Source organism: Passer domesticus, chromosome 5, assembly GCF_036417665.1.
Source record: "Passer domesticus isolate bPasDom1 chromosome 5, bPasDom1.hap1, whole genome shotgun sequence".
Classification (NCBI taxonomy): Eukaryota; Metazoa; Chordata; class Aves; order Passeriformes; family Passeridae; genus Passer; species Passer domesticus.
This window is the reverse complement of record NC_087478.1, coordinates 19,629,323-19,701,411: the sequence shown is the minus strand read 5'-3', so window position 1 is coordinate 19,701,411 and position 72,089 is coordinate 19,629,323. Positions and strand designations below refer to the sequence as shown.

The 72,089-nt window shown below is 34.2% G+C and overlaps 1 long non-coding RNA gene across 1 annotated transcript; it reads left to right on the top strand.

The window, feature by feature from the left end:
• Positions 1-53,805: 53,805 nt before the first annotated feature.
• Positions 53,806-55,180, top strand: LOC135301275 (uncharacterized). Its single transcript, XR_010363014.1, has 3 exons — positions 53,806-53,976; positions 54,661-54,718; positions 55,077-55,180. It is a non-coding gene; the product is annotated as an uncharacterized LOC135301275 (long non-coding RNA).
• Positions 55,181-72,089: the final 16,909 nt, after the last annotated feature.

Sequence of the window (72,089 nt, the reverse complement as noted above, 5' to 3'; positions counted from 1 at the left end):
GATCCTGAGATTCTTCTACATCCATTGACTCTCCTAATTCCAATGTGGATTTTATTGTATATGTTATCCCCCAGTGACTTCTCTTGGAGCTATGTTACTTTGTATAAGCAATCCACAAAAGAAGGATTTAAATATTCTAGGCAAGTCCTCTGTGTTGCCTTGGGAATAGCTAATTATTTGTACAAAAGGAAATAGTCCCAAAGAAAACAAGACAGACTGAAAGGATGCTAAATTTCATAAAATTTGTCTATATTCAGGAGAAAGATATTTGTGGAAAAGTCCCCCAAAGATTTCCCCACTGACTATTAAGGGCACTTTTATGCGTTCTTGTTCACCCACTCGACTCAGCTCAGTGAATAGAGCATTCAACCAAGCATTTATGGAGGTAACACAAGGATTCCAACAAGAGCATCCATCATTTGAGGTAAATTCCCTAGTTAATAGGAACTAGTAGTTCCAGAATTTTAAGGAAAGTATACTTTTTTTTTTGACTTGGACAATACACTCTTTACTGAATCCAAGAAACTTCTGGAAAGAGTTATGGGATAATAAGTTAAGAAGATATATTCACAAAAATATGAGTATAGAATAGCAAGGAAGTAAATGAGCATATTTAAAAAAAAACTTCTCTGGAATTAAAAGGGAAATAAATAAGATATAACTACGAAAAATAAAAGGATTAAAAAAAAGAAGGTTTAAATTCTGTTTGAAATTTTAAGATTACTTGCAGCCACCAATAAGGCAAAATCTGGATTTTGTGTTTTCATTTCTGTATTTTATATTGCAGTCACAAGGAAATCTTTGTAGTTACTGCAATCTTGTTCCAGGACATTGGGCACCTCAATGGGCCCAAGATGTTGTCCTCCAGGTGGTTGTGGCTTAGCAGGAGCAGGAGGAATTTGGGTGCACCACAGCAGGAGATGGATGTGGACCTTTGACAGGACACTCAATAGGAGACACCTTCCCAGCCAGCGTCCACCCCATGGCCCTGGGAGCTTCTCCTGGGTGACCACTGGGAAGAAGTAACCCTCAATTGCACTGGCTCTTAACTGACAGAGACCCTATCAGCTGAATCTCTAGAAGCCCCTGGGGATGCTCTCATGGCCCTTTCAATATCTTCTACTCCAAAACTTCCTAAATAGATACCAGACATCACTGTCATTGCATTTGATATGAACTGTAATGTATTCAAAATACTCTGAGATTATCCACAATGTGAAGCTCATTAAACATCATGGACAAGGACCAACTAATTTCTAAATAGCCATTGGTCATTGACAGGGTCTAGGACCTGTTTAAAACTGTGCAAACTGAAGCATATCTTGACAGCTTTATAAACAGGACTTCAGGTGTGAATGAAATGCTAATGTTAAAAGTGAAAAGGATGAAAGATTTTAGCTGGTTTGGAATGAAGCAGTAGTTTAGAGAGAAAAGAAATAATGCCACAACTGAGAAATTAAATACTTGAATTCTATTTCAGTCATTTGAGGTGTGTTGTTTATCTGCCAGACCACATTTCTTTGGAAACTGATGAAAAAGATGAACTACAGTTAACTTTCTAGGTAATGTCTTACCTGTGAGATCTGTCTCTTCCCACAATGCTATTTACACATTTTCTGTAGTTTTTGAATAAACCCTTGGATCAACGCTGGGAATAGGGGTCTTTAATCTGAAAACCTACACATGAAGTTCTGCTTCTTTGATAGTTGTGTTTCACCAGCAAAATTGTGTTCTTTGTTATGTGATGACAGCTTTCATGGGCTTGAGAAAAAATTCTAAGTGTCCCCCACTCAATTGCACAGTGGCTGGTATTTGCTGACAAGAAGGAATGCTGTCAGACTGGAAAGAGTGTTGAGCTGTGGTTGTTCAGCATCCTTGAGAGGTTCATACCCCTTTTATTATAGGCAATATCTTCCCTTAACTTCAATTTAGGTGGAATTTACCTTCGGCAGATTCAGACACGTAAGGGTTTATTATGGCTGGGCCAGAAGAATCAACAACCTGCAGTGGTTCTGGATTCTGAGATTTATTAAAGGACCTTCAGGCTTTTACCCTGTTTGATTGTCTCACACACTTGCTCTGAAAAGTGCTGTGTTCACTAGCTGCCAGTTTCCCTTCCCCACAGAGAGATCCCTGCTGCCCAGGGAGGGCAGGCAAACAGTCAGGTCTGGACAGTGGCTTGCAGTTTCAGCCCAAGTCCCTGGGCATCCCCCAACTTTTAGCTCCACTCATGTCTGACCTCCAGGATCATACTCCAGTTCCAGTATCTTTGCTCCAATCACAGAGAATCATCAAATCCAACCTTTGACTGGTCACCACCACATCAAATAGAGCATAGCACTAAGTGCCATGTCCAGTCATTTCTTGAATACCTCCAGGGATGGTGACCTCCTTTGAAGACTATTCCAGTGCTTAACAATCCTACCCAGAAAGAAATTCTTTCTTATGTGCCACCTGAACCTTCCCTGGTGCAGCCTGAGATCATTTCCACTTGTCCTGTCACTGCTGCCTGGGATAAAAAGCAATAAGACTTTTGTGTGATTCTGTGTGATTGTCAATGTGCTCAGATACTTTGAAAAGAAATGTGACTGTATTTATGTAACAGCAGCATGCCTCTGTATCTCTGTATTGGACCACTCACCACTTTTTCAGACCCTCTTTTTCTTTTTGAGGACCATTTCTCAAGAGGTCTTATTTTTTATACTGTCTTTCTTTCCAGAAGCCCAAACCCTGAAATTTCCAACTTAATTAGTGTATGTGCACACACATAGCTTCCTAATTTGTGTTTGTCTGTCATGTCTCTATTGCAGGATTTGGGATGTGTCACTTTTCCTCAGTTCAAGTGTTATCAGAATTTATGACCAGTCCACACTGGTTTCAGCTAGCAAGTTTCTGCTTGAAAATGCAAAAGCTCAATTCCAGACATTCATCTGTACACACACACACAGAGTAAATTATCTGCTGCCTGTTAGCATTTACAGTTTAAGCTGTTTTTAATCACCTGCAACAGATTTAGACAGCTGCTTCTATACTAATCATGCCAGAGTGCCTTTGACGGCAATAGAGAGGAAAAGACCTTTTTGGGGTATCTTATCTAATTTAAAAGTGCCATTTGAAGATGTCATAGACTGAGTGATGGAAATACCAGTTGTCTTCACCTGTAAAGTAAAGGAAACACTGGGGGCTGACCTACAGCAATCTTGATCAGGTGGCTTCTACTTTGCACAGCTGATTACAATGTAAAGATGCAAATATTTTTCTGCCTAGTTTGGAAAACAACAAGGTTGGGGTTTAAGCAAATCTGATCAGGTGTGAGCATCGAGCAGCACTGCATGTGCAGAGAGAATGCTGAGGTAAAAAAGGGAGTTCATGGGTGCCTCAGGCTTCTTTACAGACAGCAGGGACTAAGAGAGATTTTTCTGGATCTCAGTTTTACTTCTAAACATATAAGAGCGTTACTTAATCATTGGTCCTTAAACTGATTTTTTGAACAGGTTTGCCTGTTGGCTTTGTTTTTTTTTTTCCTGGATGTTATTATTTCTAGTTCAATGCTAGAAAAAAAGTGACAACAAAATTGAACCAAGACAATCCTCACCTATTCTATTCTCTTTCAATATGTCCTGGACTCATGATATTGTATTCATGCATAATGATTAAGTTTGAGATTTTTTTTGTTCTAAACTTTCAAACTGCTACAGAGAGCAAATAATTTGTATTATATTTTAAGTACACAATGGAACGTAGTGAACTGCAGAGTTAAAAAAATCCTTTTAGAACAATAGATTTGTTCAAATTATTATGTGCATGTCTTGGTATATGTATATATAAAGAGGTAAGAAAACCTACACTCCAGTACAGGTATTTTGTTATTCCTTTTGACATTCATGTCTATTAAAGCAGCTTTAAATTAGACTGAACTTTTCTTTTGGCTTTAGGGAATGGCATATGCACATTTTATTTTCCTGTTCTTCTTTGGCAACTACTCCAAATGTCTATTTATTTAAAATTCAAGGTGCACTTACTATTTAGTGCCAGAGGAACTGTAATCTTAATAGGTCATAATAGGTCATATATGTCATACTGTTTTATACACACCGAGGAATACATAAAAATGAGATTATTGGGGAGGGATTATATGTCACATTTGATAACAGGCAAAGTTGCTTAAACTTGTGGCTTAAAAATTAGAATATGTGACATGAAAGCCCTGTGTACATTCAGAAGTCTAAGGGATTGAGGTGTCAAAGGGCAGGGACAAGGGGATATTTTACTACTCTATTTTCTTTGGCAAATGTAGTAAATAGACTTGATTATATTTAAACAGGTATTTTGTATCTGATATTTTATTTGAATGTATTTTGGATGGCATAACTTTTGAATATGGTAAACTAGAAGAAACGGACTCAAAATTATATACTGCTCTTTGTTCTAATTGCTGTAAATTTATCATTTAGGAAGGAGGTATGAGAAAACATAGTGTTGTGCAATTTTTGTACTGTAGAAATATATTAATCTGCATATGTCACAGTCATAAGATGTCTTCTCTCTGTCTTTGCAAATATTTGAGTTCATTCACGGGAAGCAGTGGGAGAGTCTAGCTTTTACTTTAGCACTCACTCATGGGGCAAAATATGTACTCCAAGTCAGCTGAAGGTGGTCATGGGGAATGACAGCATTATCTCCCCAAAGACTCTATTCCACATGCTTAATGCGTTTGCAAGTCCAGGAGATGGGAAATTTGTGAATTTGAGAACAGATGCGCCTGAGGCAGAGTGACACATGCTGAAGCTATGGCTTCAGCTTTTTTCTTCCCTGCTCTTTTTTTTAGGTGAATGGCTCTCATTCCAAGGAAGGGAAGTTACAGCATTTTCTGTGGGCTGCAGCGAGTTCCTGGGAAATGAGCATACCAGAACTGTAGTTTTTCAAAACTTTACAATCTAAAGACAGATTTTATGTGCCTTCACTTTGTGAAGGTGACCTGTCTCTCAAGTTGTCCTGGCACCACCTCAAAGATATGGCTGTTCAAAGACCTCTGCATGTGTTTTTACATGGGTAACTCTAGATTCCCCCAGGGTTTATTGTTAAAGTACTTATCATGGTGGCTGAAATGTTTCAGAATTGTACTCTGACTCTAGATCTGTGGACCATCAGCGTGAGCATTAAAAAACTCTACACGCCAGAGACAACTTTATGTTGCCATTTTGTAGAACCTTAGAACGGATGAGTCATGTTAGGTCATCCAAAAAATATTTCTTCCAAAGCAGGAATTCATTTCCCACTAAACTTTCCAACCCTAACTGTACTCCACATCCTCTCCTGTTTTAAATGTTTTAAGAGAGAGTTTTTACTTATATTCTGATCTATATCACATTCTTACCTTGGTGCAATATGGCAGTCTGCAATGAAGAGATATCCCATAGATGGTTAAAATATAGTGTTTTTTTCATGGGAGACAATAAATAATTTTTTTCTAATTCACTATTGGGTATATTGGGTCTGTGTAATCTTTTCAAAATTTCAAATGTAGTTGTTAAAGAAAAAAATGTAAAAGCAGATTTTTTTTTGTTTAAGTATATTATATATTTAAATATATTTAATAAAAATATTCCATGAATCTGGAACTAAGGGGGTTTTTTCTTTTTATACTATTAATTTTTTTACAGAAAGTACCTAAACCCCCCATAATTACTTTTTGTACTGTATAAGTAATGACATTCTCAAAGATGAAATATCTAGATAATCTATAATACAGTGGAAAAGACATCAAAGGAAAATTAAGATATATAGACAGAAAAAGGCAAAAAATTTAGAAATTAAAAGATGGAAATGTATCTAGGAAAGCCTTTGGTACTTTTTGGCTTGTTTCAAAAAATGAAAACACTTTGGAAACATGTTACTGAGACCTATTTCACTACTCCATACATCAGCACAGAAATAAGTGCAGAGTCTGTTTATTACAGTAAAGTAGAATACTGCTGCCTGAGATATTCATCATGCTTGAATTAAAAATCTGCAGATTTTTTTTCTTGTCACTTTAACTCTGTAATGTAGACTTGTTGAGTAGGTGATTACACTCACCATGTATATACATAAGAAATAAATTAGTTTAAAAATCCAAACACTCTTATTATCATTTAGGAAATATTAAACTAAATTTTGTCCCCAGCTATGTCAGTGTAACTGGCTTTTCCTCAGCACAAATGGTCTAAATTATGCCTGTGCAAATAAAAGAGCTTTTGGCTCAATCACATCAAAGAAATAGGACAGATAAAATTAGCAGTGTCTTAAAAATTAAATAAAATTGTTTTTGCATACTTCTAATGTACTTTATCTACCACAATAGCTGCAGTCTACCAGTGCTTCAACGGCTGTCTTCCTATTTTTGAATTTACAACATTGATCTGAATCTATTCTTCCAGTCCTTCCTGAAAACTAGGTGTTACAAACCTATAACAACAATTTCACTCATTTTCAGATCGATTCCTAGAAATGAATAGCTTAAATAGTTGTAGTCTTTATATTAAGGTTAAGTATTTGAAATCAGTTCCAATGAAGCCATTGAATACTTTGCCCTGATTTAACTTTATGCTGTGTCACCACAGCTATTTTTTCCCTACTAAGCTTCAGTTTGAATTACAGTTCCTATACCAATACTGTATTCATTAAGCTTTGTTCCTTTTACCAGGACAAGAAAATATTTTGCAGTTATTGGCCAAAATTTTGTTAAGAACATGTAACTATTCTATGGACAAATATGCTGACAGACTACACTAAACTGTCAAGAATGTACTATCAGATATTCTCTGAAATGCTGGGCTGGTAATTTGGCTTAATAAAATTGCTGTTGGCTCAATAAGACAGCTGTAAATCTGGAATTTTCTTCATTTCCTCTATGATTTCAAAGTTAGTTATTGACAGCATTCTTATTTCATCTATTATCTCACAAGTGAATATTTGATATAAGGATAACAAATTTTTTTTTAGTTATTTCCAGATGGTCCTTTTTGCCCGTAAACTTTAAAGACATTACTCTTGATCATATGCATGATTTCCTGATATGTTTATGATATAGATTGGCTGAATATTGATTTGGAAATACTTTAAAAATGTTAGTCTTTAGCTGCATAATTCTATATGCTTTGGGATCTAGTTGGATTAAGTGTCTTATGTTTATGAAATATATCGAAGAAATAAACAGTAAATAATAGTAAAATACTTCCATTTTCCCCACTTTTCTATTATATTAGAGATGGTAAAACCTCCTACAAGAATCATTAATCTACTTTCAGTTTATATGTCATGCAGAATACAGTGGCAAGTGTGATTATATTGTTTATAAGTCTGCTGCTATGGACTGCTTGCTAAACAGAGCATAAAATTAAAACTCATATTTCTTGCTTTTAAATTGCTTTATAGAAAGATTTTTATTAGTATTTATTGCACTGAGATAACTATTTTTGAAGATAAAAATCATCATGGTCTTTATCGAATGTATTACATTCAGCCAGTTCCTTCCAGAAGGCCTATGAGGAGAGCTTGGACCCCTTTGACCTCTGTCAGACTACATTTCCTACAGACAATAACCAGGTAGTTAAAATTATTTTAGCATGGCATTGTCTTTCATTCTGAGATAAAATATTACTAAATGCCTAATTCGAGTGGTTTTGATTTGCTCATAGTAAAAAGAGCCACACTGCTCCTCTGACCAACACTTTGAACAGATCACTAAGACACCTGCCAGAAATACTTGACCTTGTGAATTGTGTGTGGGCAACTAACTTACTCAACTTATTCACATCAGGTGAACTAGTAAAGACCATTATTGTCACGTGTGCTTTAGAATTATATGTGTATGGTCTTTACCTGCATGTGATATTTCCATCTACAAAGACACAATCCTTAGATCTCCCTTCCCCCATTTCCTGTCTGTCTCCCCCAGGCAATTTCATGAAGCTTTGATTAGTCCCTCATTCTCTGGAAATCTTCCTTTTCTCCATAAGGAAATGAATTTTAGTAAAAGAGAGTAAGAAGACATAAACACAAGGATAATGACTAAAACTTATATTACATATTCACAGAACCTCATATGTTGAATAATCAGTTTCCCTAAAGAGGACAGTCTAATTGACTGTCCTTTACATTAAAATGAAAAAATATTTGACCTCCTTACAAAATTAAAGTTATCTTTCATTAGTAAAAATATTAATATTTTATTATAATAATTATATTTTATTGCTTTATTTAGCTTTCAAAAATAATTTTATTCTATGGCAGTGAGTGACACAGATTCCGCTTTACTGTGATGAAATGCATTACTTAAGTCATTACATATATTTTCCTTTCTCTTTATTCTCCCTATTTTGCTTAAGTGGGTTTAAAAAAAATAGTCCTGTGTGTGATCATCTCTTCATTAATTTTATTTTTTAGTCATGCCCAGAATGTTTTTTTAAAAAATAAATTTAAAAATCATGGTTTCATAATGCCCTTTCAATAAGGTCTGATCTGTAGACACTGTACTGACATAGTGTCCTTGTTAGGGCCAGGACAGGGAAGACAGGTTAATTTTTGTAGTTGCCAGGAGGGAAAAATGGCTAGGACCCTGACGTTGCTCTGTATCACCCCATATCATCACTGGGGCTGGAGAAAGGGACTCTCTTCCACAGAGAATGGTTCCTTTTTGTCTTGAAAACATGGTGGGGTGAGCCATCTGGTATTTGTTTATTGTCATGGGCTCTGGGCTGAGCACTTTTGCGTGTGAAGGACTTCCTTTTTGTATACTTCTCTTATTTATATTGTTGCTGATACTGTTCCTTTTCTTATCTCACTGCTCTTTCCAGTACGATTTTCTTATCTCAGCCCATAGTATTCATCTTCTGTGCTTCCACTTCTCAGGTCCATCCTGCCAGTGGGAAAGGGGAGGGTAAGGGAAGAAAGCCAGAGCTGTGTGTGTTTTGGGAGAGTCTTGGTGGGGACATTAAGTTGGAGAATACCATTCCTGAACCATGACACTTAGCTATACTGGTTTAGAAGTGGCTACTGAAAATTGTGTGTACCCATATTACAGATTACATGTAATCTTTTTTCTCACAAACTCCATTTAATGGAGGTCTCATGAAATATAGTGCAAGCCCTCAATAAGGCAATTACAGAGGTAAATTCACCCAACAATTTAGCTGTACCTATTTTGTGTCACAATGTTTTCTCCCTTTCTTCTTTCCTCCATCCATGTTTTCCTCAAAATGGTCCAAAATAAGAATGTTTTCTTACAGCTTGAAAAGAGACAAAAATTATGTTATATTCTTAATAGTTCAGATCTCCAACATAAATATGTGTATGCTGACTCTTTTGGTTGTGCCAAAGTGTTTTGAACTGATTTAAACCTTGAGATCATAGGGTTTCTTGACATGGATAATTCTGATGGAAAAAAAATATTTTAATTTTGGCATACCTACAAGAATAATAACCTCTGTAAGCAAGGCATGGTTGAACAGCTGTCAGTGTGTTGAGGAGAGTAATCTTTTCTTTCAACTCAACAGCAGCCAAGACAGCTTGTCAGAGTGTAATTCAAAACAATAGACAATTTCTGAATATAGAAACTCCAGACAACTGAAAGTAGAAGTAATTAACTTCATTCGGGAAGAATCATCCTTTGTTAGCACTAAAGCTTCTTTAAATTCAGATAATGGAATATTGCCTTAAGATTTTCAAAACATGGTGATTTAATAGAGCGCTACTAAGATTACCATGCTCTTTCAAGTAATGGATAAAGAAATAAGAAGCATGGCAAAGGTAGATTCACTCAGTCAAATACTCTGGCCCTGATAGTGACCAGTATTGAATATTTGGCAAGAGAGCTTAACAGATAAGCTTGCACTAACAACTTCTGAGCTTCCAGCCAACCATGATTCAGAGACAAAATGTTACATTTATCTTTGTGTTTAACCTTCAGTGGAATTCTGTTCTGCTATTATGAATAATTCCCTTCCGAGTCCATTTCTGCTTTTAGCATTTGTCAACATCCCAAGGCAAAGAGTTCCATACATAACTACTTTTATATTAGTCTGCACCAAATAGTTTCCTTTGATGAATTCTTAATCACTGTAAGAAATTGTGAATAATCACTGTATATTCACTTCTTATTAACTGTGATTTTTGTGCCATTACCATTTGATTCTATGATTCATCCTTTTTTCAAAGTAAAGAATGTTAATTAATTTCTCTAATACATAAATTAATCCACATCAGTGATAAGGTTTTTATCACTCTTCCCGTGCTTTTTTCTATTTCTGACAAACATTTCAGTGGGAAACATCAGAACTATACAAAGCATTTAAGATGCAGATAGTCTAGAGATTTATACAGTGTCATGTTTTCTGCTTTATAGCCTATTTTATTATTAACAATTCCTGATCTTATCTCCAGGTTTTCCACAAAACACTGTTCAATCTTTCATTAAAAAACCAAAAATTAGCCAGAGAAAACCCTTCTTAACTGTAGTAGTTCTATTTAGATTATATCACAAAATGTCATATTTAGGATTGCTTTGTGTCTTACTTGATTTTTCACCCCCATGTGCCCTACTCACATTTCAACTATGACTTTATTTCTCACTCTTACAATATTGTGAGCTCAGTTACAATTAAATCTTTGTACCAACTCTTTATGGTCAGCCTTTATCTTTAGACATCTGGATGTTTTTGTGCCGTTGTTATTAACAGCTTCACTAATGATACACTACCCACATTATTTATAAATCTATTGAACACTAAAAATATTATAGAAGAGTGGGGTGGGATTTATTCCCTGTAATTGTACAATGGCAAATATTGTCCTAGATTTATGTTCTCTTTTTAAATCTACTCACAACAATTATCCAAGAAGTTTTACTTACCAGTTTATGGTATGAATAACATTAAATTAAATTTGAAGGTTATAATTAATAGATTAAGAAAAGGAAATTCACAAAAAAATATGAGAGAAGTGTGACATTAACCACTATAGTCAATGAAGACGAAATACTACAGTCTGAAAATACTTTTCATTTTGTCCTAAACTAGGCATTTATACATGGTTCCACAATACTCAGATCATTTATGTTTGCAATATCATCGTGTCCTTCAAAAAAATTTGGGACATGTGAGGCAAAATAAAAATTCTTTTTAAATTACCCATCTTGAATCTTCATTATTGTAAAGTATTTTTTATCAGACTTATTAATCTTTCAGCTTCTTTTATTCTTTATTAGGCTTTGTACTAATTTCCCTGATATAGAAGACTGGTCTATATTTTTCCAGTACTGAAAAAAAGAAATATTATATTTAACACATTTTGTTCTACTGAAAATAATTTGATTAAGTGATAAGTTATGACATAAGTAATTTGAATTCCTTTTTAGTCTGCTGGGCAGTGGATGAATACTTGACAATTTCTGATGGTTCATCATACAAATTTAATCAAAAATATATTCTAATGATATGTTAGTCTGCAACAATTTCTTTACTTTTCTTCATTAAAAATTTTCCAGGACAAACCTCCCTTACCTCCTATGCAGTGGACACCAATGCAAATAATATTTTTATTTTTCCTATTATATTTCTCATCTCTTTTGAACATTCCTCTTCCAACTTTCTGATCTGTTGACCTTACAGAATTTTTGGCAGTCTTCCTGTTTAATTAATAACTTTAATGTATTTAGCAATCTGTTTTTCAAAGTGTTCCTTGGTCTGCTTTTTAATAATTTTATATTAACATCTATATGAGCCAGCAGAGAGTCCAGGAGCAAAATTGCATCCTTCCTTGTATCAGAACTAGTGTGGCCAGCAGAACCAGAGCAGCAATTGTCCCCCCTGCACTCAGCACTGGTGAGGTCACGCTCCCTGTGTGACCTGTGTCCAGCTCTGGCCTTTCACTGGAAGGACATGGAGGTGCTGGAATGAGTCCTGAGAAAGGCAACAGAAAAACCAAGTATAAAAGGAGGCTTCCCTCGAAGACCAGAGGGAGACACAGGACTGCATTTTCAGATCCACAAGTCATCCTATATTAAAGGAATCCTCATGATTGGTCCACATGAGGACTAAGAACTGGCTCAGGGTACAGTGAAGGACAAACAGATAAGGAATGTCACACATCATTAAGGAGTGTTGGTTAAGTTAATGGCAGCCCTTGCAGAGGAAAAAGTAAATTGAAGACACACCATGCCAGCATAGCCTGACAGAAGGAATCAGGCAGTAAAAAAGAATGACTACAACAATGAGGAGAAAACACTTCAGCAAATGTAACTGTTTATTATCATGATTCACAACTGTTTATTATCATGATTCACTGTCAGATGAACTCTTAGTGAGTTTCAGACCAGGACCTAAACAATTTTAAAAATATACACAGTACTTCAGAAATCCAGGAATCTTGCTAACATCCATCATAACAATCATGTGAACATTTTCAAAGCAAATAGGTTTAGGTATACCAAGGTTCTAATAGTCATAAAATAATTTTAAGTTCTTTATATTCAAGCACAATCAGTAAGTCCAATTTGTCTGGGTTTTTTCTTTAAAAAGGAAAATTCACCTGCTGGTATATATGAACATGCTTCTGGAAAGGAGGCAAAGGCCCAAAGCTCAGTGAATGAATGCTGTTATTGCAGTTATTCTGTACTTCTGTGTGTTGTATATTACAAGCGTCACGTGTACTTGCTTGTAAGGAAAAAAGGTGAATATTTTCTTCTCTTTTCCATGATAAACACTGGTTTAGAAGTGTCATTTGTGCTGTTCAAAATGGCAACAGGCAGGAATTCAACATGCTTTTTACAAACCAGGATGTAATTTTTGCATAAGTGGAAGATACTTCTTAAATAACCTTTTGGCTAATTATAAATTTACACTATAAGAAAAAACATAAACAAAAAATTGTGTAACACATCTATGTCCTGAAAAAGCAGAAAAATGAAAACTGGAGCTTTGTTCTTTAATTCAATGTATCTTCCCACTTAAATCTTTCCTTCAGCAATGTCGTATATGCAGTGCTCCTTGCAATATCAATTCTGAATGCTATGCTAGAAAGAAAAGAGGTAAAATAATGCAGCTTACTGGTAATGAACCAGCCCTACTAAGAATTTAATTTTTTTTTTTAAATAAATAACTGTTCAAAACAAAATACAGTCCATTTCTGGTCTTTTTATTAGCATTTTAATACTTCTCCTCTTCCCCTAAGAAACAGTGATCACACCCATGGAATCCAGTTTGATGTATAAAACAGTACATTAAGTGTAGGGTCCCATATTTTCTTGGCCAGCTGTAGTGAGACATCAATCCTGCCTCTGTTGTTGCTGTAATATCTATTCTCAAAACAATCATAACTTTCCCACAGAAACTCAGTTTTAGCAAGGCAAGAGGTGTCTCCAATCTGTGAAATGGAGGCAAAATTAAACTCATTGCAATTAACAAATACTACATGAAACTTCTACATGTTCTTCTGTCTGAATAGGCCAAATAAATGTTAGGAATAAATTAAAATATACCTACAGAATCATGAATTTCTCATACCATGTTACTGCCATATGAAAGTGAATGCAGCTCTAACAGTTTATATATGGTTGTTTCCTAGATTTCTCCAGAATGTCTTAAACATTTCTTTGGAAAAAACCCAAGGTTGAATTCTGGGTTGTTTTATTTGTGTACTTCGTAATAGCAAACTAGTAAATCAAACAAGATAGCAATCAGGTAATAATTATAGATAGGCAATAGGTAATAGATATCAGATAATAAAAGAAAGCAGGAATATTTAGTCTGAAACAGGTGTCAGTCAAGATCAGGCCACTACTCTGCTGATATAGGTCCTTCATCCTACATATCCGAAACCATCTAGTACAAAAAACAATGGAGTTGATTTTTGCAAACTCTCTCAGAAAAGCAGAATATTTACCTAAAAATCATTCTGGCAGTCCCTACAGAGAATACACTGTAAAGACAGGAGTCAAAAATTCTTTGGTTGTCCAGAACACATTTAATATCTTTTGTTATTATGTATTCTGGAAATTATTCAGACATCATGACTCCTTTCACCTATTTTACTCACATGGAAATGGTTTCCTTTTTTTTTTTAATGTTTTATTCCCGTTTTCTATTACCTTTTGTGTCTTTCATTTGAAGAGCATTTTACATAGCATATTTTTGTCAGTTCTGATAGCTGAACTGATAAGAACAAATCTTATGCTTGGTGTTTTGTGTCCAGTACCTCAGTGAATTTTTTCTATTGGGTGGTAGATTCTGCTCCTGTGTGACAAAAAGCCTTACATTACTTCTCCTTTGTTATTACGCTGCATACTAATTCACTCTTGTGTTCATTCCTAGTAGCTTTTTGGCAAGATCTCTCATCATAAATTTATTGTCAGAAACAACACACTGACCTATGGCTTTTGGTAAATGACAGCAAATTGCACTCTGTATCACAATGGCTTGAAAATGTATTTGTAAACAATTGGATTTTCTTGTGTGGCATGTTACTGGATACAACAACACCATTTTTCTATCTGAAACACAATGCTGGATCAATCTTTCACAAGAGCAAAGAATCAACACTAGACAAGAGCAAATGCAAAAGCATATTTAGTGGAACTTTCATCTTATCTTAAAGAATCATATTTCCATGACTTTATAAACCCAGCTTTAAATCAAGTTTATTTAACAGTAATGGTACTGTAAAAATAGTACACTACAGTCAGAAATTTTCAGCTAGTTTATTTGTTTTGAATACAAATTAAATGTACTGAAAGTGTTTGCAAGTATAAATAGGTGACTACTATCTATGAATACAGTTTTATTTTATTATTTTTTTTATATTTTAGTAATTGTTTCTGTCTATGTAATCCAGCCAAAATATTATTTTGGAGTAATTCAAACCATTATTTATCTGCTACACAGATAATTTACAACCATATTTAATCTGTAAATCAATAAACCCAGCTTTTTCTAGACACTGTTCTGGTAGTCCATTTATTCCAGAACCTTGATACTCAGATTAAGAGAACCCTGGTCTGTAATTTCTTTTATTAACCTCCCTTTCACTTTTTCCTTCTCTCCACACTCTCTGTAGTTTTATACATTGTGCCATCTTGAGCAATGGATAACACAAAGCTTTTGCAATTTCCAAAACTGCTGTCAAAAGAGGCAATTATTAATGATTCTTTTTCCAAAGTCCTAGAAGTTGCAGGTAATTGTACACTTGCATGTAGAAGATTATGTTCATCTGTGATTGAAGTCTTAGGAGAACTAAGGAGCAAATTTCAAATCACACATTAACTGCTTGAGTCAGTACCATGCAAAGGAAGAAATCTTTGCTGAGGATGGGTAGCAAACTATTTGATTTGCCATGTTGCGATTGGTTTTGATTTGAGGGGGGGAAAGAGGGGGTGAGATTCTCACCTTTTCATTCAATTACCATTCTATAACCTGATTTGATTATGAAAGGTTTTTCCACATTCTTATCAAAGATGTAGCACTTCAACCATGCAATGAAGGTGTGAACATGTGAATTTCAATAATATAAGACTGCAAAACGCTAATAGTAAACTGTTTGCATGATTTCAGGCATATCAAGTTTAATAAAAGTTTCATTAGCGTTAAACAAAGTGATCACATCTAGGGAAATGGTCATGCAACAAAACTAATTACGTGCACTCAAAACTCCAAGGCAGGATCTGAATTATATTTGAAAGGAATTAAATCATGTAAATAGTTTAACAAAGACAAAACAAAAGTACTAGCAGAATACCTTTCCCTTCCTTGAATTTATAAAAGGCTTTGACTTCATTGGTGTTATCAGCCTTCAAACCTGGACTCTCACAATAGATTTTTATTTAAGGAGTATTTGGTGTGTTGGATAAATTTCAGGTGGATTTTTTTTTATTTGTTTTAATTGGTTGGTTGATTTGGTTTTTTCTCCACGACATCTTTTTTTGCAGATTTTGAAGGAGCTGGAGAGAAGAACAGAACATATACAAATAAGGCTCAGTATCTGCCTGAAAATGGTATTTTACTTTGTGGATGTCAGCGAACTCTCCAGGACATAAATTCGATTATGCTATCTATTCTATATTTTGTGTCAGTTAGTGTATTGTCTACCTTCGTAACAGGCACGAGTTCCTCAGTACTACTCATTGAGAGGTATGCTTTTTCCCATAGAAGATAAATTTTTGGCATATATTTTGAAATGTTTTCATATTTACATTTTTTTTTATTTTACAGCACTGCTTAAATTTTTCCAGCACTAATTTTTCGTAAAAATCAGAGCTACAGACTACCTACTGCTCTACTACTATCTTTTTGTTGTTTTTTGTTATGCACAAGGTGAATTACTCTGTGAATTATGCAGTGTAGCAGACAAAGCTGAAAGAACTGCCCTTCTCAATGATTGCATCAACCTGAAATGCATTATAAATTCTAGATTAAGAATTTTCAGTTCTCCACTCATGTGAATTGTCAACCAGTTCCTTTCAAATAGTAAAATGAACCTCTTGAAACTCAAAACACCAAAGAATAAATGCTGGCAGAGTATAGTACTGTTTACAACAGCACTAAATGTTATTCTTTTGTAAAGGCTGGTTAACTGATTCATATTATATATTCTTGAAGTGTTTTAAATTTACTGAAGAATAACATTAATTTCCATTTTCTACCTTTTCTACCTTATTTTTTCATTTTAATGTAATGAATATAAAAGCAGTACATCTTCCCATGCTGCTGACACATGTTTAACTAATGCCAGGGCTTAGCAAACGTAGACTCTAGTGGGAGCCTTGATTTGTCTAGGCACTTAGACAGCCTAGCCATATCTCTTGAATAACAGATTGAATACCAGTGCTTTCTAATTAGAATAATTTTCATTAATACTCTCTACATTTTAAACATTGCAATGTATGCCATTATTCTCCAAATTATCTGTGTCATTAGCATTTCAATTTATGCTGAAATTATATTTTTTGTAACAGGCAAGAAAAAATATTGTAGAAGTTCTTTACTTAAACTATACTCCTTAATGGACATAATTTCTGGGGTTTTTTGTAAAAAAATATGTGTAAAGGGCTTTTCCTGTTGGCTTGACTAGCAGGTGTATGATTCTTATGCCAGTGATCAAATGGAAGTTGGATCTCCTGAAAACAGGATAAGATCAAACCAGGAGCACATCAGAAAAACAAGACATACCATATGATCTCTCTGTGAAGGCTCTACTCACTTATCTATGAATATTTTTGGTCCTTAGGATTTACACAGATAAATCTAAATAATAAATACAGATGGTTGATGTATATACCCTCTAGAGAGGGAGCAGCCTCATCTTGCAATGGATGTTGTCCAAAATACTTAATTTTTCTTGACTGAAAAGTCAATTCAGAATTTGTTGCTTCAAATCTGGAGTTATGTATAGAAATATATTATTAAATGGGATTATTTAATTCAAAGTTAGCAAAAAAGATGTTCAGAGTTTTTTGTATATTGTAAGTATCCTCTCTGAATACTTTGGGAAAAAAACTCTCCACAGACAGTGAAATCTTTTTATTCATCCCAATATAGACTCACAAATGTATACTCAGGAGAAATTTATAGTGGTTAAATTTTAATGAACTAATTACCATTACAATTCTTCCCTCTTTGGAAATGTAGTTTCTAGACCATTACTTGACAGATAATTTCACAATACAACTTTCCTTGTATTTTGAGATATAACTTAACAAGCTTGTGTAAAGAAATCACCAAAACTACTTTGAAGGATTTTGTTATTACTACAATTTTCTTGCAAAAATATCAATTACAAAATATCGTCTTCTATCATAGCTTAGAAATAATTTTGTTATTTTAAATTTAATTTTTCAGTTAAAAATAACTATTCACTTTTAAACATAAGTTATAGCAGCAATCACAAAAGACTATAACAGAAATACAGATGCACAGATTAAGAATAGTTTACATTACAGTCCTGAGACAATTTTCCCATTTCTTGCTTTTCAATATATATCCATATTTTGGCATTATCCTAGTTCTTTAATTTGGAATAAAATGCTATGTTTTTATTTTAGTCTCGGCTAATTCAAAGTGGCATTTTATGGAAAAGCTTGGCATTTAAAAGTGAATTTACTGTTCAGCACGCAAATTCTTTCTCTACTGCATCAATCGTGAGGAACATTTGATGATTCTTTGTAAACAAAGGAGTAAACTATCAAAAGAGTAACTTATCAAAAGCTTTGCCTCAATAAATACTGCTTGAGTAATGTGGAAAAAGAATATATTGTCCACATAAAAAATTTCACCCACACACTAATTATACAGTTCTTCCATAAATATGTGGTGATTCCAGGCTGGAAGACTTAATAGTCTTCCTTTGTAAAAACTTTCCAAAAAATAAAACTGAAGTCCTCATGTCTAAAATAGAAATTAGAGATGTTAAGATCATGTTCTTTACTTATCTTAGAGAGTTTTAATATTCTAAATTTGATTTCTAAACTTGGGTGATACATTTAAAAGTATTTTTACATTAAATATCCAATATATGACATATAAATTAAAGTCATTCAATTGTCTGCAAGGGCATCTAAAATTCAGTTCAATATAATTCCATGTAGGGAAATCTCAAAACTCAGTAACAACATCCACCACACTTCCCATCCAGTTACTCTGTGTTCACTGACTGTCTTCATTTGCTCAGGAATGAACACATTTACTTTAAATATTTTATTAAAAGGCCAGTAAATATTTTATATTTTTCATAGTGAAGATAATATGTACTTGATTTCTCATGGAATCAAATTTTTAGATGGAGGAGTCTATACAGAAGGAAGATACAGAGAGATGAATACACAAAGAGCACCTGCAGATTTTGCTCTGGCTGAACATTTTGCCAGTCAGATGGCTGAGCAGAATATTATTTTTTCTCAGTTGTGTTGTGCACCCTTGTGTCACTGACCAGTGGAGCACAGAGAGGCCACATTGCACTTCCTGCACAGAATGTGTCTGCTACGTGTGCTCTCCTTGAAAACTGATATCAGCTGTCAGCTGGTGCTGGCTTTCTGTGCAAGGAGAGCACACAAAGCTGATAATTCTGTGCAACCTAAAGGAAATATTTCCTGAAAAAATTCCTTCCGTTTTCCTGCTGCTGATCTTCCAAAATGCTGAAGGAATCATATGTCTTTTACATTACAATATTTTCACTTTTACTTCAGGCCTGAAAGAATTAAGGTACAAGCAAATGAACAAATATCATTCCTGAATTGATAATTAATTATAATTTTTTAGAAGCATGACATGAGTAAAATATCTTCCAAAATGTTCTGAACTTTAGGGGAGGGTCAAGATAAATTCTTCATTGTAATGGCTATTTTTTCTCATTCTAATTATTCTGTAAGGACTTAAGTGATAGTAACTCGCTCTCATTCCTTTCTTCTTGATTGTCTGTAAAATAAAGCTTGATTACTGTAGATCAAACAATTATTTTTTAAAGGAATGCTACAGTAAGAATTAATATGACAAAACAAATCTGTGATTAAAGAAAAAATCTGTATTACATACTGATACTATCTGAAGAAGATGAGATAATCTTTCTGATGGAATTATTGCCATATCTTCCTATAAAAATTTCATTATAATGTGGGATATTGATTCCAATAAATAAAATGTGAAAACAAACACTTATAAAAGCAAATATGTGTATAGAAGGGAATTTTTATCATGAGTTTTTCTGCAGTTTGTTCATATATTAACAATATATTTGTTCATTCTCTCTGAATCCTTTTGCTGAACTACTTTCTCAGTTCTATCAGTTTCTTTTAATCATTTATAGTAATTTGTAATTTCTTACATTTCTTGTAATAATTTGTAGTAAATTGAAGTAACTACTTCAACACTCATTGAAAAGAAAAATTATGTCTCAAAGTATTAAAACCATGGACTTAAAAGAAACTAAATTTCTTATAAGCATGGGGAAAAAAAAAAACCTCTATACAATGGAAGTTTTGATATGAAATAATGTAGCCACTCTCTCACCGACCTCTCTTCATTCATTATATCAAATAAAGAAACTATTGTCCTTTTATTTGGAACAATAAAGAAACCACTCTAAAGTCTATAAAATAAACTTCTATAAAAGTTTTATAAAAGAATGCTACTGTAAATGTTTACATTTTCATGAGGATCAGGTAAATGAAAATAAACTTGTTTTCAGAGAGGTAAGAAAATAGTGCATTCAACTACCTCACAGAGACAATTTTGCAGGCAAGTCCAAAGCTGCTACACTGTTTCCTTGGGAATATGCCAAGGAACGAAATGCTAAATGCTGGAAAGGATTTGTGCAGCTTAACATATGGCCTTTATCACAGCCAATAAAGGCTCCTGCGTGATCTCAGGTGCTTCCCCTTCTTAAAAAAACAAAAGAGGAATTGAAGCGAATTATGAAGACTGGTTTATTTAATTATGACTTAAGGCTATTGAAAAATAACTCTGAAGGTGACCTCTAAGCACTCAGTGGAAATGATCTGCAAGATCTGCACTCAAATATTTTTCATTCACTTTAACAAAACTGAAAATATTTCTGCTTATATGTAAAGCTCAATGACTTCTGCAATATTACAATTTATCAAGAAAATATTTTATAGTTGCTCACTCCGAGGCCAAAATTATCAGCCTTTATTTTTTCTAGATAGTTTACTAAACCTTTTGTTCTAAAAGCCATGTCACACATCTTGTATTTAAAGGAACTTATCAATTAGTTCTACATAAAAGAGTTCCTCAAATTGTTTTCCTGAATTTTGTATTATATTTCCATTTTAGGTACCAACTATCCCTTTTCAGCTACACTTTGAAAACATGAAGAACTTCCAAAAACACTCTTCTCAAATATGTTCCACTTTTCAGCTCTTAGTCATTACTTTCATAGAAAATCAAGATTATTTTTAATTGAAGAACTCAGAGAAAATATAGTAGGAATGTTAAGAAATACATGAAAATTTATGTAAAATGTTTCTGCTGTTCAAATTTCTTTACAAAAACTTAGATGGGCAGAAATTGGGAGCAAACTACTGTTTGTTCCTGTTTATTCTCACAATCCTTCACATTTCCCACAAACTTGTTTATTCTGACTACTTCAGAAAATACTGTGCATCAAGCAGCAAGGGAAAAAGAGCAAGGTAGATTTACTGCATCATTTTACCTTCTGTCCTCTTCTTGTTTCTTCTCTGGCTGTGCTTTCTCAAGGGGAAAAATTCCTAACAAAAGAATAAAAGGAAATTATTATGTTTCTTATTCAGCATTACTGGAAACAGATGTCTGTAGTTGTCTGATTGCACTTTTGGTAGTTTTAAAAGTACTTGAAACGCCTTATATTTTCCCAACATCATCAGTAAATTCAAATTTTGCTGGGCCATGTCTTTTTCTTAACATTCAAGAACAAGTTCACCTACCTGTTTCAATAAGTTTTAAACTAACCTGTGACCTTAGCCGTGAAAATACAGGTTTTCCAAAGTCATTATTTTAGATTGTCTGTTTGTATCTAAAACTGTGATACTTAGTTCATGCCAACTTTGCATGTAAATGCTTTCTTCTCAGAGGACTGTGAAGATGTTCTGTTAGACATATAGTAGCCTTGGGTGATGAAGTATTTTGCTGCAGTATATGACCCTTATGTGAAGGAATACTAAAGGGATCTTAAACTTCTTTTTGACAAGAAAAAAATAGAGAATGAAACATACAATGGAATGTGATTTATCTTCAAACATACAAACAATACATATGCACTACAAAAAAGATATTTTTCTATATAGTGTTTAAAACGTCCTGAAAAAATACAGCCAAATTACTGGCAGCTACAGTGCATGAGAACAGCTGTAAATCAACTTCTCTACTGTATATCAATTTATATTTAGTAGTAACTTCTAACTCACTGTGGATTTTATAGACACTTTTATGATATATTCACACTGCAACAACAAAACAGTGCTGCTCCTCTACACAATATTTAAGGAAGAAATGAAAGTGATTAATTGGCCCCATAGCAGAAGACATCACTAATTTATATCTTAGATACCCCATGTGAATCTATTTTATTTTATTTTTTCCTGTGGTTGTATTAATCAATGGAATAGAGCAAGAATCAGGATAAAATGATAAAAAGAGAGCTCAGTTTAATGTTTAAATATTTTGCCTTTATTATAATGAATGTTCATTATATGTTAAATATTTTATAAATGCTTAAATTGTGAAGAAATTAATTTACATGTTTTATCTTATGAGTCCATATTTTATGCCTGTAGAAAAATGCTCAGCCTGTAATACAGTAAAACAACTCAAACAATGCCCTCTTTGTAAAACACTCGGGTGACCTGAGGGGTGGTGTCATGATGCTTTTGGTGTTGAATTATGCTAAAACTACGCTGACTCATCAGCCCCAAAATTAATAATTCTGATTGTGAGGTGAAGGTGTGTCAGATATAGTAAAATATCCTTATCTAAAAATGCTGAGCTGACACAGCTGATCTGGAGACATATCTGACAGTCAATCACTTCATAGTATGAAGGTCCAGTTCCACTTTCAAATTGCAGGTTCCCATCTTGGTGTGGGTGTGTGTGTGTAAATTCCTCCCTTACATGGGAACACCCCTCAAGCTACTCTTCGAGGCTGAGTGAAAAAGAGTTGTCTGTGGTCATTGGTATGAGTGAGTAACATCAATCTCTTCCTAATTATTGTGGGGTTTTGTTGCTGGCTTTAACATAATTGCTTGATGCAGTACATTATATTATACTAGTGGGTTCAGTTTCTATAATCTGTAGTAAAAGATTTTGATTAAGATCTTTTTTGCCTAATAATTTATCATAATAATTTTTTCATTTTATATAAATATTCATTTTTGTATAAATATATCTGGTTTTCCATCCTTAATCATGCAGGACAAAGCTGTATAAAGGTGCAATCACTGGATTCAGCTGTGCCAAGGCTACTCTCTGAGGAGGAGTTTAGAAAGCAATGGGGTCTTTTCTGCACCTCATGGCCAACAGGAGAACTTCTCTAATAAACTTTGTCTGAAGCTTCCACTCCACCCGTGACAACGCCTTCTTTCAAGTGAAATTGAATTTCAGGTCCTATGCTGTATGATATTTAAACAATTTCTTTCTGGTTGTTATAGTGAGAAGCCCATTGAACAGTTACAAAAATTGAATACTTTACCTATATGTGTTTGTACCTCAAAGTAAGATGTTCTGAAAAATTTTCACATCTAGTCTTTTTTTTTCCTGCTTTATACTTCACCTCACAAGAGAATATTTCTTGTACTTCAGTGTAGAGTTAATTAGATCTGGTCTTACCTTGAAGCAAGAAAATGACTTGCCTGTCTGCATGCAGTGTTCAGTTGCAGACAGCGAGATTCAAAGCACAAATCTGTAAATTTGACAGCATTCTAATTCTCAGGAGTGATGACATTAAGTCATAATTGTCAAAACTTGAAAAAATGTTGGGTATTCCATGACTGTGTTTGATACTCAGCAAAGATCATGAGGAAGACAAAAGTACTTATTTGATCCCTTCTGAGGAAGCAGCAGTAAGGCAATAACCTTTTCTGCTTGGGACCTACTTCTTCAGTAATGGTGCTGGAAATTATGAGCTGGAATGCCACCCCAACAGCTCTACACTGCTGTAGGAATTTAACTTACAAAAGCATTTTTCAGAAAAACAGTTGATCTAACTTCCCAGCTTCATTCTAACCTAACACTGATGCAAACAACTATGATGACCCAAAGATATAACTGGTTTTAAAATCTTACAGCATTTATGAACTATGAATTTGAAAAGATAATTTTAACATTTCTAAATCAGTGGCATGCATTGCTTGTCTCTGAGGTGAAGTGCTCTATAAAATTTTGCAAAAAGAACATTATGAATGGGAATAGTGGTATGAATTTAATCCCTGAAATTTCATATTTCGTACCTCGTATTTATTTTACATGGAGAAAAATGCCTTTAGCTGCATAATAAAGAAATTAAAATATGCTAATAAGGCTAAAATATAAACAAAGTAGAAACAGTAGAGAATTTTGATTGGAAACCCTCTTTCTCAAAAAGAAGTATGAAAATGTAAATTTACCCTTCCAAGGGTAGCATATACCGGAAAGCTGATGATGACATCTTGATGTTCCTAATGCTCTCAGCTCTCAATATTCTACTAAGAACAAATTGATTAACTGAGAAATTAACAGAAACGCTTCAGCAGATAATTTTATTAGATGACTTATTAGGAAAAGGTTTATTTCTTCTCTTGAAACAATAATTAATCAGTAGTTAGTCTATGAAACACTGCAGAATGGCACAATCCACTTACAGAATCATGGTCGTGCCCTAAATTGATATGCAGTCTAATTGAAGAAATTTTAAAGAAATATAGAGTTTTTTTATGTGTGCTTAATAGTAATATTTCCATTTCCCAGATAAGTGCAAAGTAAAAAATCATATTAAAAGAGGTGCCGGTAAAGAGGAAAACCAGAAATAAAAACAAAAGTGTATGAAAAGATACTAAAGCTGGGAGAAGTGTTCAAAGATCCAAATTGCTGTGCAGGAGCAGAAGAGACAGCAAACCTTGGAAGTGATGATTGAGAACAATAACATAGTTCCAGAAAGGCTTCTGCACATACTAGGAATTATAGTTTCTGGAACTCTTGCAAAATGAACTGTTTTATTTATTTATTTATGCTTACTACCTATTTTTTTTTTCTCAATTTTAAATCCTTGTCATCATATCAAATGGTGGAAAGAGAGTTAGGCTGAGATCCATGAGAGTAGCAGCCCTGTGAGAGCACAAGAACAGGAAGGAAGGGAGGAGTGGGGTATCCTCAGAAATGATTCTGCTATTTTAGGCATTCTAAGTTGTATAAATTCATTCATCAAATATTGATCAGGCTCCCTTTTCAAAAAATAACCTTTCTGGACACTATTATTCCCATTAGAATTTTGTCTGAGACCAAATTAGGCATAGTTTTGTTGTTGTGGGGTTTTTTGTGGTAGTTTTCATAAAAACAAGACTTTCCTGAAACAAAGGAAAAAAAAGAAAATTCTGGAAATTATTTTGTTCCCTATTGATTAATTAGAGTTAAAAAACATTCAGACCACAGATGTGAAACAATAGCCACCCCTAAATTCTAATTATACATATTTAGAAACATTAATCCCTGAATGGTTAAAACTTAAATAATTTTAAAAGTAAATGTGCGCTTCAAAATAAAATATTATCTCTACAAAAAAAAAGAAAAAAAATTACTACAAAAATAATCGAGGTGTAATATTTCCTAATAAAATTTGTAGTAGTACAATTTTTTAAGGAGGTTTCTATATTTCATTAAATAGAGATGGGTTCTTGGGACTGATCCCTTACTGTGCTGTGTTGACATTTACCTCATTAAAATGTGCTATGTCTCTTACACAAGAAAGAAGTAGCAAAGATCAAAACACTGAAGAAAACAAAGCTGCACAGGCTCAGGGTCTGAAGGGCATATTTTTTTCTTGTAATAAACACTTCCACAGCATTTACTTATTGTAGAATTTTTATATTTCAAAACCCATATTAATCTTTCAAGTAAAATCTGTGTGTTTTCACATGTCCTATGATTTGTTTTGTCTTGACATTGGAATTGGAACAAATGTGCATTAAATATGTATGTTGGAAATAACAAGCCCCTTTTTTTCTTCAATATTTAAGGCCAAGCACCATGAATTTTGAATTCATTTAAGGTTAAATTCTGTGCACTTATCAGTTACCTCATATTTAGTAAAAATAATGGAAAAATAGCTCAATCCAGTTGCTAATAACAGGATTTTGGAGAATATTTCCCAGCACACTTTTTTCTTTAGGCATCATTTTGTATTATACCCACAAAAGTAAACATTCCCCTTAAAAGCTTAAAATTAAGAGAAAAATTCATTTTCAGAATGTGAAGACTCATCATAAGAGATGTGGCAATGCTGAATAAAAAACCCCATATTTATTGCACATGTGCCACTGTCCAGTGCTGCCTCCTCTAAAATAATCCTCAAATTTTTTTTTTCAAGTACGCTTTGACAACCTGCTAAAGAATAACATAAGTTCCCAGTTCACTGAAAGCATATTGTTAACACCAAGTACTGCTTGGATACAAAAATGCATCTTGTGTCTACAAAACAATTATTTGGTGATTAGTTAACAGAATAAAAGGAAATGTGCTTTCCTTGCTTCATTTAAAGCAAGATGAGAGTTTTGTTTCCAGAATTGATGAGATGGGCTAAAGCATACAGACTGGCTGCAGAAAGGATAAGTTATCCCCATCTCCTTGAAGTCAAGGATCATGTATTAGTAGGAAGGTACTCTTACAAAAATGCTATTATTCTATGTTGGAAGCAATACGAGCAACTTAGGATGATATAACAAAACAGCCTTGTGTGTCATTCTGTGATAGTTTTTTGTTGTGGCTGTGCAGTGGGTTAATCACAAACAATAAATAAAATATATTTATAAACATACATAGTGTAGATACCTCAGAAATCTTGCTCTTATTCTGATGTATGGCATTCAAACCTGGTCTTTCCTTAGGAGTATGAAAAATTGGTTGAACAGAGTATAAAACTATTTTAGAACTTATAATTATGGAGTTAGGATAGATAAGTCATTTCAATCTGTTATATGAGCAGAATTAAACAAAGACTGGAGGAAAATTCAAAGTAAATTAACTAATCAATGAGCCAAATAAGAAAAATAGTGGGCAGAACTAATAAACATGAACAATCTCATCATTATTTATTTTCATGTTCCCCAATTCCACCAGTATGAACTTAGAGACTGGAAAAAAGAAATAGAACAGGTTATAAAAAAATCAGTCTTTAAAAACTGGTGTTTTAAATTAATTAGTTTATTGTAGAGACAGTAGATAGGATGACACAAGAGGATGGATGACAAAAGTCCCTCTTAAAGCAGTTAGAAAAAGTTTATGTACATGATTCTTCCTAACAATATTTGCATTTAGACTTTTATTTACCTTGTCTAACATAAATTTCCTAACATTTAGGCATTTCAATTTAGTCTCTTGCACTCCTCCATGATTAATGAAGAGAGGTAAGTATCTCCAGAGGGTGATCCATTCCATCTGTCTTGGACATTTTTCTGGCTTTTCTCTGACCATGAAGGAGAGTCCAGTTGAAAATCATTGTTTGGCTTTTCTGTTGGACTAATTTCTGAGCTTTTACCTTAGATATCTGATTTCCTAAAGGACAGATTATTTGAATGAATTGCAGAGAATAAATACTGTAAACCAATATTTTTGTAATTTCTGCTGGTATTCAACTCATTTTGAAGTAAGTTTTAAGACATTGGCTTGACCAAAACAAAACTATTTATTGTCACTTTTAATTGCAAGGCTGAAAAATATGATGATTCACAGTTGCTCTGAACAATGTCATAAGGGTATTGAGACAGGTGGTAACTTATATCAAGACTAGAGAGCGAGGTAATGGAAGATGATAATTTCTTTTCTTCCACAGATTTTATGGAATAGTTTGCTTTGCACCTAAACCCGTTGACTCAGATAGATTTTCTCTTCCAGGCCTTGTCTAGTTTGGATTTTTGAAGAACTATTAATTTTAAGGTGTTTTTCTGAGTGATAGGATATTAATGGATACAGCATTTATGGATGGATTTCTGAATTTGAGAGAGCTCTTTATTATAGCAGCCTGTTTAGATAAAAAAATTATGTTTTGTGTTTATGTTTGATTTAAGTACAATTTTACAGTTATGAAAGTCCTCCCTCTGACTGGTACACTTAAAATAATGTAAAAATTTGATACCAAGAATAAAATTAAAATATATTTCTTCTTTCATATGATTTTTTGAATTATACACCCATTGGATTTTTTTTTGTCTTCTTTTATACTGAACATTTGTTATGCTTAGCATACAGATGCAGACATCTGAACAGTTGCATATGATTCAAAACATAACAGTACTTTATCTGTAGACATAGGTAGGAAAAAAAGAAATCACTGACAGGAGGGAGCACCCTCTATTGAGAAATGAAAAACATTTGGGAGAAGTAGCAACTGTTAAAATAGCATCACTTATCCTCATGCAACATTTAGCTAGAGTTTCCACAGAAAAGTATCTTTCTTTCTTTCTTCATAATTAGTGAAATAATAGAATAGGAAATTCATTTCAATTTTTTCGAATGTTGCATCTGTATATTTTAATTGTGTTGCAACACACCAAAATAAGCACTAACTTCAAGATAGGGTATCATCCATTTAAAATAATGTCTGATTCTTCTTCTATTTAATGATGCTCTGGATGGCTGATTTTTCCCAACAAATATGTATCTATCTGGGTATCAGAGGTAAAAGATGAAAGAAATAGTCAGTATAGGTAAATTGCAGGCAAGTTTCCCATTAGGCTAAGCTGCATCCTACAAACCAAGAAAATGCCTACCATTTTGTTCTTTATGTCAAGATTTGTGATAGCTTTATAACTTAGGGCTTTGAAAAGGCTAGAGAACAATTTTGGTTTTTGCTTTGTTTTTTTTTTTTTCTAGAACTACATGAAGTATCGAGTAGCTTTTTCAACACACCTTCTCAGAGATGTATTAATGTGAAGTGAACCACAACAACTTACAGTGAGTCTCTGACACGCTGGAAAAGCCATAAATATTGGAAGACACTCTTCCATTTACACAGTCTTACATTTAAGGAGATATGTAGACTCCAAGATTATTAATCTGAATAAGGAATTAGTCAGCAATTCTGTTGTTTTTGTAAGAGCATATGCCTTTAATATGATTTCAGGATTTTTTTAAGGCAGGATTTTTACATTTTGAGAAATAACTGGCTAATGTAACATTCCATAGTCATATTAGGTGAGAAAGGTAAAAGAGGCAGAATTTCTCACAAGTCCAAAAGAGTAAAATATTCAGGTGTCCTAAGAGAGTTACAAATCTAATTTACATTTTTAGAAATACTTGAAAAAATGTGGGCTCAGATGTGTAATTATGCCATGGTAAATTGACAAATAATCACATGTCATAAGAGCCTGGGTAATCTCTTCCTTGTGGCTTTCATTAACACATTCACTTTGGGTCTTCAGGAGGCTGAGATTTTCACTGCAACAGAAGTAAAGTTAATACACTGGGATTTCTGAGTCCTAAGTTGTACTGCAAGTCTCTCCCCACCATTTATGTCATATTTGGAAATAGGATCCAGGCTCCTAACTTTGTTAGTAACACTTGAAAATATTGCTAGTTTTTTGTTGTGGGTTATTTGTTGTTGGTTTAGGGTTTTTTATTATATGCTACAACCTTGCTTTATATACTCTCTACCCTGAGAGTAGACCCATAAAGCCCGTGTTTATATTGGGGCAAAATGAGATCCAAGGGATGCTGTTCTTATCCCTTTCACATTAAAAATATCCCTTAGTTTATTCTTTTCCATTATTCTCAAATATAGCACTTAGAAATATTTTCTATTGTGTGCACACATAAGAGCACACACAAACCACACCACAGGTTTACAAATGGATTAAAATACTTATTAGCCAGACAAAATCATTAAATACATCCATCTGGGATACTTTTTCTTCCTTTTTTGCACAACATTACCCTGACAGAAATGATTTAAAGCTACAAATTAACATTTAGTGTATTAATCAATAGCAATTGTTTTATTTGTTCTTCCTTTAAAAACTTATTTCCATTATAATTTTACGGCTCATCTTTCCTGGCCTCCTGTTTCCAAAAAGAGCTTGCAGCTGCTATGCCTAGCCAGCAAGTCGTGCTATTAAATGTCTGCAGAGTGCATTAGCACAAAACATAAATTTAAGATTAGGTAAGAAAGCCTCAATTTTCTATTCACTCCAGTTTTCATCACTTTCAGAAAGCATTCTAGGTAAATATCTTTTTATAGCCCAGGGTTTTGTTCAGCTTTGCCATAATTACTCAGAGTATGATGATTTGTCTACTGAATGTCAGTTTCCTATTCAAGGGCATAGAACATTCAAATATGTGTTGCAGACCAAACAGAAGTAAATCAATTAAGGAGGAAAATAGGGGGGAAATCAGCATAAAAATCTATACTAATTTCCCCTAATTGAGCATTTTGCACTCAGAAACTTTGTAGCTACATTTACCTAGACCTCTAAATCACTTATTCCAACACTTGGTACTGGCGAATTACTTTTTCTTCTAATTTCCCAAGAAAGAGACTCTCTGTATCAGAGATTATTTTATTTCTTTCACAAGAAATCTGCTGCTGCTCTAGTTGAAGATGTTGCCCCAATCCAACAGTACCCTAAGTGAATTCAGAGTAAAGGATATGGCTGAAGAGATTGTTTTATAAGGCCTAGCAGGCACATGAATAATTTAGAATTTACACGGGTGGAATTGCATAACCACCTCCAGTAAATTTTCTCTTTTTCTTCTAAGCCACTAAGATTTTGCTGCCACATGCTGTGATTGTATAAGAAGTCTTCCACTTTCCCACTCTCCTAAATATTTCCCATTTTGGCAATGGATAGACTGAGCTTTTAAAGGGGCATGTAATTATATCTGTAGGGAAGAAGACAGCAATACTGTACTTGATTTACTATGGCTTCTCATTTAATTTAGAATGAAACAGGATTTAGTCAGCAAAACATTAGTCAGAACTGAAATCTTCACTAAAGACTACCTTTTTTGTGTGTCTATAGTAACCTAATCTATGGCAAATTGAAAAAGTGTTTGTTGAAATTTAGAAAAAACTTGAAAAATTATTTAGTGTGTCTCTACTTTCACAGCAAAAAGATTTGAAGCCATTTTTCTGCTATGTAATTTATTTAAAAATATAATTTGTCTTTGGTTTTAAAATTTCCTCTTTGAATATTTATTTGCTATTTTCCTAATTTGGGACCTGGTTGTGGTAGTATCATGAAGCAGAGTGGAATAATCCAGACAAGTGAATTCCTATACCCTGCCCTGTAGGTTTCTGCCGTGAGGCATAGTAATGAGGGTGGATCACACTGTACTGACTCCCTGAAATAATTGGCATTCAACACTCATAGCATACTTTGATCACAAAGTAACATGAATTTATTTATTGTTCCAAGACATAAAGATGCTACTGTTCCCACATTATTTTCAAGGAGAAACTGTTTAGAGACCATGTCTTAACCCAGAGAAACTATTTGATCTATGTTTGGAGAAGCATTAATTAAGTAATTTCAAAATCAAATGAATTATTTGTTTCAGACTTTATTGTGCAAAAGCTGTCAGCCTTTAGGGGTAGGCAAGGCTTATCAGTGTGTTTTTAAGATACAACTTCTAAGATATATAAATGTCCTGAAGACTACAGAATGGAACTATATTTTCTGGAAGCCACTCCATGTTCACATCTCATTAAGAGCAGTGTGGACAGGCACAGAAATTCCTATCCCTCATCTATTGCTGCCTTTCCCTAACTTCCATGTACAATGTGGTGCTCTGTCTCCCTTTTCTCCTGGACAATTTGAATCACATTCTTCTCAATGTATTTGCTATTAACGCCCCTCACTATTGTGGCCTACACCTGCAATGGGCAAAGCCCTTTGATTAGTGATGTTTTCAGTGTTTGCATTTCCTGACCACATTTTGTTTGTTCTTGTTTTCAATCAATTCTATTTCATATCTATCCATTTGTCTGAGAACAAGGCATCTTGGCAGTGGAGAAGGGATTACCTGAAATCACCCCTGAAATTGTTACTTTGCTCCTTTCAAACCATAAAGCTGCTTAATCTGTTCTCAAGAAGGTTGCTTAGATGGATCTGGATGGAGGAGGCTGGATTTGTACAGGTGGCAGTGAGCCTGTGGGTATGGCAGCCTGCATTCCCCATGGTCTGTTCACCTGCTCTAATGGTAATGTCCCTGAAATTATTTTCCTCTGCATTTTCACTTTATTTAGGAAAGGATTAAAAAGTGTAAGTCTGTATGTTCTGGGGGTTGAGGTGAATGCAGCACACTATTTTGTTCCAATAAACCAAAATGTCTGGAAGATGAAATATAGCCATACCAGCCTTGACACTGTTTTCTTCTAGATGTTATGTTTCATTTCATCTCTATTATATTAATCTCTTTATTCCCATAAATGTTATATTTATCTGTCCCTGAGAGCAATTCAGACACATTTCTTAATCACTCAGAAGTTCAAAAATATTATTGATCTCATATAAAAACTCTCCCGAGGCACTGCATGAAACAACCTTCTAAAGGAGGAGATATATAATATTCTTCATGGTGGATGGCAGGTGCTTTGTGGGCTTGAATCCACACAAAATATTTAGGAGGGGGATGAATATCTTTCATAGTGAGTCACCTTCTAGAGAAATTATGAGACAACAAATTCTTTAGCAGAGTCATTAAACATTTATTGGCTTTGCCTTGCAGCATCCATGCAAACACTGTTTTTGGTTTCCTTTCCTGTAACATTTGCACCCAGCCTTGTTTTGTTCAATAGAAGCCAGACTTTGATCAAATTTATACAAAATGCAGGTCAACCTATTTTGTCTTTGAATTTAGCTACTCTCTGCATCTGGTGTATTGCAAGATGAATATACAAAACAGTTCTTGTTGTTAAATTTAAAATAAGATATACTCAAATGTTTTGAAAGTAAATGGCTTTTATAATATGCCTTCAGCTTTCCTTTCATGGAATTGATGCTACTTTTTTTCTACAAAAACCCTGCCTTACTGAATGAGAACAGATGGAAATAATAATGTCTGCTCACCTGTCTTAGGAACCTCTTTTAGGAGTTGATAGCTTGTCTATAGGAAATGTATAATAATTTTCAGTGCATATAAATCAGCTTAGAAATAAATATCTAATTTTAAAACTCTTAAATCAAAGCAGACAACTGCTATTTTAAGAATGCTTCTGCAACTTAAAAAAGTCTAAATACTTTGCCAAAGACCTTACAAAGTATGCTCAATGTGTCTACCGGATGTGAATTTCTACAATAGATTTAGGCATAATTTAAAACACAGATATCCTACTGATATTTTAATGGCTCTTGTTGAAAGACATTTTCCTACATCATAGCACTTCATCTGATTTATTCAGATCAGATAAATTGTTATTGTAAGTTCAATTCACTTTTATAAATTGAAAATGCTTGCATGTTTTTAACAAAATTAAATTAGTAATGTAAAATTAGAGCTGAACAAATAATTCATAAATGTTAAGTTTTTTTCACAGATTTTGCTTTATTTTTTTTGTTTGAAGATTATCCAGCCACAGATAATAAATACTGCTCATCTTCCATGAATAATTATTGAAGTACAGATAAGCCTAGGGCAGTTTTTCAAAACCTTTCATATTTAAAATTCATCATTTGCTGGTTAATTTTGATTACATCTTTGGGTTACCTGCTACTGTCTTTGAGACATGCATTGCAAAAGCATTGCTTTGGCTATTACTAAATTGTAAATCTAATGTTGAGGGATCAAAAGCAGAATTACACTTTGGCTGTTTATGCTACTCCAGTTTCAAATGAATGGTGACAGTCATGTTAAAATGAATGCATACAAGGCAATGTGGGAAAACATTTTTTAAAATATTCTGATTATTATAAAATAGTTGTGATTAGATGTCTGCTTTATTTGAATATTTTTTTTCACCCCATAACAATAACAAGATTTTTTTTAAAATGCTCCTATTGAAGTAACCATGAAAGCAATAGACTTTCATAGAATTAAGGTTTTGGGAATTGTTCAAACTGACCATTGTTTCTTCATGTTAATTATTTTTCTATACAGTTGTAATCACATTTTTCTAAACAGAATATTTTCTGTAATATCATGACCAAACTTTGCTCCTGTTCTTTCTTGTTACAATTTAATAACATTTTTAAGCATTTTAGACCTTACTGTTTTGAGCCACAGATCAACACCAGCAGAGAGATTTGGTTTTCTTCATGGCAAATCACACCAGGATGACTGATCCCAAAGAATAATATCCATCGTGGTTTTGCTGGGATAGTTTTCAGCTGGATCTGTTTCCTGAATAATTCACTGGATAGACAGTTGCAGTACAGAGTGCTGAAAAAGCAGGGGTGGGAAAAAATCACAGTCAATGAAAGATGAGGCAGACTACTTCTTTTATTTAACAGCCCTGCTTCACACCAGTCATTCTCTGGGCCTCAGTATCTAGCTAAGAATGTTTCCTTTTCAAGCAAATGGATTTTACTTACAGTACAATTTAAGTCTTGTAAGTCTTTATATGAGAAAACAAAACCTTTTTAAATGACCTGAGTACCCAGCCATTGAAAATTAGAGAAGAATAAATCATCCTATATTTTTTCATCAGTTTAGCCTCCTCTAGATGTGAATGAAAAGCTTGGTGACTTCTGTCTCACATGCCAACGGTCACTTTTGAAGCTTATGTTTATAAAATAATAATACCTTCACTTCCTGCACCTTTTGGTGTGGCAGCAAGAGATCAGCCTTTAGAGCTCCTAATAGTGTAGACACAAAGGCTGTGACACACATTTGCAGCTGTACTAACTTGCATATCCAAAGGATTTTGTAGGTGGAAACAAAAACATAAAGGAGCTGGTGTGTCTGTGACTCCCAGTGTTCCCAGGGGTCATGTTCAGTGGTTAATGAGGTATTTTGTTGCCAATGGCTCCAGTGAGAATCTAGTCTATAAAAGATGCATTAGCAACAATAATGAATTATAAATTACAATTAATTTTCCACTTTTGTTTGGTTTTATTTTAGAGCAATTTTAAGTCGGTGTCTGTTTATATTTCAAGCCAATTACTGACTAACACATTGCTTTAATTGCAACATTTTGGAAGTAGCTGAAAGGAATTCAAGCATAATAGTTTAAGTCATTGTTTTGTTTAAAATAACACTGAAATAATGAAATTACTCTCAAAAGAGTAATGCTGAAAATGATGAAGAATTAGAAGGGGTGAGTATCTTGTGTGAAACTAGAAGTGTTGTGCAGGTTGTTATGCAGTGGACAGAGTTTACCTTGTAACACATTAGAAGACCAATGAATACTTACTCAAGTTCTTTAGATGTCAAAAAGCAAAAACGACTTGGGAGGTGTACTTAAACAGCTGAATTTTGGATAGGCAAAATTAAGTTTAATTCAGCATATCTGATGTTAATTCTTTTTGACTACAAAATATAAACCTGATACAAATGTTCTTTCCATTTACTAACAGGTCCTACCTAAGCTTTTTAAATCTTAAAAATTATGGTATTTTGATGATATTTTTATTGCTATTTCTTCTCAGTTTACCTTTTTCTGTATAATTGTCATATCATTCTTCTACAGTCCATATAAAGCTAGTTACGTTTTTTATTTACAATTGAATATACTGTATCTAAAAGATTTCAAGGGGAAAATTCTGGATTTCTGCTCCAATTGATACAGAAAGAGCAGAGTTAAGTTATAGGCTGTGTATTCCTTCTGAGCCAATACGTGAATGCAGATACAGTGCCCAGACAAGGGTCTTTACTGTCAGTTTCCTATCTCTGTCCAACCTAATCAACAAGTACTGTTTCTCCTAAAGAGAACTTGAAAAAAATGTATGCAAATTCAATAATGAGAAAATTTATCCTGAAGGAGATGAAAGAGTAGGGAGATACACTCCAAATTCCTCTGTTCAAATCAGGTGCCTAGCAACGGAATAGTATCTTCATTGGAGTGAAAGAACAGAAGTGTTAATTATTTTAGATTGATTTTCTTTCCAGGAGATTCTAAGCCCTATTTTAGCAAAAATAAATCTCAGGACCTTTTCCTCACCTTAGGAAACTCTTGGGGTTTTGGCTTATCCAGGTACCTTTTGGAAGTCCTAATTGCTGTCAGCAAGTGAGTCACAAAGTTTGTTGAAGCTAATGGGTTTGTCAAACAGTTTCAGGCTGAATGAAAGGAACACTTAAGTCTTCTCATGTATCAAAGATAGCTGAAGTAATAAAATAATCATCCAAGGCAAATAGCAAATCAGGGTTAGATTGAACACAGGCTTTGACATACAAATTGATTAATTTATTTTAGTTCCAGTTGTCCTAATTTTTTAACATAGTGAGCTTATGACAAACACAAAAGTTATGTCACACTTGGTGGGTAAATGAGAACAAAGAATCCTGTTTTTAAAAGCCCATCTCTTAGTAAATGGCCAGCACAAATCTGATCCTTCTCAATGCGCTGCTTGTTCAGTTTTATGCAGCTGGCATAGTGTAATCTGTGTAACATTTAATGCTCTAAATATTGCTTCTCTGTATATCTACAAGCCTGATTAAGTGTCATACTTAGCTGTTTGCAGACATTAGGCATTTGAATTTCAAAAAGATGTGGTTTAGATATCAGAAGCTGGGAAAGACCAGAAGTAACTGTTAATGGCAGTTTGGAGGTGCAATTTGTTGGGTAAACAGTTCTCTTGCAGATAGTGAAGCAAAGAAATTATCTTTTATTCCAGTCACAATTGGGTAAAGAGTAATTGGGTTCCTATTCCTGTTGGATATAAACAAACATACGTATGCAGGGAATACATCTTTGGTGTGTAACATATTCATTCTCCCAGCAGAAGCAGTCCTGGCTGCCAGCTGTTCAGAGCATCTTGGTAATCTATCTATAAAGCTGCAGCCAACTGCAGATTTTTTCCTTGCCTGCTGACTTTTACTATTCACTTCTTTCTCCAAATACCTTAATGGAAACCTTTAACACTCTACTATACTTCATTTTCCAAGATTGTTGCTTTCAAGGCCCTGCACTGAATAGACTTTATTACACTCACTTAGGTAAGCAAGCATTGTTTATCTTAAATAAAGCTTGAAGAGTCTGGCCAGAAGAGAACAGCAGGTTTGGGGTTTTTTTTCTACAGCCAATTTTGCTGTTGTGCATTAAGTAGTCTTCTCTGACCCTTTTTCATTAGCATCTAGATCTAATTTCTCATTAGATCTATTTCTCCTGACAGATAGCTTTGAGTCTTTCCACAGCCTGAGTTAAGAGAAGACACAAGTATTCATTTCACTCACACATTAAGTGTGAACACAGGAACACACAGTATGTAACCAATATGTAACCTCAAAACAGTGACTGACACATTCAATGCTCTGCTATATACATGTGTTTGTGTATTCACTAATTTATCAGTAATATCAGTATCCTCTTCCTTCATAGTTTTCCTCCCTGGAACATAGCAGAAACTTGCCTATATATAGTTTCAAGCTCCATCAGACTGAAAATTCAATACTCTAAAGCAAACATTATCCATATTCTTTTTCTATTTCCTGACATTACTATATCTGCTACAGAAATACAAGTAACTAAGCCAGAGAACTTTATGTTTATTGATTTGCTGAGGGAATCACAGAATTTCACTCGGTCATGAGACTGTGCCCTTTGCAAACAGGGTTTATCATTGCAGTTATTTTCTTCCCATTAAAAGCCTCTCATGGGCTCCAAAGTCTGTTCACGTATGTCCTACCAAACCAGTGATTATATAACATAAATATTTTAGTTGATTGGTTGGTTATTTAAAAAAAATGAATTATACAACTGAAAGTCTAGATAATGAAAATATGTATATTTCTTCAAAAACACAGTTTTTGAAACTCTACAACTCAGTTGGAATGGCTAAGATAAAAGAGAGAAACTGAATATTTCCTGAGTTCATCAGTTTCTTAAGGAGGAAGAGAATGATGAAAGGCCACACTTGTTTTACATTCATTTTGTGCTGAAGAAACAGAGAAAATAAAATTATGATCATTTCCTTGAACACGCTAAACACTTGTTTCAATCATGAAAATACATCTATTACAAGGAAAAGCCCCTATATGTAGGTTTTTAATAGTAATATTTTAATTTCTAACATCTGTATCTTGCTGATGAATTAAAATGTTACCTCAGATTAGAGATATTTTTTAACCCCTGGGAGGAGCCTCTCCATAAATAAGAGCAAAATAATGTAAGAGAAGAAGTTTTGAATTAGTTGCACCTAGAGAAACTCACTGAAATTCAGTCTATGTTTTCTGCAGAAATATGTATCATACTTACAAACAGTTTTCATCTTCCTACTCTATTTCTTTAAGATTAGGGAGAAGGAGAAAATCTCAGGCAGTAAGTTATATTCTTCTTCACTTTCTTGTTTCTGAATGTATTTCCTCTCTTTTCTGGCTTTTAATTTCTTGTCTTTTCTTCTCCACACACCAGACAGAAGTGCTTATATCTGATAGCACAGCATATCGCTTCAGTCAAAATAACTTGGAGCTGTTTCAGAATTTTTACCCTTTTAACACAAGAAATAATAATCGCTTTATGGCCTCCTACAAGAACGTAATTGATTTAATGATGCTAATTGTTAGGTGGTTATATTAGAAAGGTCGTTTGTTTTGTGGACTTTTCTCCCTAGTTTCCCTTTAAAGGTTATTTCTCACTTACTTTTAGTATTGGGACCACTGAAGCATATTTAATTTAATGCCAGCTAGCTATTAACTGAGTGCTAATTGTGAAAAGAAAGTGTGTATATAAAATAATGTAGATTTCTTACTCTTATCCAGGAACTTTTATCAGTTAACTAGTCTCATATTAATACCTTTCTCCTAATACTCAGTAAAGAGTATTGCAAGCATCATGCACGTCTTGTGACAGTGACGGGTTTGAAATTTTCAGGCAATGATAACAGTCTGCAGACTGAAGTATCTGCTTATCTTGTTTGGGTTATAAAAATGTAAGAGTACTCTATCTACTTTTTATGTTCTCTCTCTATCAGGTGGTCACTGCTGTTGGTTTTCTGGCTGGTCTCTTAGGCTAAGTAGGCTGCAAATCCTGTCAACCTCAGCTGAACTTATTTTTGCACTAGGTGAATATTCCAAGCTATACATTGGCTATCAGCATGCATTTTCCCAGTACATAAAACCTGCATTTAATTAAAAAAATAGGGTTCATGTATGAGGAACTAAAACAGACCTTTTTTTAAACAACTTTTTTAAGTGACTGGAGAAGAAGAAATATCACACTACTTTTTAATAACCTTAAAAAGGAGGGTCCTGAGAACTGCTGACTAGGCATCCTAATCTCAGTACCCAGTAAGAACATGAAACAGATCCTCCTGGAAGATATGTCAAAACACATAGAAGAAAGGAAGATGGTTAGTGACAGCCAACATGGCTCCACCAGAGAAAATGGTGACTTGATTAATCTGGTGGCCTTCTACAGTAAAGTGGTTACATCAAAAAGAAGAGTACCTGGACCTCTGTAAGGGCTTTGATATAGTCCCCCACAACATTCTTGCCACTAAATTGGAGAGGTGTTGGTTTGATGGATGAACAGTTAGGTGAGTAAAGGAGTTGCCTGGATAGCCACATGCAAAGAATTATAGTCAATGACTCAGTGTCAAAGCCAAAACATATAAGGAGTGGTGTCTTTCAAGGGTGTTGAACTGATACTACTCAATACCTTCAGCAGTGACAGAAACAGTGAGATTGAGTGCACTCTCAGCGAGTTTGCTGATGACACCACGCTGAGTGGTGCAGCTCATTCACTTAGGGGAAAGGATGCCAAAGGCATCTTGACATGTTTGAGGAATGAGTCTGTGTAAAATCTCATGGAGCTCAGCAAGTCAAGTGCAAGATCCTGCACCTAGTCTGGGCCAACGTCCAATACTAATACAGACTGAAAAATTAATGGACTGGTAGTAAGCCTGCAGAGAAAAACATGGGGATACTGATAGATGAGTCAAAAATGTGCACTTGCAGCCCAGGAAGCCAATCGTTTCATGGGCTGCATTGTGAGAAGAGTGACCAGCAGGTCAAGGCAGCTGATTTTATCCCCTCTAGTCCATTTTGGTGAATCCCCACATGGAGTTCTGTTTTTACTCTGGCTTCTAATGGGCCTATCAGGATGGGTCACAGGAGGGCCGCAAAAGTGTTCAGAGAGCTGGAACTCTTCTCCAATTAGAAAGGCAGCGAGGGAGGGAGATGCCTGGAGAGGATTCTGGAGTAAGGTTCTTGCAACCTTTCAGCACTTAGAGCAGTTTTTTAAGTGTGCAGTGGCCGAACAAGGGAAAATGGTTTAAAACTGAAAGAGGGGAGCTATGGCATACAAAATTTGGGCATACAAAAAATTATTACAATGAGCATTAGTGAGATGATGGAAGAGGTTGCCCAGAGATGTTATGGGTGTCCCTGCATTTGAAGTGTTCCAGATCATATTGGGTGGGGCTATGAACAGTAACTTCCTGGGTCCCTCTAGCTCAGCAGGAATTTACAATAGGAAAAGGGATTTTGGTACTAAAGAGTAACAATTGCCAATATTCAGTTTTGAAGGTTCAAAGTAAATTGCAAAAAGTAGGTTGACAACAGCGGTTGCAGGTAGGTGTCAGAATTAGTAAAGGAGATCATGAATTTTAAGAGTTATATCCTAGATCAATCCCCTTCTCACTCTTTTTAAAGGGTGCAATGGACATGTTTTCATTCCACATGATACCCATAGCCATATTTCCCTAAAGTCATCATGGAAAGAGCTACTTTTTAGAGGTTTTAGACATAGTAATGGCTCTGGGTTTGTGTATTTTTGCATGTGATTTTTTTCAACACTTACATCTTTCTCTGTCTTCTCTCTCCTTTCATTTGAATATTGACCATTGAAAGAAAACACTGTGGCCCAGACCAGCCATCATGTTTGAGCTCTGAATGAAAAATCTTATGTAGTTCCATGCAAAATTATCACGTTTATAATTTTTAAGAATTTGTGTATATATTATATTATTTAGAAACATTTGATGAGGTGAACCCAAGAAGTCTCTTCCCTCAAGTCCACAGTTCCAGAACTGCTCTACCAATCATGTAGGTTAGAATACATCAGGTGACAAGGTGTGGTGGGGATAAGAAACTGGAGAGCCAATGTGATCTCAGTCTGCACATTCCAAATGTTTAATCAGGGAGCCTGGAATGAGAAGAGTCACTCAAAGGATGGGAATGAAATGTATTAATTGCTGAAGTTGTGATTCAGAGCAATAGGGGAGTTTTTTATATTCATCTTCATTAGAACTTCAAAGCTGAGCCAAGAGCCATTGGATTCCAGTAAACACAATATCTGGATTAGATAGTTAGCAGATACTTAATTAGAAAGAACCATTAATTTTGAGCAACTGTGCTGAGTCAGCTGCCTGTATATTGCTGCACTTCAAAAGTAATCCAGGTTCTGAATCAATAGCTAACAGTTCAGGAACTTTCTGCATATAGCCATATAAATATAAACAGATATATATCTGTGTGTATGGATTTGTATATATGCATATGTATGCAATCTGAGTTAAATGTTACTTGGAGGAATTGTACTCTCATATTCTTGGCCTTCATAGAGGTCCATGAATCACGAATTTGCTTGAGAATTAGTCTTGCAATAGTGAGTGAAAAGAAAATAGACAAAGAGTGAAATCTCAGACTAAATGAAACTGGCATTACAAGCCATATACTAGTTCATCTCCATGGTAGAAAATAGAAGTAATCCCACATCAGGATCATATGAATGATTAATTCACCTTTCATTCAAGAACATACTCTGAACTAAAAATATATGTGAAGTGGTATGTTACCTCTACTTAAAAACATTTTTTGTTGGCATGATTTAACTACTGAACTGAAATCTAAAAAGAGAGAATGTCTCTACTATTAATCTTTAATAAGCCATGCCAAATAGGAGAGCTGTAATTCAACAGGCTACAGCAAATAATTCCACATAATTTTGGATGTTATATAACTTTAATTTATTGAGAAAAAATTGTCAGTAAAAAAGACAGACTGTTAGTACTGTATACAAGGATGCTTGTTTAGAAAAGTGACTAAAATTTGACTAATGATGGCAAAGAAACTCACTTTCAATAGCCATTTTTTTCCTGTTTTAGTACTTTAATACAATGAAACAAACCAGTTATATTTATCTTTATTTCATTATTCTTTTATGACACTATGTATTGCAATGACCTCGATATAATCAGATCTGATTTTATAAACATAGTACAAAACCACTCCTTCTATTAATCATAAATAAAAGTAATAATTTGTGTTAATTTTCAACTTGTCTGGAAGTAACTGTGACCTAGAGTAATCAAAGTGAAAAAAGATCCACCCAAATGCAAGAAATACTAATTTTTATAGATACATTAATTAAAAAATAATAAAATAATGAGATGAAACTAATTAAATTAAAATAAAATAAAATAAAATAAAATAAAATAAAATAAAATAAAATAAAATAAAATAAAATAAAATACGAACCATGCTTTCTGTATTGAAAACATTAATACTTTATTTATTAGCACTTATTTAGTAGACACCAGAAATATATGGGTAGAAAAATAATAGACCACTGTCTATTCAATTATGGTCAGATACTTTTTTGCCTATATTATCTTTATATATATGCCTATATATATATTTCTATTTTTACATATTATAATGAAAAGGAATTATTCATAACAGTTAATGCATGAAGACAGGAAGAAGATTACTGAAGTGAAGATACTAGGCACAACTGTCATTTTAGTTAATTTGTTCAAGTGAGGCATTGCATTGGGCAGAAGGCTTGGATTCAGGAGCCCTGTCACTGCTTTCCTCTGTAATTTGGGCATATCAGCTATTTTTGTGCCTGTTTGATTTTTCAGGTCTTTTAGCATAAATAAATTTTTGTTTGACAGTTACATAGCTCATTAATACAGAATAAAGACATATCTCTTCATCTAGATAGATTCCAAATATTAATCACAGCAGATTTTAATATTATTTTGCTGATTTTTAAACTCTAGTTCACTTCTCTGAAGCCTCTGAAGATGGAAAAAGGTTTGGTCTAATAATTTCTTTCCCTTCAAACTGATTATTCAATTTGTTCCAGTGAAGTTACTGGCAGGGATAAGCTGGTGTCCTGTAGGCAACAATAATTGAAAGTAAACATTGAACAGGAACTAAAATAAGAAAAAAAAAAAAAAAAGAAAATTAAAAAAGACAAAAACCGAATATACTTACTGCAAACAAACAGCTACAGCCTTGAATTTATCTTTGTACACTCTTCAATGTTATTGTATGGCTTTTTTTCATTTCTGCTTCAAATACTACAACTATTTTAATGCAAAATTGCACTAAAATGTATCCTCCCTGAATAAAAAACCCATCATTTTGAGAGCACATTCTATAGGCAGGTTTGAACCCCCAAAATTTATCTGTATTATTTATGTTATGGTGATCCTTTTATGTGAAGTTACCAAAGATGGAAAATAAGGAAAAAAGGCTGAAGATGAGCTCTAGTAAAATATATTGGTCTTACCTGTAGGAATTTTCTTTGTAAAAAGTCCTTTTGCAGCTCTCTCTTGCGGCCCCCATTAGGTACTGGAAGGCTGCTATAAGATCTCCCCAGAGACTTCTCTACTTCAGTCTGAGCAACCCAATTTTCTTAGTCTGTCTTCACAGGACAGGTGCTCCAGCCCTCAGATCATCCTAGTGGTTCTCCTCTGGACTTGTTTCAACAGGTCCAAATTCTTCTGCTGGTGGCCCCAGATTTGGACACAAGATTCAGGGTGAGGTTGCATGAAAGCAGAGTTGAGGGAGAGAATAACCCTGGGAACTGAAGAATAGAGAAACAAAGAATGAAAGACACCCTAAGTGCACCCAAAACCCTGTCCCTCGACTGAGCACCACAAGGCTAGAAAGAGCTCTGCTGACCTGACAGACTTTTGTTCTGGAATGCTGTGCTGTCCCCTGTGGGACAGGGAAGCTGAACAAGGAACCACTGTGGTAACCTGTGCAAACCTCTTTTTAGGCAGAATGAACGAAAATAAAAAAATTCCACTAAATGAAGGAAACTGCCATCTGCTTGTCTTGAAGGTTTTCTCTACTCCTGATCAGAGTTTTTAGTACATCATCTAAGCTTTATAGACAATGTAGAAAACTCAAAGAATTGTTTGCAAAACATTACACTCATTATGTGCGAATGCATAAGTGCTGATATATTGGTATTCTGCTACAGTATTTCAATGTCTTATGGTTGTAGCAAAAGGTGGAAACAGTAGCACAAATGAAATTGATGCACTTTTAGAGCAAAGATATAAAGGAAGAAAAGAAATTAGCCTATTTTGAATTTTCCATAAAATCACTAGGCAGTAACTGTGAGAATGTTCTTTAATGACTTTACCACAGGCTACAAGAAACATTTTTTAGTATCTCCAATACATTTGAAATAAATGTAAGGCTTTTTATTTAAACTAACATAAACACAGAGCTTTAAATTCAAATTCATTTAATTTCAAATGTTATGCTTCCTGCCATTGGCAAATGTATTAGTCACAATATATTAGCATAATGAAAAGGTGATCTCTGCCTCATAAGACAGACAACCCATATCCTTTTCTTTACCTTCAGTACTCCTATATGACCACTCTGTAGCCTTTGGGGTCCTTACATTGTTTTCATCAGAAAACATGATACTGCTCTGTCCTCAGTTTAAGCCCAATGTGGTTAAATCTGAGTTTGTTTTTCCTTGCAAGATTTCCATTCCCTCTGTTTAGATATTAATCTGTAGTGGAGATATAAACATGGACTCAGACCCAAAAACCAAGGTCACCTAGAATGCTTCTATTCTCTTCCTGTACATGTCCACTCCCATATCCTGCTCTATCTTCAGCCTTTTCCTGACAAGTCCTTTTTCATTAAAAAGAGGTTCAAACCTTCTCTTGTCTTTAGGATCCATTGTAGCTCTACCCTTTGTTGTTCAGTCTCTGTCAGCATCATTGTCACATTTACCAAATTTTTATTCATCTTTCTTCTTCCAATACACTATCCTGGTTCTAAATACCTTTCCTATTACCTAAAGTCCGTTGTATACTATAATTAGCTATGAGTTTTAGCCTCATACTTTTCAAATTTTTAGTTTTAAGAACAACTTTATTGAACTCATAGGGATTAAGTTTAGAATTTTTTTTCATTATTTTTGTGTTGCCAGTTTCTCAGTTTCCTTTTCACTGTAAAAACATGCAATGGATGATATTCCTAATATATCACACTTTTCAAATCTTAAAGAGAAGGTAATCATATTTCTGAAGAAAAAAAAATACAAGAACAATCTTATGAATCTTGGTAGCTTTTATTTAAAGGACAATAAAATTTATCCTAAGCTTGCAATAATTATCTGTTACTTTTGTTTTCCCCATTTTACATTATTTTTCTTCATTTTTGTTCAAATGTTTGGTGTTTTGTTCTTTTTCTTTTATTGTTACCTTTTCAGCTATCATCTTATGATGCATAATAGACACCCTACAGAAATCACTTAGAAACACAACATGATCATTAATACAATTAGTGAGAGTGATCGAAAGGTAGAATGTCTTTTCATTTATGTTCTGTATTCAAACAGATAGAAAGCATCATCATGAAGATCTTGATGGTGATAAATGAAAACGAAGGTGTTTTTCTCTAGCTATTGTATTTTGCTTGAAAGGTAACAAACTAATTCCTAGGTGGATTTACGCAAACACAGGGATGCCAATACAGGCAAAAAAAAAAAAAAAAAAAAAAAACCCAACCAAAAATACAACAACAACAAAAAACAAACAAACAAAAACCAGAAACCGGAAATATGGTAGTGTACTCAGGAAAAAGAAAAGCAAGAAAATTAAAACTCAAGCAATAAATCTACACTGAAAATTCTGCCCCAAGGAATGACTGTGTTCACAGACTGTGAACCTCTAGTTTTCTTTCAAAACAGCCCCATGTAGTGTATGGATAAGTACTTTGGAATGAAAAAACAGTGTTTTTCCCAGAATCTTTGAAGAGATGAGAATGGTTCTAGAACAATTCAGAGAAAAAATAAGAAATGTTAAGACACAAATAACTAGTCAGAAATTATTTGGTACTAACTCTATGTGGTATAACTTTATAGAGAGTTGTACCTCTTGGATTTACTAGATCTGATAAAAGTCACGATGCATTATCATCTATCAAATTTTAAGGGGAAAACCCCAGCATAGCATAATGAAATAACACAAAATAAATGAAACTTGAAAACAGGTTTCAGAGAAGAAAATTATAAGTATAAAATAATAATTATAAAAAGAGAAGGGAAATAAGTAAAAACTTGAAAAAAATGCATTGAATATACCAGAGATCACCACCACTAGTGGTTTAACATCAGCTGGCAGCTATGCACCATGCAGCTGTCTGCTTACCACTGCCTCAGCCCATGGAGATGAGGAAGAGAACCAGAGGGGCAAAAATGAGACAACTCATGGGTTGAGATAAAGACAAAGTAGTATGTGATGCAGAAGTCTCACACAGAAGCAAAGCAAAACAAGGAATTAATTCACCACTTCCCAAGGGCAGGCAGGTGTTCAGGCATCCGCAGGAAGGCAGGGCACCATCATGGTGACTTAGGAAGTCAAACACAGTAACTGCCACTGTAACTCCTCCTTTCCCCCAAACTTTTGTTGCTGAGCATGTTGCCATATGGCAGAGAATATCCCTTGGTAAGTTGTGTCCCCTCCCAAACTGTTGTGCACACTCAGCCTCCTCACTGGTGGAGCAGCGTGTGAAGAAGAAAAGGCTTTGGTGATGTGCATGCACTGCTCAGCAGCAGCTAAAGCTTCCCTGTGTTAACACAGTTTTCAGCACAAATACAAACCAGATTCCCATAGCTGCCATGAAGAAGATAGTCCCAGCACAAACCAGTCTGTCATCTCATAACAGTCACATAAAAATAAGAAGGAATATTTACTGTTTTCAGAAAAAATAAAAGAGCATGCTAAATTGAAAGAGAGGGGAAAAGTAATGCTTACCAAGGCTGTTATTGGCAGAGAGGTAAAAGTAGAGCCACTTTTGGTAAAGATGATCAAACTCCATGGAAAAGAAAAGAGAATATAGAAGGGTAGTTACCTAATGACATTTTTATTACGTTTTCAACATCAAAATTAAAATAGAATCACAAAGTACCAAATTCTGGGACAGGATGGTATCCTTACCCAGCCTAGCACAGCTCCTGGTGGATTTATCAGAACTCCATCAATGAATGCTCCATGCCAGGGCAGTGCAAAATATCACATTTTGAACTAGTAGCCTGTCTCATGGTCAAGCAAGATGAGGAACCTACTCACACTATTCATTTCAGAGTATTACTAAAACAACCATTTAGGCAAAGGTACGTTTTGGGAGAGGCAAACATAAAACAAGAGACAACAAAATTCAGATTCTGATTGACAAGTTAAGTTATAAAACTGTCAAATCCATAGCGACAAACATCTGGGGTAGCATGGATGGATTACCATAATGTTTTTCACTCCAGTATCTGTTTGGAAATCTTGAAAATTCTGACTGTAAAGTGTTGTGAATAAAACATTAATTTTAAGTCTTTTATTAAACACCGCCAAAGACTGATATTTAGCTATTCTTGAAAACAGCTGGAGATCTTCTCATTAAACTCTTTCCCATTTATTCTTCAATATTTGCATTTTGACTACATGGGCAAGGCTGGAAATACTTGCAAAGTGAGATTAGGAGGACATGACCAAGGCACAAGAAGCAATGATCTGAGGAAATAACAAATCACAATTTATAAACATATAGTTGGTGTATTGTTGATAAGACTAACAGCAATGGATTTAAACCCATTGCCAAAAAGTCTAAACTACATAAAACTAAACCAATCACAGAAATTTAGATTATTTGTGAAAAAGACACAAAGCAATATATAAATAAAATAGGATAGTAAGCAGAATGTGGTAAGGTATATCATTAGTATCTGTTCAGTGCTGATGAATAACAGACAATTGATGGAACTATGGAATATTTTGGGTTTGAAGTTTAAATGCAATCTCCTCCAACCCCTGCCCCCAAAATGAGCAGCAAGGTCTTCAAGCAGATTAACTTTCTGAGGCCCAATGCAACCTGACCTTGAATGCTTCCAGGAATGGGGCATTTCCCACCTCTCCAGATAACCTGGACAGCTAGAATACGTTGTGTCCTTTGTGATTTGCACCACTTATACAGGAATTGAAAAAGGCAAGAGTATTGCCAGAGGACCAAAAATGGTGAAATTAATGTCATTTTGTATTTCCACAGGCTGTTGGAAGCCAGAAGATGAGGTACTGTATTGATTAAAAATCTTCACATTCAAAAAGCAAAGTCATAAAGACAATGAAAAAGAAAACCTTTTTCTTTGGAGAAGTACCACTCAGGGGGAAAAAAAAGTCCTCCACAAACAATAATGAGAGAAGAAAAGCTTTTAAATGCCACTTCATCACACCTAAGTGCCTTGTTGTCTAAAAACTTCTGATCTTATTTAGTCAGCATTTTTTTAACCATGCAGTCTCCAAAACTCTTGATTTTAAGTATTTAAGCCACCTACCTTCCATATACAATATATTGACCGGTAAGGGTACAGCTGACACCAGCCACTGTGAGACTTTATTAATTCATAGCCAAAGGAAATGAATTAGTCAAACAAACAAAACAACAAACCCACCCACCCCCTTGAAAGATGCATATACATTAACTATTCATTAGAAAATATTCCCATTGCTCTGCATAAAAAAAGGTTTTAAATCCTACAGGTGATATCACATTTTCAAAACTCTGCCAAGTGTGGCTTTCTCCTTCTGCTAAGTGGAGATGGTAACACAAAAACAACAATCCTAATCTCAGCATGAGCAATTTCTCTGCATTGACTTCAGACGTGGAAAATACTGAGGCTGAAAAAGTATGCTGGGGATTATTCATACAAGGAGTAACTAGGTGTCCTTTTCAGAAAAGAGAGACTTAAATTCTTGTTCTACATTCACTGCTTGATTTAATACCTTAATTGAACCACCACAGAAGAATAAACAAGCCTTTCAGACAAGTATGTGTGCAGAACAATAATTTACTAACACCTTTATCAGTAGAAAATTAGAGGGGAAGATGTGAGGTCTTCAGTGGATCAATTTTCCAATCTCTTCTGAAAGTCTGCTACTAGACACAATGTAACATAAACAGGTGAAGCTTTTCATAATCACAGCAAATTTTAAGTGGAAAAGCATAACGATTTATTCAAAATCCATTAAGAAGCTAAGGGATAAAATGAGGCTTCAGGAATTAAAAACATCTTTAGATAAACAAAGTCAATGAACATCAAAACATAATTGAAGAAGAAACAAGTGAGAAAATTCTAGGAATTTTTAAATTAAGCACTTGTGCAGAAGTTAGACTTTATTTGAAAAAAAAAGTCCCTTTTCTTGAATAGATAGGAGTAACAGTGCTTTGTCAGATGTAAATGAATCTATGCAATTCTGTACAGAAAGGACTTGGTATTAAAGGTACCAGTATTTATTTTTATTAATTATTAAATCCTTTTTATTAATTAAAGAAAATCAGAAACTAAAATGAAAGCAAGTATTCTATTGATAATTATAAGTCTGAATATAGCCTATACACATGGAAGGACAAATATCTCAGAACATGATATATAATAATACTTAGAGGAATTATCAGGAATCTGCTCCTGTTTTTCTTGCAATTAAATACTATATTACATAATTTGGAGGTTTCAGGAATAGGACAATCTTTCCCTCTTTTAATATAGTAGTTGTGAAAAAGATTGGTGAAGATTAACAAAGAAAATTTTAAACAGAAATATAAAAGAGAACTAGATAAGGAATGGTGGTGGAGTAACAGTGGTTCCGTTGCTTTGGTTTATCTGTGCTTTATTGACAAAAATTATTTTCCCCTCAGTAATATTGTACCGCCTATGCACTTTTAATTATAGGGAAAAAATTGCAATTATACCTTTGTTTTAACCAAGTATTCTGGTTTAAAAAAAATCCACAGATTTTTGCAGAGAAACTCTTTGCTTGGCCCTGCCTGAATGTCAGGCACCCACCAAAGCTGCTCTTAGTCAGCTGTACAGCCAAGAGAAAATAAAATAAAAGGCTTGTGGGTTGAGACCAGGACAGGGAAAGTTCATTCACTAATTACCTACATGGAGAAAAATGGACTTAGCTTGGGGAAATCAGTTTAATTTATTGCCAGTCAAATCAGAGTAGTGAAAACTAAAACATCTTCTCTCCACCTCTCCCTCCTTCCCAGGCTGAGCTTCATGCCTGATTTCTCTATCACTTCCCCTCAGTGGCAGATGAGAGTGGGAAATATGGTCTGAGGTCAGCTCATTATATGTTCTCTTCAAACTCTCCCCGCTGCTGCAGCGTGGTGTCCCCTCCTACAGGGGACAGATCTCAGTGACCTTCTCCTGTGTGAATTCTTCCCATGGACTAGAGCTCTTTACGTACTGCTCCAGCGTGGATACCCCACAGGGTCACACGTCCCATTCTCAAACCTGCACCAGCAAGGGCTCCTCTCTCCTTGAGCCCAGAGGTCCTGCCTTGGCCCTGCTCCAGAATGAGAGTCCCACAGGGTCGTGGCCTCCTTTGGTGTTCACCTGTTCTGGCATGGGGTTCTTCACATGCTGCAGGGGCAATCTTTTCTCCTCCATGGGCTGCAGGGGCCCAGCTGCCTCACCATGCCTGCATCGCAGCCTGCAGGGTGATGGTGATGAATTTCCCCCTCTTTTTTCACTGACCTTGGTGTCTCCAGAGTTGTTTCTCTCTCACTCGTATAGTCTCACTCATCTCTTCTCTGGCTGCAGTTGTTGTTGCCATTGCACTGGGTTTCTTTCCCCTTCTCAAATATGTTATCCCAGAGGTGCTACCACCATCAGTGATGGGCTTGACCTTGGCCAGAGGCAGGTCTGTCTTGGAGCTGGCTGGCAGTGACTGTGTTAGACATGGGGGAAGCCATTGCTGTAGCTTCACACTACCAAAACCTCACCATTCAAACCCAGTTTAGAAAAACTTGTCTATTTGTGCCATATTTTCTGAATCTGTAAATTTACACTCCATACTTATCTACAAAAACCTGACTTCCTATGTACTTCAAAATTGTATTCATTACAACACCGTAGGCATGATAGCTGTTAATTTTGCTAAAGAATTCCTAATATTGATTTTGATTAGAAAAGTAATTTCCAATGTCAATAAATTTAATAAAAAGAGAATAAAAGTTTCTCTACATAGAAAGTTGCATCAACCAATCCAGATGATCATGAGAATTTTTCTCATGGGCACAAGCCTTCTATAAAGTGAGATATTCATGGACTATTGATGTTTCAGCATAAGATCAATAACCCTGTAAATGCTTATCTGCATAGTTCATAGAGTTTTATATAGACTGTTCAGATGGGTCTCATATGTCAAATAAATCTTAGATGCATGGAGTTGCACAGATTGTCCATTGACCACTGTTATTTTGGCTCTTAAATATCAGTACTACACTATTCTAGCCTCTCAGTCTAAGCAATATCAATTCAACACAGATTCAATCTCTGTTAATACATCCTTATTAATGACAAGAGTTTTTAGTCACAGCAGCAAAAACAATATCAGACTTCATTCACTGTCATCTTATTGCCATGTTGTAGTAAACTCCAGATTTGGAGTGTAAGAAATAAAAACAGTAGTATATTTAAAATATAAATTGCACACATTGCTCTGTGCACAACTTGCATGATAGAATAACATCCATGATAGAACATAGCATAAAAGTAAGAACTTTTACATCTTTTTTCTCATACCATGGTTATTCAATATTTTAATTCCCTTCCTTCCTAAAGCTCCAATTAAGATAACTAAAATCAAGTGGTAAGGTCTTACTTTGAAAAACAGATGCTGCTTCATCACATGTTTGTCTCAAGAGAAATGCCTCTGCAGATGCTAATAAATGAGAGACAGCCTTGATGGTGTTATTTTCAACCAATGTGAATATAATCTTCTAAGAGAAACTTTTCAAAGAAAAAGAAATCTGATGCAACAAATGTCTACACATTTACATCTAACATAAAGCAGGGCTTAGAATGGTAAATCACCCCATTTCAGATTGCCAGTATATTTATATTTATATGCTTATTATGCTAAAATAAGTACTGACCATAATGTGACTTAAAATATGTCCCATGACAACAAGCAAGTATAACGGAAGAAAATTTATTTTTATATTATCAACACTATTAAAAACTATTTGCTGCTATTTAAATAAATATTAGTCTCTATGTGTTTTCAGCCAAAGAACGTGAAAATTAGAATCAACAATGACAATTATGTCCTCTCACATTATCCTCTGCTTCTCTGAAAAAGAAATAATCATCATTTACAAATGATTATAAGATAGTATTTATATCTCAATTGCCTCTCACTAAAATATGGGAAATTCATATCTTATAGAAAATGACCAATGCTTTAAATGTACTTTCGTCTAAATAAGGGTAAAATTAAAAATTCATTGGAGTTTTTTTCCATTACAGAGAGAATACAGTAATAAACTGTGTTCAATAGCAATTAAGAAATAATTCAAAACCAGAAAAAAAACCCCTAAATGCTTCAAGCTTTCAATATTCACATACAAAATGAGATTTAAAATTTCATTATAATCAAGTTGTTCCCAATGCTTATTTTCAATGGAATCTTTTCCACTGATAAGCTAAATCCTCAAGTCCTGCTGATCTATGATGACACAATGGAGTAATGGTGACTTAATCCATTGTTGTCAATAAACACTAAGATGTATTTTAACATGAATAAAAGTCAGAACCAGCCAATATGAAGTGAAGAAGATAATGCAATCATTCACGAAATATGAATGACTACCTAATATGAGGAAAGCAGCTAAACCTGACATGAATAATGAATATTTTTTATTTTGTAAAGAGTATTGATATAAGCTTATTTTCTATTTTGCAAACAAAAAGTAAGCTATTTAACATCTTAGTACTATCACTTCAAAAAATGTTATTTTCTTATCAAGCAGAAATTATAGCAAGTCATTAAAGTGTAATTTAATTTTTGTTTTAATTATTAGGCACAACCTTTTTTCATACAAGACATTATTTTCTATTATTTACAGTTTTTCATATTTTAGCTATTCCCATATAATTGCCTTCTTTTAATCACTCCTTTTGACAGTCTCTATCTTTCAAATTCATATTTAAGTTTATGCTTACCTATGTCTTAAAAATTGTCAGAATATGAAGCTCTAGTATAAACACAATTGCAGTGATATGAAGAAAACATTCTTTGGGTGGGTTTCCTCTTACCAAATATAAGTTTAATAAATAGGCATCTGACCTAAGGCTCCATTAAGAGAGAAATGAGCTTCCACAGAGTAATTTATGTTACTGATTTCAGAAATTCATTTTAGAACAGGATGAATCACTTTCTTGTGTTGTCAAAATCTTTATTTTAAAAGTCATATCCTACTACACAGTACTACATATTTAAATACAGGAGAGGTCAAATTGTGTGATTCATAGCAGATGATCTACAGTTACTCTGCAAACAAAATTACTCTGAGGATTTATTCCTGTTCACACCAAGAAATGCATCATTGCAGTCTTATGTGTACAATTTTGTCTTTCTCAAGCCTCTTCTGGATAGCAGTGAGGGAAATATGAGTCTTTTCTAAAGTCAGCCTCCCTCAGTGGGAATAGTGGCCTGTCTTGTAGTAGCAAATATTTCTCAATGAGCAGGTGGACACTGCAATTTCCTTCCTGCCAATTACACACCTCTGCCTACTCCAGTCAGCTCAGCACGATGTGCTCAATACCCAAAACCAAGCTGCTAAACCAGTTGCCTTTTTAACTTGATTGCTACCCCCTCCCACAAGCCACACCATGTGTTAGCCCAGCTGCACTCAGTTCTTTAAAATGTAACCTGTAATAGCAGTTTTGAGCCTAAGAACTTTCACTGAATCAATTCAGACAATCTGTGCAGGTTATCTTTTTTTGTTTGTTTGTTTTTTTAAAAAAAAGCTTTTATGTGAACAACTATATGAAAAATAAGAAATCAATATATAAAGTCAATAAAACTGTGGCAAATGGGGAAATGTGAAGCAGAGGTTGGCCATCATTTCAGAGGGAAGGAAAGTGGTAAGCAGGGTTAACCTGGGAGAAGAAAACAGTAAATTATGTGATTGTGATTGTAAGGTGTTCTTGTTGAGCAGCCCTGCACAAATTCAGTGGAGTTCTGTTTACAGCAAAACTAAAAAATCTGTTATTTCTTTGACATTTGCATCTGATTTCACTCTTTGGCTTAGGCACCTGGGTTGCTCTCCCTAATGCTGGCAATGGAATGCTAAGAGAGATGACAATGTCCTAACAATTGATATGTACACAAACAGCACACATAAGATTAATTTCCTAAAGAAATTGGGCTGAGGTACCTCTCTGGCATCTTGTTGTTCTTTTACTAGCAGTTGTTTTTTGTTTTACATTGTCATGCAACGATTTATGTGTTGTTAATTCATACTTTCAGTGGTCTGAGGTAAAAATCAGATGCCAACAGAGTTCCTGTGCTACAATATTTCCCTAAGGCTTTGCTTTTCACCGTCTGTCTTTCCTGCAGCCAGGTATCCTGCACAGAGTAAATGTTAATTGCTAATGTTTTTGTATCATGCACCTTATATTGAAATCGGAATAATATGAAATGATCAAAATGTAAACAGTTTTCACACTCAGGCAATGCTATTTATAATTGCCATTCAGTCTTAGCTGTGCTCTTGCCATTACCAAAGCCCAGTTGAGGATAACTTTATCTTGAATGTTCTTTAACAGAAGAGATCCAGCATGGGCTGATAATTGGTACAGAGAGTTACGTCTTTCAAATTTTGAGGTAAAGTATTTCTTCCAGCATAAATAAGTGTGCCCTTTCCACATTCTCACATTCTGATAATTTCTGCCTGTCCGAATGGTGGACTTGGAGTGCAATTAAAATAGTGACATACAAACGTAATTGGGTGTGTGTTACACACAGAAATTGAACAGCGACAAAGTTCACTGTACAGTCAATGAAAATTCTTTTGAGTTCCTGGTATGTTGAAGCTAAACCTGACAGTCAACAAGATCAGTCAGCTGCAGTTTCCCTTGTCCTTGTTTATGTCTGATGTTTCATTGTCCATGACTTCCTCAATAATTTTCATCTACTCTATAAATGGATGTTATGGCTAATGCTTTTTTTTGCTTTTTTTTAGGAAACACAGAGTGTGTTTCAAAGCACAAAGGCAGAACAGTGCACGTGAGTTACATGCTTTGGATGGCAGATGATTTATGAGTCTTGACAAGGCAATTTACAGATTTTCTATTTCTGCATTCAAAATATAGTTTGTGTCTAACAGGAACTCCTATTGCTATGAATTGCCATGTGAAACAAAGTCATAGTTTCTGTGACATAAAATATGGAGGATTATTTTGAAAAGTACACACTCAATCATGTATCATAGTTGAATGAATTCTGAATCAGTGTAAAGGAAATTTGATAATGAGCTGCCCTGGCTTTTGGTATATAAACCAAAGCAAAATCCTGTTTCTCAGATAAGTAAAAACAAAGGGGACAATAAAGGGGAAAAAATAAAATAACCACAGCAAGTTAGTTAATTAAATATATCTTGGCAGTTTCAGTCATATTTAAAGCCAGCTTTGGCAGATTACAGGCCTGGATTTGGTGCATTTCTATTCTAATACTAATGCAACATAATACAAGAGTATTGCTTCACTGAAGTATTTACTACTGAAGAGAAAATTGCTTTTATAATTATGTATCCCAAATAAAATTTACAGAAATGTTGAAGACCACAAAAAAAGGAATCAACAAATTATAAGGTTTGAATTCTCCCAGTTACGTGTGCACAACACTTTCATTACTGTTGAAAGGATTTAGGAACCTACACCAATGGATAAGCGTAGCTTATTGGATTTTTCACTGTAATTTGCATTGTAGTTTTTCCTGCTAAGGATTTCTACTGTAAAATTGTGTTTATTTGATATTTTTAATGAATATAAAAACAAAATAGATGTCAAGTTTCTGTGATAGAACATATATGAAGGGCTCCCAAAAACTTAATTTCTCTCTTCATTTATTTGCTCTATATGTAAGAATTAGTATTCCAGCCATGTGATATATTGTCTAACTCAAAGGAAGCTGTTTCTGATATATATATATACATACACACCCTTAAACTGGCTTACATTCCTTACACTGTGTCTCCTTCTGGAATTCATCTGGTCATTAGAAACCACATTATCTTCTCAGCCAAGGAAACTATTTTTCTATTGCAACAAAAATTATTAACCTAAATGTTATAAATATCTCTAAGAATGACTTTTTATTAACACTGAAATGTACATCTGTTATCTAAGCCATATTGACCATACACCTTAATAACTTCTTAAATAATGACTTTGATTTTGCTTCTTAATAATTTTGAAAGTTGGGATTTCTTTTCAGGAGACTATCAATTTAGAAAGTTCACCTGTTGCAAAAATATAAAACTTGGTCTTCATATCATTTGAATCAGCGAGATCTATTTTATGGCAGCAATGGCTAAATTATGTCCTCTGCTAGGAAGGGAAAATGTAAGCAAAGAGCTGTTTTAAACAGGTATTTGCAGACAAAGAAATGCTAAATCTTCCTCTCAGTCTGAAGCTAGTAAAGGAATAGTAATGATATGCAATTTTGAAGAGGATTATTGATTAGTGAGAAAAGAATGTTTCCTGGTTGTGCTGGTTGTTATATCCATGCAAAGAAAGGGGATTAGGTGCTACATTTATCTCTGATGCAGAGGGATTACTGTTCTCTGAACTGTAGATCTGCTAAGTATAGAAAAGGCCACTTCTTGAGAGACATCTGCTAGTTTGGATGTTACTCAGCTTCTGTTTCCCACCAAGATCACTGCAAATGAGAGAATGGGTAAGTCGTTGGCAGGAAATACTCTGCCTGAGTTATTCTTACTCTGTTGAGCATATGGCTCCATTATCTGTCACCACTTAGACCTCTATCACTTTATTTTGTTGAAAGAAATGGAATATTTTTTGATTTCTAAATGCTCATGGGATACAAATAGTTCTCATGGATAAATTCTCATTGAGCATGAGAGTTTTGTTTTGTGGTCTTCATAAGAATACATTTTTTCTCTTAGGACCATGAATTCAAATTAAAACAAGTAAAAGATATTTTTAAAGAATGTACTATGCTTAATGACCTTAATTCTATTTTTTTCTAACAAACATCTCTAATAAACCTAGAGTGGCCCCTTGAGATAAAAAAAATTAAAAACTCCATTCAAGTACTTTTTCTCTGCTCTACTAATTCTTGCCTAATTTTTCATGTGTTCATGGCTTTATAAAATAAGAAATGAACTACATTTTTTTCCCCAAGCATCAAGACAATTCATCCCAGAACTAGTCCTGTAAAGAGTGGTCTGAAAAATAATTGAGCACACAGAGTGTGAAATTTTAAATTATATTAGAAGACATTCATTGCTCTGAATACCTTACGGAGTGGTATACAACAGTGAAGAGCTGAGGAGATGATTAAGTCAATTAATAGTCACAGAATTGCAACATATTTGCAATATGTCATCCTGACATGACCTTATGTACTCTTGTATTGATACAACATCACAGTGAAAAAATTGCAAAGCATTTTTAAGGCACCCTCTTGTGATTACTTTGTTATTTTCTATAACTATTTTTACACTATTTTTCTTATCTTCCTTCTCTTTCCTCTTACACATGACTGCTTAGAGGAGCCAAATTATTTCACAATGCACATCTCTTCCCTCTTTTTATAACCCCTTTTTAACTATGTTTTGGTTTTGTTGCTTGTTTTGTTTTCTTTTTGGGTTGATTTTTCTTTTTCTTTTATGAATGATTGTCAGTGACATGGTATTGTTTGTTCATCATTTTATGACTTCATTAAGGCAATGGCAGAGATCTTACTCTTTGGGTATTTTCTGGTCAAAAATAAGAAGAGCATTATAAACTCTTACTGTCAATTTAGGAATTGTAGTCAGGGATCAAAAAATATAAAAGTCCATGTATACCAGAAGGATTCAGTTAACTCAGCCCTTTGTGAACCTTGATAATATAACCATAATTTAAGGAAGTATGTTGACTTTTTAAAAAGGCAGATTTCAAGCCTTCAGTATTTCACATTTCAGCCCTAATGCAAGATGTGAGAGGTACAGATTCAACATGGCATATGGTTTTAAAGTCGTTATTACAGATTTAGAGTATAGAGCCATTTCCAGTTCTGTGAAATTACTTCCATGAAATATAATATTCAATTTGCATCTTTTCTGGTTTCCTCCATTATTTTATTCTCCATTTATATTTTAACTCCCACAGCACTCACAACTAGATAATGCCAGCTGATGAATCAGCGTCATGAAGGCAGCACAGACACTATGAGAACTAAGTTTCATTTTCTAGTCTCTGAAGAGGCAGCCACCAGATTTTTGCAAAGAAAAATGACTTGTATTGCACATAAGATACGTGGGTATTCAGAGTGAATGTTATATGATGTTCAGTATGAAATTAAAAGGGAAATATAATGATTTTATCCCTCAGAATGTGTAACAGTAGCCAAAGGTAGGTTTGGGAGATTTATGGTTGATAAATATGTAAATAAAAGTATGGAAAAACTTTACTCTCTCTGTTCATCTCTGTCTTTTCACATGGTAGTCTGAAACAGTCTAAACACAAAGACAGGAGAAAATTTATGGACTATGTGGGCTATGAGTACCCTGCATGTGTTTCTGCCACATAAATATGAGTGCTGTTAAAAGGTCAAGACTAAACAATGAAAATTTTGAGCTAGGAAGACTGTGATTTGCATTCTAGGCGATTAGATGTTGCAAATGAAACCTTAGCAGTAGTAAAGCAGGTTACATATCTGATCAAAAATGGTGTGTATAGGAGGACTGTAGAAAGGCAGCAGAATTATATTTTTCAAACCATTCACATCAAAAAATGATGCATTCCTGTCAGAAACTAGAGAAACTAGAGTTTGAAGCTGAAATTCATCTGAGGTACAACAGCTGACTTGTAGAGCTTAGCTGGTCATCTATGGTTCCCCTTACTGTAAATGGAGATGAATCAGAATAACAAATTCATCTCCTTATAAAGTAAATAGCTAAAATAGATTAGATTAATCACACAAGAAAAACATTAATTTATCTTTTTCAACAAAACCAGCCTGTCTAATCAGCTATTCTCTGGATGCATACATCATGGATGTTTAAAGTTATACTAGATACATATCTTCAGTACACAATTCTTCCATGAACTTTTCAAAAAATCTCAGATTATTTTATACCTATAGCAACTTATAAATTGAAACTTGGCAGATTGAAACCTTTATATGCATGCAATTTTTTTAATACAATGCAAGAAATAATCACAGATGTAAATAACCAGTGAAACATATATTTCACAGATATATTATATTACACCAACAATGAATCCACAAAACCCTTCTGAATGTTACAGACAAGCAAATTAATAAAATATTATTGATAATGGTAATAGCAATATATCAAAAGCTGCTTTCAGTTAAAGTAAGAAAATCTGATTAAAATTTGCCTTGTTTTGATCATTTGCTGAGAAGCAGAAAGTGATAAAATCTGTTGCCTGCATTCTTCTCCTCCACTATTCTATGACATGCTGTCACTCCTTCTTTGTTTGCTTAGTATTTCTGTAACAAGAGAATAAGGGAAGCAACAGTCCACAGGAAACCCACAGCGAGGTAGTGAAAATGATGAAGCGCTGGGGGTTTTTCTGGCTAGGTGATAGACCATATCATAGCTTTATCTTCTGATAACATATTGAGACAATCTATTTTAATATAATGTTAGGCACAAAACATGGCAAATAATGTATTATACTATCAGTTAACTGATCTGAACAATATTGTCTTCAAGGGTTAATGCTTTCAAGTTTGAATATTCAAATAACAAGCGTTATTTGTTCATATGATTTCTAAAAATTAAGGCAGCATATTTTTATTTAAGCTCTCAAAATCTAGTTGACAAATTTTACATGTTTTAGCCAGACTATGAAGACTCAGAAGCCATCTCAAGCCAAAAGGAAGCAGAGAGAAAGACCTAAACTATTGCATGTGTCTGTTAAACTGAGCAACTAAAATATTTAATTAGCATTCTTTTTTGAAGAATCTATGCAACAAAGAATACTCATAAATTCCCTTCCTAAAACTTTTTAATTTAAAGGTGATTGTGATCAAATCATACTTATGAAGTTTTCTTTCTCACTATCTTATTACTCTCCTTCTTTCTTAGTGCAGCTTTACCTACTGAGAAAAATAATATTAACGTATTTTGAAAAGTCTTAATACCTATAATCGTCCAGATGTTTAATTGTATAATCATGAAGATGAAATTTTTATAAAAGAACTCTGGCTCCTGATTTAGCAAAGATTTAAACTAAGAAGAATAATTAGAGGTGATAAATAACTGTTCTTGATATATGAGAATAGAATAATAATGAATGCCGAAGTAAAATTATATAGTCGAAGTATAGTCGAAGTTCTACGTTGTGATTAATTCACAGTTTACTCTCTTTAGTCCAAGAGGCAGCAATCTTTGAAAAGTCTCTTGAATTCCTTATTTCCCTTTGCTGTTGATAACTGACATCAGTTGAAATCTTCCCATATGCAGGACTGAGCAAGAGAGCCCTGTGGCCTGGCAGGGGTTTATGGTCTTTCTTCTTTTCCATGGCTTAGGAGTCTACTCTCCTTTCAAGCAAGATGTGACTGTTTTGCTTTTTGCTACAGAGAATAATCTGAAATGAATTTTAGGTATCTTCTAATTTGTTTTGCCTTCCAAATCCTTTCCTTTCTCTAGCATAATTCTTTCATAGCTGAAGATAAAAAAAAAAGCTAACAACTATGGTACCCACATTTTTGCAATAGTTTTGTAGACTTCAGTTCACCTCTCATCATATCTAGAGTAGAAATGAAAGAACAGAGTCCCAATGTTATTACTTTTTTCAGTCATTACGAGGGGGACAAAAGTAAAAGAATTCTGTACTTTACATGAGAAAAATGTAAAAAGGTTTGCTTTTCCTAATAAGCTATTTCATTTTTTCATTGTCATGGGCTAGTTTGCTCAACACAGCAAAAAAAGGTGATGGAAGACCCAGAGATTAGTTCAATAAATCAGATAATACAGTGAGTTCATTAACTCCATAATATTAACCATTGATAATTTCTAAGGGTAACTGGCTCCTTAAGATTTGATAATATTCTGGCTCAAAAAGATAAGGGGTTAAAGCTGACCCCAGTTTTGGTGTCCCTTGGTTTTAAGTGTTTGACAGAGCAGCCAAAGGTCTCTCTCCCTCACATGTTCTTTCCTGCTGTACAGAAAATAACACTTTGCTGAAAATTCCTCTGATCAAAGCATTTTTTAACCATAGCTCACTGATAGAAGTGAGAGGTGGAAACAGATGAAGTGGAAAAAACTGAATGAGTACATGAGCATTGCTCTAATTCTCAGGGAAGGCAGCAGCATTAGAGGTAGTCCAGGCAAGAAGTCTGTCTCATTGTTTTCCAAATGGTGCTACTGCCATGCAAGATAAGCAAAAAAAAGATAGATTTTATTGTCACTCAGTTTTCTGTTTTAACATTTCTTATTCAGTAGAATTAGATATTTTTAATGCACTAGTATTACATGAATAATGGTAATCCAACCAGGAAGCATTCCTAAAACCTCAAACTATAATACCGTCAAAATGTAAAACAAATTACAGGTGAAAAAAAAAATCCATGCAAAATCAAGAAAAGAAAATAAGAGAAAGCTTTCTAACAGATCTGAATCTGCTGGGTCAATATATTATTTTGAGAGGTATATTTTGGATTCTGCTGTATTCATAATTGAGATCACATTGTAAAAGTAAGTAAAGGAGTCAAATAGGGAAAAAGAAGGCCTTAATAAATATTTTTCTTAAAAGTATAGTAGGCTAAAGAACAGAATGAGAGCAGATTGGAAGGACTCTCTGAGAAACTAGATGATATTGTGGTTGAATGGGGTACAAGATGAAAAATCTGCATGCATACATAACTTGAGAAAACCAGCCTGTTCTTTCCCTCTGACTTTTTTTCCAGTGATTCATTTAGAAATGAGCAGAGGGGCTTTTTTTTCTTCTTCTCTTGTATAGCTTTGAGGAACAAATTATTTTTTACTTAAACAGACAGATGTAGCTTTCACAGAGTGTAGGTTCTTTAATTGAAAAAAGCCATGAAACAAATTTCAGTTAGAGGAGCTTTTGTGTCATCACCACATAATTGATACTCCTCTGAAGACACGGAAGAATGGGAGTATTAATTCAAGTCTTAAAAAAGAAAAGTCAAGATTCTGATGAAACTACAGGACACAAGTTGATTTCTTTTTTTTTTCTTTGTCTTTTATCATTAAGGCAAAAACTGGTATTGCAAAAACAACTTACAGAGCAATAACATGCTGTTGATTAGAGAAGATGGTTTCTTTAAAATCTTAAATACAGTCTTGATATTTCAGTGTCACTTAGAGTTGTGTCAAAGTCATAAGTTATTGTTCAGACAATGGAAAATATCCAGAAAGATATTTCTGGGAGTACTGTGCTATACAGCTGTGACAATAAGCTCTTTTATGTCTTTGGTGTTTAGTGATGTCTAAAACATCCACCTTCTCCAGAATGGGCTCCTCTCTCTACAGGTCTGCAGGTCCTTTCCAGGTGCTTGACCCAATATGAATTTCCCATGGCTTCACGGCCTCTTTTGGGCATGTCCCTACTCTGGCATGAGTCTGCTCTGTGGGCGGCTGGTTCTGTATACCCATGGTGCTCCATGGCTGCAGGAGCACAGCTGCTTCACCGTGGTCCTCACCACGGCCTGAAGAACAATCTCAGATCCTCCCTCTCGTTGGTAGAAAGCAAGATTTCTTTCTCTCACATGTTCTCACTCCACTCTTCTCTGGCCACAATTACATCTGCACAATAACTTTTATTTTCTTCTTACATATGTTATCACAGAGGCTTTAGCACCATTTCTAAGTGACCCAGACTTGACCAGAGGTATGGCCATTTTTGGACCTACTGGGGATTGGCTCTGCTGAGCATGTAGGAAGCTTCTGGCACCTCCTCACAGCAGCCACCCCTGCAATGCCCCCAATATCAAAACCTGGCCATGCAAACCCAATACAGAAATCTTCTCTGGCTGAGATGCTAAGGATCCTAGAAGTTATCAAGTATCTGAGTATACACCTGGAAAGGTAGACCCAGATCACAGCCCATCACAACTTTGACTGCTGAGCAGCTGGGTACTTGGAGTTGGAAACACAAGTTTGGGGGAGGTTCTCAACTCTCCACCAGGCAAGCTGAAAGGAAGCCAAGAGCCTTGAAGCCTTGGCTAGACAGAGCAACCTGGCAGCCAGGACTCACAGCTCAACAGCATGCCATGTGGATCCTGAAGAGTTGGTAGCCTGGAAGTCCACCAACATCTTTCAAAAAAGGCATTTGGATGAGCTAGCATTGTGGATTACTGTTGGAAACCTGCCCCTTTCTGTCACAACTTTGTCAAAACTGAACTGTCTCCTGCAAACACTTTAGTTTTGATGAACTTGCAGTCTCTGCTCCATCTAACCATTTCCAAAACACTGATTCTGGAGTCTAGAATTTGGGAGGTAAGGCTCTTCAGTAGGAAAACAAATGGTCTCAGGAAACACATACAATTTTGTACAACTGGCAAACAAAAATCCACACTAAACTAATTGAGATATTCTTTCATGCATGACGGATGAAAGCTGCTTCGCCTGGCTTCTTTTTAACATTTTTAGTTTGTTGGGTTGATAAGCTACACTTTTGAAATGGAGAATATTGTTACTTGTTTGTACACTTATTCATCAGATATTTGTCTGTTGTCAACATTATTCTGGAAAATGTTGCCATTAGTGAACATCGGTGAAGTAACTCAGCTAACAACTCCATCATTAAAATGTAGATATATATATAGATTAAAAACTACATCTATACTGCAAAGAGAAAGTTGAAGTACCTTAATATTAATTTTTCTATTTTTAGTAATCTACATAAATATGGGATTTATCTGATCTATATTGATTTTTATTTACTCCAGTGTTTCTGTAACTTGAAAAACCAGGTATAAAGAAAGGAAGCTGTCTAATAAAGTCCTGAATTTTGAATTGTCATATTTTAGATTTATTTTTTTCCATAAAAGTAATGTAATTTTTTTATTGACCTTTATACAATAAATCTTTCTATATAAGCTGAGAGCAACATAATGTGATAAATAACTTTGAATGACTGTGTTGTTCTACATTTAGACACAGAATTGCATTGAGATTTTGTGGGGTTTTTATCTCTGGTCTCTGTAAACACTCTTTAAAAGATATGTTCTATATCTGTAAAACAGATTTCAGGTAGTTCACAAGAGCATAAATGGATGAAAATAGCACAATGGAAGTGTTTCAGCAGAGATTCAGCTCTTCTCAAGAGTATCCACACAAATGTCATTTTACTAGAAATATCTGGATTTTCTGGATTTCAAAAGGACTGTGTGTTATACATTTATTATATCTGGGATTTCAGAAGGACAAAGGAACTGAATTCAAAGCCAATAAGAATTGTTGGTTTGGTTTTTCCTATACATTCTCTTTTACTCTGTGCCTTCTTTCTTCTCTCAGAAATTATTATTTCTGTGGGAACTTGTTTTGTTGCAGCTTTGGGGCTTATTTTGTTTTAGTTTGATTTTTTAAAAATATGTCATTTGATCTAATTTGGATTTCACTGTGGTTTGTTTGCCATAACACTGATGTGAGCCTAAATTTTATAGTTACTATGTATTAGTACCTAATTATATCAGGTGCCCAACAACAGAGATTATAACACATCTGAAAAAAAGACACCAACAAATGTACAGATTCATTTATGTTATTTCAGTGAGATTGTATTGGTTCTATCAAATACCCTGAAATCACCAGAAATCATTTAAAGTTATCATTTGAAGCAATGTGAGGGCTGTACGGATCTTTTCCAGTGCAGAAAATCACAGTACACTCACGTAACATCTAGTTGCCTAAACTTATTGAAGTCAAAACTATACACATTTTTTTTCAGAGTGGCTATGGATCACATTTACTTTTCAATTGGTGTAGACTGTCCATTTCAAGAATGCAGCCAAATCACCTGGCCATTCCAAGTATCTAGACCTTTCTTTCATGGTTCAAAGCACCCTTTTCTGAGAAAGAATCACTTTGGATTAAACTCTGAAAACATCATAAATGCTGTGCAAACATGCTGCAGAAATTGCAGCATCAGTTTGATATATGAGTACTTGAATGTTAGTTTCTTGTGTCTCCTGAAATAAGGAAAAGAAAAATGAAGGAGGTAAACAGGAAAAGGAGGAAAAGCTGTGCAATACAAATATATTGACCTTATTTCAGGGGGAGCAGAGAGAGAATTGGGTTGTTAAGCTCCTGTATCATGTAAGAAATCAAAAGTTCCAACAGGATTTTTGTACAAAATTATACATTCTGATCAAAGAATCTCCTCTTCCATTTTTGATCTTTGAACAGTGAGAAATTTTCTGTGCAGGTAAAAAAAATATTGATTTCTTTCTAGTTTCCATTTGATCCAAAGAATATTTTGTGAAATATGACTAATATATTTTGAATGTGGAACAATTTGAAACATCAAAATTGAGATTAAACTGATTGATTATTTCCCATTGCTATAGGTAGTAATATTGGGAATCCCAGTTTCAGGGTCAGACCAACATACAGGGGTATACATGTTGCTTTTGCCTTTTTCTGCTTTCAAGAAAAATGTTGAGGTATGGCATGGTCATTAGAGGAAAGCTCTTTCCTATCTCTTATGAAGTTTCCAAGGAGAATAATAAAGAATTAAATTTTTTACTGACAACATTAAAGGAGTTATTAGAAAAATCTCCTTAGCTACCAAGTTCAATATTTTATATATTTACCAATACTTTTCTGACTCTTGCATTTTCTACCACACTGGCAAGTTTTGTCACTAAGTTGCACAGATCATATAATGTAAGAGTTTCCTAAGAGTTTTCACCTGAATGTATAAATAAATAATCTCGTATTCTAAAATTTAAAAAAATACCTTTTTGAGTGTAATTTTTTAGTTCAAACCATTTTTTTCCTGTCCCTTCCTCTCTTCATCCTTCTGAACCTTTTTGTTCATAAACTAAGTAACTATTCAGTTGTTTAGTAGTTAGTAGACAGCTTCACTCTCTTTTTACATTTTCTTGATTTGATTTAGTTCATTTTGTTTTGATTTGGTTTGGTTTTAGTCTAGGAAAATTCATGTCTGGTTTTAGGATTTACATGATGTGAACACAGGGCAAGGTAGACCTTGTGATAAGTCTTCTGATCTAGACTTGATAGCCTATATGAATATATTAAATCACCCTGAATAATTTAAAAATTTTTGATAACATTTTCATAACATTTGTTCTTTGCCTAAGTTTCCACTGCACTTTCAGACTATGAAATGAAAAGTTTTATTTCAAGCTTCTCCCACAGACACCATATATTTTTCCTGGCCATTCTATTTCTCATTTGGCACTCAAAGCTAAGTCAAAGTGGATAAATCCTTCCTTTCCTAGCTGAAAAAGGATCTGTGACAAGGTTCCTAATAAGAAAGAATGCACAGCCTGACTTTCATGGAGACCTTTCTAAAGACCTTTCAAAATTATGTAAGTGCAAGTAAGGAATTCCTTATCTGTTATTGAGATGCATCTCAATGTCTGTAAATCTATTTGCCTAAATGTGTCATCCTGTGCAACTACATCTCTCAGGTCCACACATTTCAGCCTTACAAAATGATTGGACTGCATATACAGCTTTTGGCCATTTTGAAGGCTAGAAGATATCTGTGATACTAAAGACTAATTTTTCAATGTAAACAAGTTAGGTCAGCATTTCAGAAGATACTGACACATGGTTAAATACTCAGTAATCAACTGAATTTCTCTAAAGGGCTTAGTAACCAGTAGCTCATGGATCCAAACTGCATGTGCATCACTAATCCTCTCTGAAAAACTTCTTAGTATTAAAGAGCACCATTCTGTTAAGAAGCAGCTGAATTTCTAGTCCACCTTTGAGTTTCATGAGTGTGTTGACTTTGTTTTGATTAAAACTTTTCTAAACTGTTCAAGAAACACATAATCTTAATAATTGTGGACCTGCGCAGATAATGATTTCCATATGAAATGATTGATAAATTACTGAATAGTTGTAACAAAATTTTTGGTGCAGTACCTATATGAGAAGTATGCATATGATCTTTATTTTCTATTTCAACTTCTCTGTTTGTTTATTTTAGTTAAATGTAATTCAGCTACTAATTCCACCCCACCCCCATGTCCCTGACTTATGTAATAGATTCTGATTCGCTTTGCAGTTCTATAATTATTTTTTTTAATTGTGTTTTATTGTGTTCACAGAATATTTATCTGGCTGAATGATCATTTCAATTGTGAGGCATGTATTCTACTTCAGCTTTCATGAAGAATCTTGTGCTGTAAACTATGACAAGATAACACAGGTAAATAGAAGCTCTGTTTCTAAGGTGAAGTCTGTTCTCACCTTATATACCATATATCTACATGCAACATTGAACAATATCAAGCTACAAAAAAAAAGTCATGTGTATATATATGCTTTTAGTTCTAAATAGCTTTTATTACACATTATAATGAAATAACCAATTTTCATTTTCTTCCTAAAAGACAGGGCAATGGATCAAAATATGTCCATTATATTTAAATTAGGGGATCAGACAAAATTTAATGAAGTAACCTTTTCTTACAGTGAGAAATATGATTATAGAAAAGCTTTAATAAGTTGTGGTGCTGGAAAAAAAAAAAAAAAAAAAAAAAAAAAACATGGCTCATTTCAAGTAACTAATAGTAAATACAACAGGGAACATAAACCAGGAATGAGTTATTTCCAACCTCAAACTATCCTGAACTTGTTTCAGTCTTACATCTTTTTATATTTGTCTAAAGTTGGATTTAAAGGGACTTAAAAAGCAGTGAAGCCATGGGGGAAAATCCAGGAAGAAAACCAAAAAGGTAGAGAGATCTGCAAACAAATGTAGAAGTAGACCATATAAAGGCTTAGATAAGGTTCTTTAAAAATCTAATAAAAAAGTCAGATCATCTTTTACCACAACTCGGATTATTTGTTTTATCTATGAACTATGTTTCATCTCTATATATATAGCTTTCTCTTTCCTCTAGCTATCTGTAATATTAACTTTAGCTTTATTGACTTCCCTAGTGGGAAATTAGGTTGGGTGAAAAATTTACTCTTTTCTCTTTATTTTTTTTTTTCTGGAAAACAAGCAAACAAATAAATCTAAAGCCAAAACAAGTTTTCATAGGAGGAGAAATTCTTTTGCTTCACTAGCAGTTTACAAATTATTTCAAGAATAAGTATTCCTAACTGCTATTTGATTAAGATACATGTGGTGTTTTCCCCTTTCAACAACAAATTATGCATGTCACACATGCTGACAGGTATATATTTTAAGGTTTATCAGTAATGTCACAGAATTCCCAGAGTCTTAAATTTGAGTTTTGCTCTATAAGTGGGAAAGTACCAAACTACATTATTCAGTGCTGAGAACAGATTAACTGAGTTTATTATCTTTCTTAGAAGAAAACCAGAATGTGTAGCCGGATCAAAATATAGTAAACGGTCTGTCTAAACAGCACATTTTGTTACTTTTAGGAATTTGTCAAAGTCCTCTGGTGTAAAGAGTTTAATGAGATTTTTATGCTTCCTTCTGCCCACTGCATGAAAATCTCAAGCCAAACATTCAGAGCTCAGTTTAGGATTAGCTGAGGGTGTCCATCCAGCTGCAGGATGTTATATGTTATTTCATTCTTTAACTGAATTTTTTTTATTATCTTTAGTACAATGAAATCTTTTTAATAAAAATGAGGACTATAAAATCATATTACACATCTATGAATGATGTCCAAGGTTTTGGATTTTTCTTCCTAAATTGGAAGTGTGTTACAGCTAGAAATAAAGATTTGCAATAACAGAGTCACTTATTTTAAAGAGTTGCTAGCAACTAGAACCATATTTCTATTACTGCTATTTGGGAGAAAAGAATTGGATGTGTTCTCTGAACTTATTTCCAATGTTGAAATGGAATTCAGCAAAATTGAGCAAATCTGATTCATCGAGCTTTGCCTTTCTGCCTGAAGTGTTAATTTTTTCCAAATGGGAAGTGCAGATGAAGGCTTCAGAAAGAACAGAGAGGTAACTGAAGGGACTACTGATATATAAAGTGATGAAGCAATAAACATTAAAATTGGTCTCGGTCTAATGAGGGATGATAAAGATTAATGTAACAGCATGTGAAAGGGAGGTGGGAGAAAAGCCTGCATGAAAAACTACATTTACCAGTAAGCAATTCATCCTTTAAGTCCTTAAAAAAAAAAAAAAAAAAAAAAAAAAAACAAACAAAAAAACCCAAAAAAAGCCTGGGAAAAATGTGGGTGACATTGTGCCCTGCTATTCTAGTCGCTTCATCTCACTATCCCTTTCATTAACATACTGAGTTCTGTCTCACAAGTGGCAAGTTTTGTGCCTCCTCTCAGTCCCAACAAGCTGTTCCTGAACATCTGAGTGATCATTAAGAACTTTCATCTCACTCCAGATTAAATTTTTCATCATCAGTTGCACTTCTGTGTGATGTGATAGTCACCACATAAGAGCTGTTGCACTCTTTCTCAAGGTCTGCCTTTTTCAATAATTAATATTTAGGGACCTTGAATTACAGAAGCCCAAACTAAACTGGACACCAGAAATGTTGGTCTTGTTTCTTTCACTGTGGGAACGTGGATAGAATAACAGAGCAAATTTTTGGCAAAATGATGGAAAAATTATCTAAAATGTCACATAACTATTCAGTTATCAGAATCTAAATGTGACAAGCTAATTTTTCTTTCTTTCTAATATGTGTTAAAATCTGTTTTATACAGAGATGTCTGTATATTTGGAGCTCCAAACTGTATTTAACAGAGCCCAGGAATCCAGAGCAAGAGTTTCAGCCTTAACTTCTTAGCCACTGTTTAAATATGATCTTCTGAACAAGATGTAAATAGGTAGTAGCTAAACAGTAAATAGATCTAACTAGAAGCAAATACTTTTCTCCAAATCCACTTTAGTTAAATTTCATGTTGGCTTTTGGGTTATTTTAACCCTGAATAGTCTATCAAGGTATACATGACCTAGCATTTTTCAGCCCTGTATAACATATAATAGATAAGAGTTAGCCACTACATTTAGTTTTTCTTATTTGCTACACTTATACCTAAAATAATTCCTCGACATTAGCAACTTTGTTATTAACTTTTTGATATTAGCTTTGATATTATGCAGTCAAGTAACTTCTTAGCAACCTTAGCTGAATTTTAAAAGTCACATTCTTTAGCCTTCTGTCAGGTTTCTGAGTGTCTTCCTTGGCCTTCCTGTGCTTGCTTCATTCTGAGTTTTCTTTTCATGAGCATCAGTAACAAGAGTTGTATATGCATTCTGCAAGACTAAGCTGGCATAAATTTACAGTGAGATCAATATCTTCCTGCCTCTGCTGGAAATCTCTGTTTTGCTTTACTAAGATTTTTTTTCTTTTTCACAGCTACATCAAGTTAGTAGCTGGAAATGATTCTGTAATCAACAGGCAGCACTGAAGTCCTTTCATCTGTTTTTCTATAGATAAGTTCCTAGACTGATGTCACAGAAGTTTATCTTATTAAACCTGAAACATATAATCCTGCATGTTTACCAATTGCATTGCTTCTTAAAATTCCTGTCATCCCAATGGTTAGTTCCTCTGTATATGTTAATTATTTTTTTGTAGACAACATTTTCCAACTCTATTTCATCACAAATTCTCTGAGGCAAATCTTGTCCTTTCTGTTTTAGGTAACAATACTAAATAAATCTGTCCTAAAAATTGTTCTTGTGAAATACCACTGAACAGATCCATCAAACTCCCTTGTCATCTCCTTTTCAGGTTGGTTTTCTTTTGATTTTTAATTAAAGTATAATCCAACCCTCACTACTTTTTTTTACATAAAGAATTGAAATAGATGTTCTCCTCTGGTCCAAATAAGAAAAGTACTGCAGGTCTTATCTATCTAAAAAAACCAAAAAACCATAATAATTTATATTAGAATATGTTATGATTGATAAACCAAGATTACATATTTCATTTTGAATTTGTTAAGCCTTCACATGTTAATAATTTGTTGTGAGACTATTCAAACTAGGGAAGTCAGAAAGCTTCTGACTAAATCTCTTATTCTTAGGTGGCAAAATCCAAATTTCTTTACTAAGCTGGACTAAGTAATATTATTTTTACATCACCTGAGTTTCCATTAGTCAACTCACTTTCTCTTATATTCAGTATGTTCCTCTTTTTTTGAGTGCAAAGACAAAACCTCCTTTTAATATGCATCTGCATCCTAAATTTGAAGAAACTTCATGATTCTTCCAGTTTTAATTGCACAAGCTACAACCTTCAACTCATTTGATTTGCTGGTTGTATTTTTCTAGCTGAATTCAAGTAATTTATGAAACTTAACAATTATTCTGTCAATTTTTTATTGCTCAGTCATGTGTCTTAGGAACCTGTGTAAGACAGGTTTATGCCACTGAGCTTTGAGACTCATCTGCAACATAAAATTTTCCTAATTGAGATATATTTTTGAAAGCTAATCAAGCCTGGATTCATCAGTAAAAACTGGGCTACTTGTTACTGAGAATGTATTGTCTGGATTTTAGATTGCTAGAAAAAAATAGCTATGAATAAATTTGTCTCTGGATGTCTCAATTTCCACTTCAACATAAGAGAAAGATTGTAAATGGAAATTTAGGCAGAGTCATTGGAATGCCTGTAAAACATCCCTGTACAAATGAATCTGACATCTGTTAACTTGAGCATGTATCTGGCTCTGTATACAGGTGCAGAAGAATCTATCAGCACACTCTCTAAACCATATTTTTTAAACTTTTTCATGAGTAAAATGTTCCTTTTAGAGCCAGCAACCTCACTGTTGTGAATAAACTTCATTTTAATTTTTTTAAAGACTTAAATTACAGTTAGTCAGACATATGTTTTATGATATATCTGATATATCTGTCCCA